The sequence below is a fragment of the Triticum urartu genome, chromosome 4, assembly GCF_003073215.2.
Source record: "Triticum urartu cultivar G1812 chromosome 4, Tu2.1, whole genome shotgun sequence".
NCBI classification, from domain to species: domain Eukaryota; kingdom Viridiplantae; phylum Streptophyta; class Magnoliopsida; order Poales; family Poaceae; genus Triticum; species Triticum urartu.
In genome coordinates, this window is record NC_053025.1 from 110630904 (window position 1) to 110702992 (window position 72089).

Genomic DNA, 72089 nt, shown 5'->3' on the forward strand with positions numbered 1-72089 from the left:
GCAAATGTCGGAAATGTTCCAATCATCATATTTGCCTGAGATTCAGATCTGGTTGGTGTCAGGACATTCTAGGCTCATCAAGTCCAGAAAGCAAAATGAAAGTTTGCAACACAAATCGATGAGATGACGTTGCGAGATTCTCGGGGAGTGAACTACGATAGCAAGCTCCAAAATATGAGATGGTTCTACTACATACATGTGAACATGTTGCCCAAGACAAGAATGACCACATAGTAGTCTTATAATAAAACACTATCGAGTTCAGGTTAGGATCCATCATCAAGGATTTCGAAGTCTTTACGCGTGCTAGACTTCTTTTCCTTGAAAAAGTCAATCAGTGGCTTGGGGTGCTAGGGAACATATGGACTGAAGGTTGCAAGTCTCCAAACCACAAGATACTTCGCACATATGCATGAATGACTTGGGATGATTCCAGAGGAAGCAAAAACAAGCTTTCTCGAATTCATGGCGGCAACTTGCATCGATTGCACGTGAACTTAGAGGAAGTCACTACTTTCATCCAAACATATGCTTCATGAACAGAACACGAAGATAATGCTTATAAAGTTTCCAATACTAGCTGGAAGGTCAACACGAATCATGGAGAAGGTAGCAGTGTTGTTGATGGGCTCAACAACAACTCATCCAATTTTCCATGGAGATGGAATTTGATAATTATGTGAACAAGTGATAGCATTGGTCAGACCCAAAAGATATAATGGTGTATGCTCGAGGGATCAACCACGACTAAGAGAACATTATGAACATCATTGGTTCTGATTTGATTTGATGATAGCCCATACTCAAATCAAAGTTTTGATACAACAATAGGTCCAACAACTGATCGCAAGGACCAATCGATGAAGATATTATCTTTCTTCAACACACACACACACCAAAAAAAGATATCCCCTAACATGAACAAAGTCAGACAAACTTTTATCTTCCAACTCTCCAAGTTGTTGTTTGGCTTAACCAACTAGCTCAGGGGTATGCAACACAGATTCTTGGAGAAAGAGTGGTTTACTGGAGAACCAACTTGATCACAAATTCAACATATCGGTCAGGGGACAACCTGGTGGTACTTCCAAGAAGATATTTGGAAAATCACGATCCACCGACATGTTATTAAGATCGAGAACAATCTTGCTTTTCAGGGCAAGACGATGTGATCAGGAGAGTGATGGATTACACAATCCTAACAAATTTGAACGAAGGGTGCACCAGAAATATGGACTAGGAAGCACGATCAATCTTAGAATGATAAAACAATAACCAACACGCTAAGAATGAGTTTATTGTCAATTAACTACCAAGCAACGGGGTTGCTAGGAGTATTGATTTCACACATCACAGTTTACTTGTCGGCATTCCGGTTACAACAACACGGAACCGAGGAATGAATAATGATGGCGAGAAGTATCACTGTATCAAGAGTGCATAGGAGGTTGTGCAATTCCTACGATATTCCTGACATAAAGAGCGCAATACTTCAGGGTAGAACGGAATCAAAAGCTGGATTGACATTTTGATCTGCGGAATACAACTGCTTTGACCCAATCCTAGATATGGATGAGGTACTGGAGTTTGTTTCTCCTAGTCATTCTGAAATAGAACGGCTCGACGGACCACAAGAATAATAAGCATCGATAACACGAATGCACAACCACTCCTGACTATCAATTGATGGACGAGGATCAGAATAAAACTAAAGAGGGACAACTCAAAGGAACATATAACTTTCTGAGTTGTGGATGCATAGATTAGTATGTCGAATCAAGTTCAACAGGTTTCTTCCGGATAACCCATGCAGAGAGGTAGAACTGGCAGAGTAACAATATATAATCAAGAACTCATCAAGAGAACTCTGGTTGTGATCTTTGGGTTCAAAAGAACTTCTGCCATAAGAAGTTCATGGTATTTGGAAGAAGGAAATACCACGGACCTCGAGGACTATCACAAAGGTTACTAATATCTTAAGGGAACTAGTAAATACTAACAACATGAAGTAGGGTGAATCTCGGGTTCAAGAACCCTAGAATAGAATGCATATTAACTAAATGGCATCACGGGATGCTTTCGGGAATAATGGGAAGAATCATCACACTAGGGATACAAAGCATGGCTAGATTACTAGGTGACTCCCTAAAACACCTAGGGTCATAATAATAGCCCCAACATATGTGTCGAGGCAATAGAGTACCTCAACTCACTGATTAGTGTGGTTGAACTGGCCCAAAGGGACATCGGGAATGGAAAGAAGAAATTTGCAAATGCATCAGACTATCTAGAAACCTGGGATGACTCGGACAACATAACGGCTGTAAATGCTCAAAAAGATTTGTGACATCCTGCAGAATAGTGGCATGACCACTCAGAAGCACAATATCAAGGTTCCGAGACCAACTATGAACACACGGAAGTAGTAGAAACTGAACTGGGGCTTAAATCCATCAATTCTATAAGTCTCTATCATAGTAACTGGTCATCCTAATAGATAGATGAGAAGCCTAGTTCTTAATCCCCGTAGAAGAGAAGAGGATGACTCAGATCAGAAGGGCATAAGGTAAAGGAGTAAAAAGAGCCTTACGTTCCCTTCCACAATCAATTCCCTTATATAACTAAAGCATCTCTATACTCGACTTCGACCAGTTTGGCTTGGTAATCCTACAGGCAGTCAGGCTCTGATACAAAAGCTGTCAGGACCCCGATTCCAAGTCACATCGATCTAGCCGGTAACACCTCATATCACTTTGTGGCCTCACGCACAGTATTCCCACGGGTGTTGCCTTACCATGGCTCGGGACCGTTTGCGCCTTTTGGCTCACGTATATGATAGTGTCGCTAGCATCCATATGACAGAGAACATGGGCCGACATGACTAGTCGTGAACCCAAGGTTGCACTAACTTACGGGGACATGCATACATGAATCAACATCGAGCATGTCGGTCAGCAGCGTGCGAATCCGGGCTATAGCACTGGGCTAACAGGACTCCAGGAACCCGGGCTGTAGCAGGCTAGGCAGGACTCCGAATGTCACCGCGTGACATTTCCCCGAAGGGACAGACACAGGAACGAAGTGAATCACATGCCGGCCTATCAAGTGTTCTGGAGCAGTAGTGCTGGGCTAGCAGGACTCCGGTGAACCAGGCTGTAGCGGACTATTATGGCTCATGGAAGCACAAGACTACATTTCCCCATAAGTGAGGCTACCAAGGATAAACAACTAGGTTGTCAGATCCCACACATACCAAGCATTTCAATCATACACACAATATGCTCGATATGTGTAAATACAACATGGCATCACAACAAAACTCTACGACTCAAAGTATTTATTCATTAGGCTCCGAGGAGCGAGAGTGGGATTGTATCGGAATGAACAAGGGGTTTTCGCTTGCCTGGAACTTCTGAAGAGAGTATAGTTCTTCATCGGTGTCATCGGTCTCATCGTCAGAACAACGTCTACCGAGGGGGAACAACACCAGAAAACAGAGAAGAAACACGATCAATGCAATGCACAATATGATGCATGATCATGACATGGCAATATGCTGTGGTTTGAGCTAATGCAACTAGAAACCAGATTAAATGAAGTTGGTTTGAACCAAGGGTTCAAATTCAAAGTCCATATGTGCTTATTTAAATGTCAATTATGCAAATTGCCATATACAACAACCTTAGGTTGTTCAAACATGCATGCAAATGCCATAAACAGATTCCTTGAATTTTTCTGATAATTTTTCATATATAAGTTATTTCATTTGGAGCAATAGATTAATTTGTATGATTTTTCAAAGTTTTGGATATTTTCTGAATTAAACAAATCATTTAAGATCTATTTAAATTCCAGAAAAGGATTACTACGTCAGCCTGACATCATCATGACGTCAGCAGGTCAACGGGGCACGGTCCGGGTCAAACCTGACCAGTGGGACCCACTGGTCAGTGACCCTGTGACATTTAGTGTCACAGACAGGTGGGTAAGGTCAACGGCCACGTCAGCAAGGTCAATGCCGACGCGTGGGGCCACGGTGTTTAGATTAAACTTAAACTATTTTTGTTAGCTGGTTAGTTAGACAGTGGGGCCCGCATGCCAATGAGCTAGGGGGTTAGTTAGTGGGTTAATTAGCCGCTAATGATGTGTCCACGTCATCCAAAACAGCGGTTAGCCGCCGGTGCTAATCGGGACACGGCGGGATTGCCCGTCCGGCCAACTCCGGCGACGAGAGGTTGCGCAGCAGGGCATGTTGGAACGCCCGCAGCAGGGCGCATCCGATGGTGGTGGTGGCTAGACCTGGGGTGGTCTGTGGCGGCGGCGGTGGCAAGTTGGGCGGCGGCCAGAGTTCGGGTGTGGACGGGGTTGCGGCTACGGTGCAGGGCAGACCTAACGGGCAGGTGATTCGAGCTCCTGGAGACTCCCTGAGTGCGTTGACGTGCTCGGAGGCGAGCTTGCGCGGCTGTAGCCGTGGTGGCGGCGAGGAGCTATCGGCTCCAGTGAAACTAGGGCTACGCGGTGCAAAAGAGGCGGGGAAGAGAGGGGTTCGGAGAGAGAGCTCACAGCGATGCCGAAGAGGAGGTCAGCGAGCCCGGGGAGGTCCTGGCGGTGTCGAATCGACCGAAGGCGAGCTCGGGTGCCCGAGGTTGATGACGAGGCAGAAACGTCGCTGCGGTGCTCCCGCGGTCGAACGGACTGGTGTAGACGATGAAGGAGACGACGCCGGTCCTTCTGGATGCTTCAGCAAGGCGAGGGATGGATGGTGGCCACGGTGGTTCTCGTCGGTGACGGCGGGCGCATTCGGTGAGGAGAAAAGAGGAGAGGGAGAGCGTTCGGGGGAGAGAGAGGGAGAGCCAGACGGCTCTGGGGATCGTGTGGCGTTGTCCGGACGCGTCAAGGAGGAGCCAGGCAGGCAGGGAGGGAGGAGGTGGCCGGGCGCATGCCGGTGCGCGGTGGCCACACGCCTCGCATCCTTCTGGCGCGATGTGGGAGACGGTGGAAGCTCTAGTGGTCTGGGCCAGGTAAGTGGGCCACCAGGTGGGCTGCACAGGTAACCTTAGGTGGGTTTTCTCTCTCTCTCTCTCTCTCTCTCTCTCTCTCTCTTTCTAATTCTTTTATGTTTTTCTATTTCTTCTGTAGTGTCAGGGCTTTATTAAAAATACTTAGGCACACTCAAAAATCATGAAACTTGCTCAAGTCCACTGTTTGGAATATATCCAACAGTAAACATTTAAGTTTATGATTATTTGGACAATTAAAATATTGTATAGCATTTAAATGTCCAAATGCAAATAGAGTATGATTTAATTCAGAGCCCAAATAGGTCATGGAAAAATGTGCATCACCTCTGGTTACTGTTTACATCATTTTCCATAAATGATGAACATTTTTGAAATCCATTTGGATTTACTGAAAATATTTTAGATCAACCTAGTGAATTCCTTTGATGCCAGGGGTTTAGGTAATCCCCATTTCAAGTTTCAAACAAATATAGACATGATGCAGGGGTGCTTATGAAACTAATTGCAATCAAACTCTAGGGCTGTGACAACTCACCCCCACTAAACAGGAATCTCGTCCCGAGACTCAAGACATGAGGTAAGAAGACAGAGGGGGTACAAGCTAACATGATCTTCATGATCCATTGCTTCAGATCGATCTTGGCGTCCTTCCTTTCAAGATCTTCATCCAACACGATGACGACGGACATGAACTCTACCTGAACCGATCTTCTCGAAGATCGGGCAACTCAAGATCAACTCTTAGGGTGAGATATAAAACATCTCTTGAGCTGAGACATGAAACATACATTCGGGGGGATGGGGTGTAACAGATGACCAAGGTCCACTAGGTAGGAAACAAATCCACGCTCGATCACAATGTAGCGAGGAGTTAACTGCCATGATTTTACAACGGGGCACCTTGGGGAAGGTGACTCATAGAGTTATTCCCTTAGATGGCAAAAAAAATTTCGTTTGATGTCTAGATCATTGAAACTCTTTATACCAGCCTAAGGCAATCACAATCGATCGTTTGGCGGAGTTTAAAGGAATGGCATATCCGGATTCGAATGGATGATGTGGACTACCTTGTTGAAGACAACGCGATGGATGATTTTGCTTATCATCGGAAATGAATGGGACCCATGGTAGGACCACCTCTGAAGATGATCCTGAATAACAATTGCTGAGAAGGGCAATCCAAGGGAGATTGGCACAAGGCGGTGCAAGCTGGGAACAAAATCCAAATGTTTGAAATGTTCCAACCATCATATTTGCCTGAGATTCAGATCTGGTTGGTGTCAGGACATTCCAGGATCATCAAGTCCAGAAAGAAAAATGAAAGTTTGCAACACAAATCGACAAGATGACGTTGCGAGATTCTCAGGGAGTGAACTACGATAGCAAGCTCCAAAATATGAGCTGGTTCTACTACATACATGTGAACATGTTGCCCAAGACAAGAATGACCACATAGTAGTCTTATAATAAAACACTATCGAGTTCAGGTTAGGATCCATCATCAAGGATTTCGAAGTCTTTACGCGCGCTAGACTTCTTTTCCTTGAACAAGTCAATCAGTGGCTTGGTGTGCTAGGGAACATATGGAATGAAGGTTGCAAGTCTCCAAACCACAGGATACTTTGCACATATGCATGAATGACTTCGGATGATTCCAGAGGAAAAAAAACAAGCTTTCTCGAATTCATGGCGGCAACTTGCATCGATTGCACGTGAACTTAGAGGAAGTCGCTACTTTCATCCAAACATATGCTTCATGAACAAAACACGAAGACAATGCTTATAAAGTTTCCAATACTAGCTGGATGTTCAACATGAATCATAGAGAAGGTAGCAGTGTTGCTGATGGGCTCAACAACAACTCATCCAAGTTTCCATGGAGATGGAATTCCATAATTATGTGAACAAGTGATAGCATTGGTCAGACCCAAAAGATATAATGGTGTATGTTTGAGGGATCAACCACGAGTAAGTCAACATTATGAACATCGTTGGTTCTGATTTGATTTCATGATAGCCCATACTCAAATCAAAGTTTTGATACAACAATAGGTCCAACAACTGATCGCAAGGACCAATCGATGAAGATATTATCTTTCTTCAACACACACACACCAAAAAAAGATATCCCCTAACATGAACAAAGTCAGACAAACTTTTATCTTCCAACTCTCCAAGTTGTTGTTTGGCTTAACCAACTAGCTCAGGGGTATGCAACACAGATTCTTGGAGAAAGAGTGGTTTATTGGAGAACCAACTTGATAACAAATTCAACATATCGGTCAAGGGACAACCTGGTGGTACTTCCAAGAAGATATTTGGAAAATCACGATCCACTGACATGTTATTAAGATCGAGAACAATCTTGCTTTTCAGGGCAAGACGATGTGATCAGGAGAGTGATGGATTACACAATCCTAACAAATTTGATCGAAGGGTGCACCAGAAATATGGACTAGGAAGCACGATCAATCTTAGAATGATAAAACAATAACCAACACGCTAAGAATGAGTTTATTGTCAATTAACTACCAAGCAATGGGGTTGCTAGGAGTATTGATTTCACACATCACAGTTTACTTGTCGGCATTCCGGTTACAACAACACGGAACCGAGGAATGAATAATGATGGCGAGAAGTATCACTGTATCAAGAGTTCATAGGAGGTTGTGCAATTCCTATGATATTCCTGACATAAAGAGGGCAATACTTCAGGGTAGAAGAGAATCAAAAGCTGGATTGGCATTTTGATCCGTGGAATACAACTGTTTTGACCCAATCCTAGATATGGATGAGGTACTGGAGTTTGTTTCTCCTAGTCATTCTGAAATAGAACGGCTCAACGGACCACAAGAATAATAAGCATCGATAACACGAATGCACAACCACTCCTGACTATCAATTGATGGAGGAGGGTCAGAATACAACTAAATAGGGACAACTCAAAGGAACATATAACTTTCTGAGTTGTGGATGCATAGATTAGTATGTCGAATCAAGTTCAACAGGTTTCTTCCGGATAACCCATGCAGAGAGGTAGAACCGGCAGAGTAACAATATATAATCGAGAACTCATCAAGAGCACTCTGGTTATGATCTTTGGGTTCAAAAGAACTTCTGCCATAAGAAGTTCATGCTATTTGGAAGAAGGAAATACCACGGACCTCGAGAACTATCGCAAAGGTTACTAATATCTTAAGGGAACTAGTAAATACTAACAACATGAAGTAGGGTGAATCTCGGGTTCAAGAACCCTAGAATAGAATGCATATTAACTAAATGGCATCACGAGATGCTTTCGGGAATAATGGGCAGAATCATCACACTAGGGATACAAAGCATGGCTAGATTACTAGGTGACTCCCTAAAACACCTAGGGTCATAATAATAGCTCCAACATATATGTCGAGGCAATAGAGTACCTCAACTCACTAATTAATGTGGTTGAACTGGCCCAAGGGGACATCAGGAACAGAAAGAAGAAATTTGAAAATGCATCAGACTATCTAGAAACCTGGGATGACTCGGACAACATAACGGCTATAAATGCTCAAAAAGATTTGAGACATCCTGCAAAATAGTGAAATGACCACTCAGAAGCACGACATCAAGGTTCCGAGACCAACTATGAACACACGGAAGTAGTAGAAACTGAACTGGGGCTTAAATCAATCAATCCTATAAGTCTCTATCATAGTAACTGGTCATCCTAATAGATATATGAGAAGCCTAGTTCTTAATCCCCGTAGAAGAGAAGAGGATGACTCAGATCAGAAGGGCATAAGGTAAAGGAGTAAAAAGAGCCTTACCTTCCCTTCCACAATAAATTCCCTTATATAACTAAAGCATCGCTAGACTCGACTTCTACCAGTTTGGCTTGGTAATCCTACAGGCAGTCAGGCTCTGATACCAAAGTTGTCAGGACCCCGATTCCAAGTCACATCGATCTAGCCGGTAACACCTCATGTCACTTTGTGGCCTCACGCACGGTATTCCTACGGGTGTCGCCTTACCATGGCTCGGGACCGTTTGCGCCTTTTGGCTCACGTATATGATAGTGTCGCTAGCACCTATATGACAGAGAACCCGGGCCGACCTGACTAGTCGTGAACCCAAAGTGGCACTAACTTACGGGAACAAGCATACATGAATCAACATCGAGCATGCCGGTCAGCAGCGTGCGAATCCGGGCTGTAGCACTGGGCTAACAGGATTCCGGGAACCCGGGCTATAGCAGGCTAGGCAGGACTCCGGATGTCACCGCGTGACATTTCCCCGAAGGGACAGACACAGGAACGAAGTGAATCACATGCCGGCTAGTCAAGTGTTTCGGAGCAGTAGTGCTGGGTAGCAGGACTCCGGTGAACCGGGCTGTAGTGGACTACTATGGCTCATGGAAGCACAAGACTACATTTCCCCACAAGTGAGGCTACCAAGGATAAACAACTAGGTTGTTGGATCCCACACATACCAAGCATTTCAATCATACACACAATATGCTCGATATGTGTAAATACAACATGGCATCACAACAAAACTCTACGACTTAAGTATTTATTCATTAGGCTCCGAGGAGCGAGAGAGTGGGATTGTATCGGAATGACCAAGGGGTTTTTGCTTGCCTGGCACTTCTGAAGATAGTATAGTTCTTCATCGGTGTCATCGATCTCATCGTCGGAACAACGTCTACCGAGGGGGAACAACACCAGCAAATAGAGAAGAAACATGATCAATGCAATGCACAATATGATGCATGATCATGCCATGGCAATATGCTGTGGTTTGAGCTAATGCAACTAGAAACCAGATTAAATGAAGTTGTTTTGAACCAAGGGTTCAAATTCAAACTCCATATGTGCTTATTTAGATGTCAATTATGCAAATTGCCATATACAACAACCTTAGGTTGTTCAAACATGCATGCAAATGCCGTAAACAGATTCCTTGAATTTTTCTGATAATTTTTCATATATAACTTATTTCCTTTGGAGCTATAGATTAATTTCTATGATTTTTCAAAGTTTTGGACATTTTCTGAAATAAACAAATCATTTAAGATTTATTTAAATTCTAGAAAAAGATTACTGCATCAGCCTGACATCATCATGACGTCAGCAGGTCAATGGGGCATGGTCCGGGTCAAACATGACCAGTGGGACCCACTGGTCAGTGACCCTGTGACATTTAGTGTCACAGATAAGTGGGTCCGGTCAACGGCCACGTCAGCGAGGTCAACGCCGACGCATGGGGCCACGGTGTTTAGATTAAACTTAAACTATTTTTGTTAGCTGGTTAGTTAGACAGTGGGGCCCGCATGTCAGCGAGCCAGGGGGTTAGTTAGTGGGTCAATTAGCCGCTAATGACGTGTCCACGTCATCCAAAATGGCGGTTAACCGTCGGTGCTAATCGGGACACGGCGGGGTTGCCCGTCTGGCCAACTCTGGCGACGAGAGGTCGCGTGGCCGGGCATGTTGGAACGCCCGCAGCAGGGCGCATCCGATGGTGGTGGTGGCTGGACCTGGGGTGGTCTGTGGCGGCGGCGGCAAGTTGGGCGGCGGCCGAAGTTCGGGTGTGCACGGGGTTGCGGCTACGGTGCAGGGCAGGCCTAACAGGTGGGTGATTCGAGCTCCTGGAGACTCCCTGAGTGTGTTGACGTGCTCGGAGGCAAGTTTGCATGGCCGTAGCCGCGGTGGCGGCATGGCCGGCGGCGAGGAGCTATTGGCTCCGGTGAAACTAGGGCTACGCGGTGCAAAAGAGGCAGGGAAGAGAGGGGTTCGTAGAGGGAGCTCACAGCGATGCCGAAGAGGAGGTCAGCGAGCCCGGGGAGGTCCTGGCGGCGCCGAATCGACCGAAGGCGAGATCGGGTGCCCGAGGTTGAAGACGAGGCAAAAACGTTGCCGCGGTGCTCCCGCGGTCGAACGTACTGGTGTAGACGATGAAGGAGACGACGCCGGTCCTTATGGATGCTTCGGCAAGGCGAGGGGTGGACGGTGGCCACGGTGGTTCTCGTCGGCGACGGCGGGCGCCTTCGGTGAGGAGAATAGAGGAGGGGGAGAGCATTCGGGGGAGAGAGAGAGGGAGAGCCAGACGGCTCTGGGGATCGCGTGGCGTCGTTCAGACGCGTCGAGGAGGAGCCAGGCAGGCAGGGAGGGAGGAGGTGGCCGGGCGCGTTCCGGTGGGCGGTGGCTACACGCCACGCATCCTTCTGGCGTGAGGTGGGAGACGGTGGCGGCTCTGGTGGGCTGGGCCAGGTAAGTGGGCCACCAGGTGGGCTGCACAGGTAACCTCAGGTGGGTTTTCTCTCTCTCTCTGTCTCCCTCTATCTCTCTCTTTTTCTAATTCTTTTCAGTTTTTCTATTTCTTTTGTAGTGTCAGGGCTTTATTAAAAATACTTAAGCACCCTCAAAAATCATGAAACTTGCTCAAGCCCACTGTTTGGAATATATCCAATAGTAAACATTTAAGTTTATGATTATTTGGACATTTAAAATATTTTATAACATTTAAATGTCCAAATGCAAATAGAGTATGATTTAATTCAGAGCCCAAATAGGTCATGGAAAAATGTGCAGCACCTCTGGTTACTATTTACATAATTTTCCACAAATGATGAATATTTTTGAAAGCTATTTGGATTTACTGAAAATATTTTAGGTGAACCTAGTGAATTCCTTTGATGCCAGGGGTTTAGGCAATCCCCATTTCAAGTTTCAAACAAATATAGACATGATGCAAGGATGCTTATGAAACTAATTTCAATCAAACTCTAGGGCTGTGACAGTCCACGTACCCTCGTAGACCAAAAGCGGAAGCATTTTAGTAACGCGGTTGATGTAGTCGAATGTCTTCGCGATTCAACCGACCCAAGCACCGAACGTACGGCACCTCCGTCTTCAGCACACATTCAGCTCGATGACGTCCCTCGAGCTCTTGATCCAGTTGAGGTCGAGGGAGCATTTCGTCAGCACGACTGTGTGTTGACGGTGATGATGAAGTTACTAGCGTAGGGCTTCGCCTAAGCACTACAACGATATGACCGAGGTGTGTAACTGTGGAGGGGGCACCACACGCGGCTAAGAGAAGACTTGGTGTGCCTTTGGGGTGCCCCTCCCATGTATATAAAGGGGGGAGGAGAGGAGGCTGGCCCAAGGGGGGCACGCCAAGGGGGGGAGTCCAACTTGGACTCCTGGTCCAAGTATGATTCGTCCCCCCCTTTCCTTTCCGAAGAAGGGGGAAGGGGAAAGAGGTGGAGGAGACGAAGGAAAGGGGTGCCGCCCCCCAACCCTAGTACAATACAGTTTGGGCTTGGGGGGCGCACGTATCCACCTGGCCGCCGCCTCCTCTCTTCCACTAGGGCCCATGAAGGCCCATTAACCCCCCCCCCCCCGGGGGGGTTCCGGTAACCCCCCAGTACTCCGAAAAATGTCTGAACCTTTTCGAAACCATTCCGGTGTCCAAACATAACCTTCCATTATATCAATCTTTATGTCTCAACCATTTCGAGACTCCTCGACATGTCCATGATCTCATCCGGGATACCAAACAAACTTCGGTTCAGCAAATCAGATAACTCATAATACAAATCGTCATCGAACGTTAAGCGTGCGGACCCTACGGGTTCGAGAACTATGTAGACATGACCGAGACACATCTCCGGTCAATAACCAATAGCGGAACCTGGTGTCGGCGTTCTGGGAACGGGGGTCCCCAGACTTGCCTGCCTGCGGCCTGCGGCGTGGCTCAAAAGGGGGCCCAGTGCGGCCCATCTTCACCAACACAAACCCAAGACCCTCGCGAGGGGCCAAGCCTCGCGGGGCGGATGACGCGGAGCTTCCTCAGGCGCGACCTCGTCAGGCTGGCTCACGAGGAGGCGGAGAGATCAAGGCGGGGTACCTCACGAGGTGCCCGTGACGCAAGCCATGACGACCGGAGGCGCCAGGCGGGTGCCAGCCCGCGCAGCGTCCTCCCTTCCTCTTTGGTGCAAAGGGGGCAAGCGCAGCCGCGGAGTACTGAGGCATCAGGCAAAGGTTTCCATTTCGGTGCAACGAGACCAAGACCAGGAGGACTACGAGACGGAGATCACCGTGGAGCCCAAGACGGCGTCATCACCAGAGCTTTGCGCAGGCGAAGACTACTTTTGTCAGGATAGTTGATACTAGCTTTCCCCCTTCAAATTAGCCCGCCATTGTTGGCTCCCTTCCCGCTCGATATTTGGGAAGAGGACCAGGGCCTCTATAAATAGGACCAGCCACCCACAGAGCAAGGCAGGTAGGCAGGGAGAGAGAGAGAAGATCAGAAAGAGAGAGAGAGAAAGGTGACTGAGCTCCTCCTAGCAGTTCATCGCCCCGACCAAGAACAGACCCTCGCGAGGCTATTCTTCCTTGTATTGTTCATCATCATCAGCCCAAGAGGCAATCCACCACACCACACACTGGAGTAGGGTATTACACCACAACGGTGGCCCGAACCAGTATAAACCCTGTGTCTCTTGTGTTGTTCTTTCCATAGTTCAGATCCTAGCAAGGCGGAGGGGTGCAGGTAGGTGGGAGGCGAAATCTCCACGCGCACCCCAGTGTTCGAACCTCAAGGGTCTGCCGGAACCTGAAATCCGACATTTGGCGCGCCAGGTAGGGGTGCGTCGGGATTCGTCTTCCACCACCCCGTTCTCCTCCGACCATCACGCCCATGTCTGACGCTCGTCGGGCCCGCGCCGAGCGCCGGGCCGCGCTTGCTTCCCGCGTCGCCCAGACGGCCCCTGTCGGCGGGCGACCTCGCCGTTCCCCGTCACCTGCCATCAACGCCGCCACCGGCCCGGCGGGGGACGAGCATCAAGCATAGTCCCAGCATCCGTCCATGCGGCAAGACGGCCGCACCGCAACTCCCTCGCTCACCCCAGCTGGTTCTTCGTCCCGTGCGCTCTGCGCGCCCATGGAGGCTCAGGCTGCACTCATTGCGGCGAACGAGCTCCTGTGCTACCGTCCCGTCGATGACGTCTACGAAGAATGGCTCGACTGCATCACCGAGCTTGTCCGCGCCGCAGGGGGCTCTCCTGCGCCGTCTGTTCCGCTGCACCGCACCCCGCCCCGCGCGGGCAGTGAAGCCCCGGCGGCGCCCCGGCCGCCTCCTCCTCAGGAAGGCGCCATGGCTCCAACGCGCGTGGCCCTTTGGTGGAACCCACTCCGTCAGGCGCCAGCGCAGCAAGAGCAGAGCTGTCAAGAAGTCCCTCGCCCGCAGGAAGCTGCCCGGGCGCTCCCTGCTCCAGCACGTCGCGACCATGCTCCTGCTCCCGCGCGTCAGGACCCCGTGCTGCTCCCAGCTGCAGTGCGTGGGGACATGCAAGACCAAGTTCCCCGTCATCCAAGGCCTCCCGTGGCCACAGCAGGCTGCCGCACCTTCACTGCCGAGCTACGCAACATCGCGTGGCCCGGCAAGTTCAAGCCGGACCTGCCTCCTCGCTACGACGGCACGGCTGACCCTGCGGAGTTCCTCCAGCTCTACGAGCTGGGCATCGAAGCTGCCAACGGAGACGAGAAGGTCATGGCGAACTGGTTCCCCATGGCGCTCAAGGACGGGGCCCGGACCTGGCTCCTGAACCTGTCTCCAGGCACAATCTCTTCCTGGGACGAGATGCGCACCCGCTTCATCGCCAACTTCCAAGGCACTCGCGACCAGCCACCCGCTGTGAGCGACATGCGCCGCATCAAGCAACAGCCCGGGAGACCCTGCAGAAGTACATCCAGCGCTTCAACAACGCCCGCCTCAAGATTCCCAAGGTGACTGAGGATGCCATCATCTCGGCCTTCTCCGACGGCGTGCGCAACGTCAAGATGAAGGAGGTGTTGGGGAACGTAGCAGAAAACAAAAAATTTTCCTACTCGTTTCACCAAGATCCATCTAGGAGTTCATCTAGCAACGAGTGATTAGATGCATCTACATACCTTTGTAGATCGCGAGCGGAAGCGTTCGAAGAACGGGGTTGATGTAGTCGAACACGACGTGATTCAAATCACCGGAGATCCTAGCACCGAACGGACGGTACCTCCGCGTTCAACACACGTACGGAACGGATGATGTCTCCTCCTTTCTTGATCCAGCAAGGGGGAAGGAGAGGTTGATGAAGATCCAGCAGCACGACGGCGTGGTGGTGGATGCAGGGCATCACAGTAGCAGGGCTTCGCCTATACTACGAGAGAGAGACGTAACGGGGAGAGAGGGAGGCGCCAGGGGCTGGTGTGTCAAGTCCCTCCTCTCCCCCACTATATATAGGAGGGCCAAGGGGGGTGGTGCGCCAGCCTAGGAGATCCAATCTCCTAGGTGCGGCGGCCAAGGGGAGGTTTCCCTCCCCCCCAAGGCACCTAGAGGTGCCTTCCACCATTGGGACTCTTCCCTTAAGTGGAACCCTAGGCGCATGGGCTTTTGGGGCTGGTGCCCTTGGCCCATGCAGGCCAAGGCGCACCCCCTACAGCCCATGTGCCCCCCCGGGACAGGTGGCCCCACCCGGTGGACCCCCGGGACCCCTCCGGTGGTCCCGGTACAATACCGATAACCCCGAAACTTGTCCCGATGGCCGAAACAACACTTCCTATATATAATTCTTTACCTCCGGACCATTCCGGAACTCCTCGTGATGTCCGGGATCTCATCCAGGACTCCGAACAACATTCGGGTTACTGCATATACATATCTTCACAACCCTAGCGTCACCGAACCTTAAGTGTGTAGACCCTACGGGTTCGGGAGACATGCAGACATGACCGGGACGACTCTCCGGTCAATAACCAACAGCGGGATCTGGATACCCATGTTGGCTCCCACATGCTCCACGATGATCTCATCGGATGAACCACGATGTCGAGGATTTAATCAACCCCGTATACAATTCCCTTTGTCAATCGGTATGTTACTTGCCCGAGACTCGATCGTTGGTATCTCAATACCTTGTTCAGTCTCGTTACCGGCAAGTCACTTTAATCGTACCGTAATGCATGATCCCGTGATCAACCACTTGTTCACCCTGAGCTCATAATGATGATGCATTACCGAGTGGGCCCAGTGATACCTCTCCGTTATATGGAGTGACAAATCCCAGTCTCGATCCGTGTCAACCCAACAGACACTTTCGGAAATACCTGTAGTGCACCTTTATAGTCACCTAGTTACGTTGTGACGTTTGGTACACCCAAAGCACTCCTACGGTATCCGGGAGTTACACGATCTCATGGTCAAAGGAAAAAATACTTGACATTGGAAAAGCTCTAGCAAACGAACTACACGATCTTGTGCTATGCTTAGGATTAGGTCTTGTCCATCACATCATTCTCCTAATGATGTGATCCTGTTATCAATGACATCCAATGTCCATAGCCAGGAAACCATGACTATCTGTTGATCAACGAGCTAGTCAACTAGAGGCTTACTAGGGACATATTATGGTCTATGTATTCACACGTGTATTACGATTTCCGGATAATACAGTTATAGCATGAATAAAGACAATTATCATGATCAAAGAAATATAATAATAATACTTTTATTATTGCCTCTAGGGCATATTTCCAACAGTCTCCCACTTGCACTAGAGTCAATAATCTAGTTACATTGTGATGAATCGAACACCCATGGAATTCTGGTGTTGATCATGTTTTTCCCTAGGGAGAGGTTTAGTCAACGGATCTGCTATATTCAGGTCCGTATGTACTTTACAAATCTCTATGTCTCCATCTTGAACATTTTCACGAATGGAGTTGAAGCGACGCTTGATGTGCCTTGTCTTCTTGTGAAACCTGGGCTCCTTGGCAAGTGCAATAGCTCCAGTGTTCTCACAAAAGAGTTTGATTGGCTCCGACGCATTGGGTATGACTCCTAGGTCGGTGATGAACTCCTTCACCCATATTGCTTCATGTGCTGCCTCCGAGGCTGCCATGTACCCCGCTTCACATGTAGATCCCGCCATGACGCTCTGTTTGCAGCTGCACCAGCTCACTGCTCCACCATTCAACATATAGACGTATCCGGTTTGTGACTTAGAGTCATCCAGATCTATGTCGAAGCTAGCATCGACGTAACCCTTTACGACGAGCTCTTCGTCACCTCCATAAACGAGAAACATTTCCTTAGTCCTTTTCAGGTACTTCAGGATATTCTTGACCGCTGTCCAGTGTTCCTTGCCGGGGTTACTTTGGTACCTTCCTACCAAACTTACGGCAAGGTTTACATCAGGTCTGGTACACAGCATGGCATACATAATAGAACCTATGGCTGAGGCATAGGGGATGACACTCATCTCTTCTATATCTTCTGCCGTGGTCGGGCATTGAGCTGAGCTCAATTTCATACCTTGCAAAACAGGCAAGAACCCTTTCTTGGACTGATCCATTTTGAACTTCTTCAAAATCTTATCAAGGTACGTGCTTTGTGAAAGACCTATGAGGCGTCTCGATCTATCCCTATAGATCTTGATGCCTAATATATAAGCAGCTTCTCCAAGGTCCTTCATTGAAAAACTCTTATTCAAGTAGGCCTTGATGCTGTCCAAGAGTTCTATATCATTTCCCATCAAAAGTATGTCATCTACATATAGTATGAGGAATGCTACAGAGCTCCCACTCACTTTCTTGTAAACGCAGGCTTCTCCATAAGTCTGCGTAAACCCAAACGCTTTGATCATCTCATCAAAGCGAATGTTCCAACTCCGAGATGCTTGCACCAGCCCATAAATCGAGCGTTGGAGCTTGCACACCTTGTCAGCATTCTCAGGATCGACAAAACCTTCCGGCTGCATCATATACAAATCTTCCTTAAGGAAACCATTAAGGAATGCCGTTTTGACGTCCATTTGCCATATTTCATAATCGTAGAATGCAGCAATTGCTAACATGATTCGGACGGACTTTAGCTTCGCTACCGGTGAGAAAGTCTCATCGTAGTCAACCCCTTGAACTTGTCGTTAACCCTTAGCGACAAGCCGAGCTTTATAGATGGTCACATTACCATCTGCGTCTGTCTTCTTCTTAAAGATCCATTTATTTTCTATGGCTCGCCGTTCAACGGGCAAGTCAGTCAAAGTCCATACTTCGTTTTCATACATGGATCCTATCTCGGATTTCATGGCTTCTAGCCATTTGTCGGAATCCGGTCCCGCCATCGCTTCTTCATAGTTCGAAGGTTCACCGTTGTCTAACAACATGATTTCTAAGACAGGGTTGCCGTACCACTCTGGTGCGGAACGTGTCCTTGTGGACCTTCGAATCTCAGTAGGAGCTTGATCAGAAGTATCTTGATCATCATCAACAACTTCCTCTCTAGTCGGTGTAGGCACCTCAGGAACATTTTCTTGAGTTGCGCCATTTGCCGGTTCAAGAGGTAATACCTCATCAAGTTCTACTTTCCTCCCACTTACTTCTTTCGAGAGAAACTCTTTCTCTAGAAAGATTCCGTTCTTGGCAACAAAGATCTTGCCTTCGGATCTTAGGTAGAAGGTATACCCAATTGTTTCTTTAGGGTATCCTATGAAGACGCATTTTTCCGACTTGGGTTCGAGCTTTTCAGGTTGAAGTTTCTTGACATAAGCATCGCATCTCCAAACTTTTAGAAACGACAGCTTAGGTTTCTTCCCAAACCATAATTCATACGGTGTCGTCTCAACGGATTTCGACGGAGCCCTATTTAAAGTGAATGCGGCAGTCTCTAAAGCATAGCCCCAAAAAGATAGCGGTAAATCGATAAGAGACACCATAGATCGCACCATATCTAATAGAGTGCGATTACGACGTTCGGACACACCGTTACACTGAGGTGTTCCAGGCGGCGTGAGTTGTGAAACTATTCCACATTTTCTTAAGTGTGTGCCAAATTCGTGACTCAAGTATTCTCCTCCATGATCTGATCGTAGAAACTTGATTTTCCTGTCACGTTGATTCTCAACCTCACTCTGAAATTCTTTAAACTTTTCAAAGGTTTCAGACTTGTGTTTCATTAAGTAGACGTACCCATATCTACTCAAGTCATCAGTGAGGGTGAGAACATAACGATAGCCACCGCGAGCCTCAACACTCATTGGACCGCACACATCAGTATGTATGATTTCCAATAAGTTGGTTGCTCGCTCCATTGTTCCTGAGAACGGAGTCTTGGTCATTTTTCCCATGAGGCATGGTTCGCACGTGTCAAATGATTCATAATCAAGAGACTCTAAAAGTCCATCTGCATGGAGCTTCTTCATGCGTTTGACACCTATGTGACCAAGGCGGCAGTGCCACAAGTATGTGGGACTATCATTATCAACCTTACATCTTTTGGTACTCACACTATGAATATGTGTAGTAATACGCTCGAGATTCATTAAGAATAAACCATTGACTATCGGAGCATGACCATAAAACATATCTCTCATATAAATAGAACAACCATTATTCTCGGATTTAAATGAGTAGCCATCTTGTATTAAACGAGATCCTGATATAATGTTCATGCTCAAACATGGCACTAAATAACAATTATTGAGGTTTATAACTAATCCCGTAGGTAAATGTAGAGGTAGCGTGCCGACGGCGATCACATCGACCTTGGAACCATTCCCGACGCGCATCGTCACCTCGTCCTTCGCCAGTCTCCGTTTATTCCGCAGCTCCTGCTGTGAGTTACAAATATGAGCAACGGCACCGGTATCAAATACCCAGGAGTTACTACGAGCACTGGTAAGGTACACATCAATTACATGTATATCAAATATACCTTTGGTGTGGCCGGCCTTCTTGTCCGCTAAGTATTTGGGGAAGTTCCACTTCCAGTGACCCTTCCCTTTGCAATAAAAGCACTCTGTCTCAGTCTTGGGTCCATTCTTTGACTTCTTCCCGACAGCTTGCTTGCCGGGCGCAGCAACTTCCTTGCCGTCCTTCTTGAAGTTCTTTTTACCCTTGCCCTTCTTGAACATAGTGGTTTTATTCATCATCAACACTTGATGTTCCTTCTTGACTTCTACCTCTGCTGATTTCAGCATAGCAAATACTTCAGGAATGGTCTTCACCATCCCCTGCATATTGAAGTTCATCACAAAGCTCTTGTAGCTTGGTGGAAGCGACTGGAGGATTCTGTCAATGACCGCGTCATCCGGGAGATTAACTCCCAGCTGAGTCAAGCGGTTATGTAACCCAGACATAGTGAGTATGTGCTCACTGACAGAACTATTTTCCTCCATCTTACAGCTGAAGAACTTATCGGAGACTTCATATCTCTCGATCCGGGCATGAGCTTGAAAAACCATTTTCAGCTCTTTGAACATCTCATATGCTCCATGTCTCTCAAAACGCTTTTGGAGCCCCGGCTCTAAGCTGTAAAGCATGCCGCACTGAACGAGGGAATAGTCATCAGTACGTGTCTGCCAAGCGTTCATAGAGTCTTGGTTCTGTGGGACGGGTGGATCACCTAGTGGTGCTTGTAGGACATAATCCTTCTTGGCAGCTATGAGGATGATCCTCAGGTTCCGGACCCAGTCCGTATAGTTACTGCCATCGTCTTTCAGCTTGGTTTTCTCTAGGAACGCGTTGAAATTGAATACTACGTTGGCCATTTGATCTACAAGACATATTGTAAAGATTTTAGACTAAGTTCATGATAATTAAGTTCATCTAATCAAATTATTAATGAACTCCCACTCAGATTAGACATCCCTCTAGTCATCTAAGTATTACATGATCCGAGTTAACTAGACCGTGTCCGATCATCACGTGAGACGGACTAGTCAACGTCGGTGAACATCTTCATGTTGGTCGTATCTTCTATACGACTCATGCTCGACCTTTCGGTCTTCTGTGTTCCGAGGCCATGTCTGTACATGCTAGGCTCGTCAAGTTAACCCTAAGTGTTTTTCATGTGTAAAACTTTCTTACACCCATTGTATGTGAATGTAAGGATCTATCACACCCGATCATCACGGCGTGCTTCGAAACGACGAACTGTAGCAACGGTGCACAGTTAGGGGAGAACACTTCTTGAAATTGTTGTAAGGGATCATCTTATTTACTACCGTCGTTCTAAGTAAACAAGATGCAAAACATGATAAACATCACATGCAATCAAATAATAATAGTGACATGATATGGCCAATATCACATGGCTCCTTTGATCTCCATCTTGGGGCTCCATGATCATCCTGTCACCGTCATACTCATCGACATGTAAGTTGTGATTCCTTGTACAATAGCATGAACATCTCATACATCACATATAGACCATTCATCATTCATCACAACTTTGGCCATATCATATCACAAAGCACTTGCTGCAAAAACAAGTTAGACGTCCTCTAATTGTTGTTGCAGGTTTTACGTGGCTGAAGTAGGGTTCTAGCAAGAACGTTTTCTGACCTACGTAAAAGCCACAACGTGATTTGTCAACTTCTATTTACCCTTCATAAGGACCCTTTTCATCGAATCCGCTCCAACTAAAGTAGGAGAGACAGACACCCGCCAGCCACCTTATGCATCTAGTGCATGTTAGTCGGTGGAACCGGTCTCACGTAAGCATACGTGTAAGGTTGGTCCAGGCCGCTTCATCCCACAATTCCGTTGAAGCAAGATAAGACTAGTAACGGCAAGAAAGTTGACAACATCAACGCCCACAACAAATTGTGTTCTACTCGTGCAAGAGAACTACGCATAGACCTAGCTCATGATGCCACTGTTGGGGACCGTAGCAGAAAACAAAAATTTTTCCTACTCGTTTCACCAAGATCCATCTAGGAGTTCATCTAGCAACGAGTGATTAGATGCATCTACATACCTTTGTAGATCGCGAGCGGAAGCGTTCGAAGAACGGGGTTGATGTAGTCGAACACGACGTGATTCAAATCACCGGAGATCCTAGCACCGAACGGACGGTACCTCCGTGTTCAACACACGTACGGAACGGATGACGTCTCCTCCTTTCTTGATCCAGCAAGGGGCAAGGAGAGGTTGATGAAGATCCAGCAGCACGACGGCGTGGTGGTGGATGCAGGGCGTCACAGTAGCAGGGCTTCGCCTATACTACGAGAGAGAGACGTAACGGGGAGAGAGGGAGGCGCCAGGGGCTGGTGTACTCAAGTCCCTCCTCTCCCCCACTATATATAGGAGGGCCAAGGGGGGTGGTGCGCCAGCCTAGGAGATCCAATCTCCTAGGTGCGGCGGCCAAGGGGAGGTTTCCCTCCCCCCCAAGGCACCTAGAGGTGCCTTCCACCATTGGGACTCTTCCCTTAAGTGGAACCCTAGGCGCATGGGCTTTTGGGGCTGGTGCCCTTGGCCCATGCAGGCCAAGGCGCACCCCCTACAGCCCATGTGCCCCCCCGGGACAGGTGGCCCCACCCGGTGGACCCCCGGGACCCCTCCGGTGGTCCCGGTACAATACCGATAACCCCGAAACTTGTCCCGATGGCCGAAACAGCACTTCCTATATATAATTCTTTACCTCCGGACCATTCCGGAACTCCTCGTGACGTCCGGGATCTCATCCGGGACTCCGAACAACATTCGGGTTACTGCATATACATATCTTCACAACCCTAGCGTCACCGAACCTTAAGTGTGTAGACCCTATGGGTTCGGGAGACATGCAGACATGACCGGGACGACTCTCCGGTCAATAACCAACAGCGGGATCTGGATACCCATGTTGGCTCCCACATGCTCCATGATGATCTCATCGGATGAACCACGATGTCGAGGATTTAATCAACCCCATATACAATTCCCTTTGTCAATCGGTATGTTACTTGCCCGAGACTCGATCGTTGGTATCCCAATACCTTGTTCAGTCTCGTTACCGGCAAGTCACTTTACTCGTACCGTAATGCATGATCCCGTGATCAACCACTTGGTCACCTTGAGCTCATAATGATGATGCATTACCGAGTGGGCCTAGTGATACCTCTCCGTTATATGGAGTGACAAATCCCAATCTCGATCCGTGTCAACCCAACAGACACTTTCGGAAATACCTGTAGTGCACCTTTATAGTCACCCAGTTACGTTGTGACGTTTGGTACACCCAAAGCACTCCTACGGTATCCGGGAGTTACACGATCTCATGGTCAAAGGAAAAAATACTTGACATTGGAAAAGCTCTAGCAAACGAACTACACGATCTTGTGCTATGCTTAGGATTAGGTCTTGTCCATCACATCATTCTCCTAATGATGTGATCCCGTTATCAATGACATCCAATGTCCATAGCCAGGAAACCATGACTATCTGTTGATCAACGAGCTAGTCAACTAGAGGCTTACTAGGGACATATTATGGTCTATGTATTCACACGTGTATTACGATTTCCGGATAATACAGTTATAGCATGAATAAAGAAAATTATCATGATCAAAGAAATATAATAATAATACTTTTATTATTGCCTCTAGGGCATATTTCCAACAGGAGGAGCTGGCGATGCATGAAGACCTGTGCACTTCCCTGGAGCTGTTTAACTTGCAACCAAGTGCGCCAGGGCCGAGGAAGGGCGTCTCTCCCTCCTCGAGCTGCCTGCTGCAGACCCAGAAGAGAAGAAGCCAAAGGCCAAGGATGTGAAGCGCAAGGGGGCTGCCGTGCTCGCGGCAGAACCAAACACCAAGTGGGGCAGAGATCAGCCCGAACCTTCCACGGGCAGCCGGTACTGTGTGTACCACGACCTCCACACCCACAACACCAACGAATGTCAAGAGCTCCGAGCCATGCGAGAAGGAAGGATCAGCCGTCGCCCTGACCGCAGTGACCGGGGCTACGGCCGAGGAGGAGGAAGGAACGCAGGACGCTGGGAAGACCGTGGCCCGCGCCAAGGATGGCGCGATCAACCTCGCGAGGATTGCTGGCAAGACCCGCCTCACGAGGGAGACTGGAGAGATCAGCCTTGCGAGGGAGACTGGAGGGATCAGCCTCGCGAGGATCGCCCGCAAGGCAACGCAGGCCTCCCACCGCTGCCGCCGCAGCCAAGGAGAAACGAGGACCGCCACCAGGACGAGGGGGCTGGGGGCTTCCAGGAGCCGCGCGCGATCGCCTGCATCCTGGGCGGGGCACAAGCCCCAGCCTCTCAGCGCATCTTCAAGCAGTTCGCCCGTGAAGTGAACGCAGTCCTCCCCAGGCTCGAAGCCACGCGCCCTCTCAGGTGGTCGGCGTGCGCCATCACGTTCATCTCAGCAGATCAGCTCAAGTGTGCGGCTATAGCCGGAGTTCTCCCGATGCTTTGTTCCCCAATCATCAGCAACATGGTGGTCACCAAGACCCTCATCGATGGCGGGGCAGGGCTCAACGTCCTGTCCGTGGAAACATTCAACAACCTCCAAGTGCCCTACAGCCAGCTTCAGCCAACCAAGCCTTTCTCCGGTATCACCGACGGCTCCACGGTCCCGATTGGGCAGGTCCGCCTCCTTGTCACCTTCGGGGCACACGACAACTACCGCATCGAGCTTATCGACTTCGACGTCGCTCACATTCGCCTGCCGTACAACGCCATCCTTGGGTACCCAGTGCTGGCCAAGTTCATAGCCGTAACTCACCACGGCTATAACGTCCTCAAGATGCCAGGAAGCGGCGGGGTCATCACGGTGCCATGTGAAGAGAAGGACGCGGTGTGTTCCCTGGAACAAGCATTTCAGGCCGCGTCACTAGAAGACCCGGATCGTGGAAGCAGGAGGCCTCCCGAGACCGCCCCTAAGAAGAAGAAGACATCGTCCGGCCCGACCACTCAGGAGGCAGGCCCCTCTAGGCCCGCGCCTGCCCAGGGGGAACCTCCTTCCATCGCATAGGAAAGCGCGCCCGGCGCCCTCCTCAGGCAGGGCTCGGGGGCTCTCCCCTGGAGGGCCACCAACCTAGCTAGGGTCACGAGGGAGGCGCTTGGGCACCACATGGAGGCGTGTTTTGAAGCACGTTTCCCTCAAGAAGGAGCAAGGCAAGGAGATCCAGACCCACAGGAGTTCGTCAGCAAGGCCATTCAGGAGCTATAGGAGTCAAGAGTCATGAGAGGCGCCCGCCGCCTACCGACAGTAGTGGCCCCCCATCCAGGCGAGGATGGTGGGCTGCGCGCCTGCATCGACATACCAGGGCTCAACCGAGTCGTCTCTCTGGAGCGCCTCTGGCCCTCGCGAGTGGGGCGCTGCGGAGGTCCACCTCACAGCTACGTTCGCATGCCTTACAGCTTGCCGAACGCGGCTGACGCGTACCAGCGCCTCATGAGGGGCATCACGGAGGCACGAGAGGCCAGGCGTTCCGTAGCCCTGGCAGAGATGGAGATGGTCCGCGAGGAGCCGCCAGCGCCTCCGGAGCCTCCCGAGGCCCCTGGCCCTTGGGGCTCGTGAGGATCGGCTCCCGCAGCCCCCCGAGCCTGCTACACCAACACCCCTCCGTCCTCAACATCATCAGGTGACATCTTTTAAGTTTCATTTCCAGCTGGGAGCGCCCCCAGGGCTGCATTATTCCCAGGCCGCGTGGGTCCGTCCCTGCGGCGTGTATCCCTTTATTCCATGTTGTTAGCTTACCTTGTTGGGGCGCCCCTCAGGCTGCATCATCCCCAAGCCGATCGGGCCAGGCCCAGTGGCATGTATCCCATTTGCGTTTATTTCCGATCATGCGTTAGACCCACCATGCTTGATTATTTGATGCCAGTCCACGGCACCTCTTCTCCTCCATGCCGACCACCTGCACGTTAAAGGGGGGGCACCTGAGCATCGCGACTCAGGGCTCTTACTGGCTCTCCAGCCCTCACCCTCTGGCCTTGTCCATGGCATCGCCACCTGGCATACCAGCGACGGCTGAGACCAGCTCGAGGGCCGGGACCCGAGGACGTAGAGTGCCGACATATAACCAAATTTGCAGGGACACATCACAAGATAAGGCCCAGTGCCAGGCGCAACCCGCCTCGAGGTAGGGCCCCGTGAGTCCCGCGCTGGCTCACGGGTGCCCAGATACACCTCGCCAGGCCCTACCGTGCCATCCACGTGTCAGGGCGGGGATGTACACGCCCCGGGGGCTCCTCCCGGAGGGGGGCCCCCTCCCACGTACCAGTGGAAGCACCATGCTCCGCGCTGGCTGATGACACTGCCGAGGAGCGGCTATGCCCGTACACATACAGTAGCACTATGCTCCGCGCTGGTGATAAACAACTGAGGGTGCCCCCCGGGCCACACCAACCTCAGGGAGCCCAGAGCTCAGTGCCTATACTCATTGTAATGCCTCCCCTCAGGAGTGCCGCGCGAGGGGGCTGGGCACGGGGGCTGTTCCTGGGTCACACCCAGACGCATGCCGCCCGGCCAGGTCCCCCCCGGGCCTGGTTCGTCGCACGTCTCTCCCCGAGCGGAGCCAAGGTACAAAGGCCATTTGAGCGTCAAGGGGGACTCCTGAGCATCACGACTCAGGAGCCTAACTGGTCACGTAGCCCCTCACTTCGTGGCCCCGTCCTGGTTTCTGGTCGGGACCATCGCTGGGTGAGGCACGTGCGTGGCCGGGCTCTGCAGACGTAGAACGGTGGATCCACCCGCATCACACCTCCCTACGTGTTGTTCGTGCGCCAAGGGGGACTCCTGAGCATCGCGACTCAGGAGCCTAACTTGTCACGTAGCCCCTCACTCCTTGGTCTCGTCCTGGTTTCCGGTCGGGACTATTGCTGGGTGAGGTACGCGCGGGGCCGGGCTCTGCCGGTGTAGAACGTAAGCAAGTAGGAAGGAAAAGCGCTAATCTCAAGGAATTCAAAAGCAAATATTACAGTCCACACTGTTATTTCAATGCCAAACGCAAGTTTAAACGCCTCCCCGAGGCATGATATGTGTGCAGGAATTAAAAGCAGGACAGGAGCCACGACGGAGTCACTTGGCGGCGGGGGAGCAGCGCGGAGCAGGTTCACCTCATGGAGCAGCGGGGTCGGCAGCGCCTTGCTCCGGCTTGGTGCTGAAGGCCCGGAACTTCCCTAGCAGAGCCTCTGCGTGACCCTTCACGGCCTCGGTAGCGGCAGCGGCAAGCTCACCGCTCACTGGCTCCAGCAGGCTGTCGAGGTCGACACCGGGATCGCGAAGGTAGAAGTGGGTGAGGACCCGCGTCAGTGCTGCAGAAGACAGGACACGCGCCTCGGCCTCGGCCATGGGGCCAAGGCCAAGGGCGACATCTTCAAGAGCGTGAACCAGGAAGGGAAGGAGCTTGGCAGGGCCGTCCTCGGCGCCGACCAGTGGGCTCTCCAGGCCGCTGTCATAAAGCGTCCTCAGCGAGGAGCGAGCCTTCGCCTCCAACTCCGTGAAGGCCGCGCGGTCCTCGGCAAGAACCAGGGCCTTGCCGTCCAGCTCGGCCTTCCTCGCCCCCAACTCCTGCTCCAACGTGCCTAGGCGTCGCGGCGCTTCCTGAGCTTGGCCTCCTGGCCCTCGATGGCTGCCTCGCGAGCCTTCATGCCTTCTTCCTGCTCTTGGCGAAGGCGGACTTCTTCCGCGAGCCGATCCCGCAGGCCTTGCAGCGACCGCGGACGTCGACCACCACCCCCAAGGCTGCATCGCGGGCAGCCTTCGCCTCCAGGACGGCCTGCTTCTCCTTGTCGCATGCCGTCGAGGCCTGGACCAGCGCCGCCCGAATCGAGGCGTCGGAGCGAACCCATCCAGAAGCCAGCTCCAAACGCCCGGCCACCAAGCGGGGGTCGGCGCCAGGAAGATCCTGCCACAGTCGGTCCAGCTCAGCAACAACACGATCCAGAACGGCAGAAGGAGTCGGAGAGATAGCGGCCGGTGGAGTAGGAGGAGAAGGCGGCAGCACAGCCGCAACATCCTGAGGCAGAGTCTGCCGTGCCCCGACAGCTGTAGTGGCGGCGGCAGGAAAGAGCACCTCGGGAGCCACTTGGGCCGCGGGGGATGAGCTCGCCCAGCCGGCTCAGCCAGACCTCGCGAGGACGACCGGGCAGGAGAAGCCTGTGCATCGCGGTCACCTTCCTTCGCGGGCTGAAGCGCCACCACGGATGGAACCTCGGGAGCCCCCTTTGGCTTCTTTGCTGCGGGCGCCAACCTATCCAAAGATGCGGACGTCAAGCCTCAGAAGCAGAGCAAGAGATAAAGACAAGAATCGAATGCTTACGGGTCGTCGCCAGTGAGCTCAAGCGGCCTCCGGCCAAATTTGAAGCCTAAAAGCCGGCTGGAAGGGTCAACCTCGGGAAGCTTGGAGGCGGAAGGTGCGTCTGCGGTTCGCCCCGGGGCCGGGGGAGACCCGCGGGAGATCAGCCCGGTCCTGTCCTTCTTCGAGATCGGGGGCGAGCTCCCGCCATCCTGCTCATCGTCGTCTTCGTCGTCATCCTCGTCGTCATCATTCGGACAGAGGCGGAGAACATGGGACCTATGCCGGGGGAGGGGAGCCCTCAACTCTCTGTCAGTCGCCTCAGAGTCAGGCCCTCTTCCGCGCTCCCCTCCCTCTTCCTCTTCGCTGGAGTCACCGGAGGGCACGTCCACCGGTTCCTCGGGAGCTTCCAGGGGCACTGGCCCATCCCCGTTGAAGACGGGAATGGACATCACCACCCGCTCCCAGTCGTTGCGGAGGAACAAGGGCGTAGGAGCGCCCTCCAGCCTCGCCACATTGCCCCCGACCAGAGATTGGAGAACCGCTGCCAGGTCTTCGGCGGCCAAGGCCGCGGGGTTCGGACGAGGCCTCCACATTGGAAGTGAGTACTGCCGAAGCGGAGCCAGCCGGTGCTCCAGGAACTCCCTCAGCAGCGACGCGCCGGTCAGCTTCGCCGCCGCCATGTCGGTCGGCCTCAGATCCGCGTCCATCCTCTCCAACACCATCTTCGCGCGGGGATCCGTGAGCTCCGCTCGACCCCAGTCGCTGGAGCTCGTGGGCTGCTCCGTGGGCAGGATCAGCCGAGGGTGGATGCGCCCAGCGTCCACCAAGATCCACTTGCTCCTGAAGCCCTCAATCCTGTTCTCAGAGTTCGAGATGGCAATGGCGCCGCGGGACGCGACGAAGCTCGCGCACGCGGAAGAAGTCCCACGAGAGGTCCGGAGGTAGAAGTAGTGGCGCAGCAAGGCCACTGAGGGCTGCACCCCAACATGTGCTTCGCAATAATAAGCAAAGATTGCCAGGAGAAGGACGGAGTTGGGATGGAGATCCAGAGCCTGTAGCTTGTAATGGCGGAGGACAGAGAAGAAGAACTCGGAGAAGGGAGGCACCAGGCCAGCAACAATGGCACTTACGAAGAGCGGATAGAAGGTGCTCCTTTGACCCTCAGGGGTGGCGGAGCCGGCCTTGAACACCTTCTCCCCGTCGATGCCCCACGCCGTCGCCATTCGGCGCAAACGGGCAAGGCCCGCCTCCGACATGTTCGGCGAGTCCAGGGCAGACGAGTACCAAGCTACGACCGGGGACTGACGAGGCGCCATGGCTCCCTAGGCCGCGCGGTTAGAGCACATCTGGAAATCTCGGAGGAAGGAAGGAGAGGCGCAAGAAAGGGGATCTAATCAGCAACCGGAGAAAGCAAGAAGCAGGGCCTAGGCGGATGCCACTCGTTTATCAACTCACGCGGTTACTTAGGCGCCCACGTCCAGTCAACCGCCACGCGGCGCCCAAGGCCGCAGGCTGTTAGGGCCCGCGGCGCTTCGCCCTTGCCCTTCCGCCTCCCTGCACGGCCAAGTCCGGGCGCGCCTTGGGCCCGGGGGCTACTGTCGGCGTTCTGGGAACGGGGGTCCCCAGACTTGCCTGCCTGCGGCCTGCGGCGTGGCTCAAAGGGAGCCCCAGCACGTCCCATCTTCACCAACACAAACCCAAGACCCTCGCGAGGGGCCAAGCCTCGCGGGGCGGACGACGCGAAGCTTCCTCAGGCACGGCCTCGTCAGGCTGGCTCACGAGAAGGCGGAGAGATCAAGGCGGGGTACCTCACGAGGTGCCCATGACGCAAGCAATGACAACTCAGGGCGCCAGGCGGGTGCCAGCCCGCGCAGCGTCCTCCTTTCCTCTTTGGTGCAAAGGGGGCAAGAGCAGCCGCGGAGTACCGAGGCATCAGGAAAAGGTTACCATTTCGGTGCAACGAGACCAAGACCAGGAGGACTATGAGATGGAGGTCACCGTGGAGCCCAAGAAGGCGTCATCACCAGAGCTTTGCGCAGGCGAAGACTACTTTTGTCAGGATAGCTTATACTTGCTGTCCCCCTTCAAATTAGCCCGCCATTGTTGGCTCCCTTCCCGCTCAATATTTGGGGAGAGGACCAGGGCCTCTATAAATAGGACCAGCCACCCACATAGCTGGGGGGGAGAAAAGGAGGACGAGAAAGAGGAAGGAAGAGGCGCGTTAGAAGGGTCGGAAAAGAGAGAGAGAGAGAGGTGGCTGAACTCCTCCCAGTAGTTCATCGCCTCAGCCAAGAACAGACCCTCGCGAGGCTGTTCTTCCTTGTATTGTTCATCATCATCAGCCCAAGAGGCAATCCACACACCACACACTGGAGTAGGTTATTACACCACAACGGTGGCCCGAACCAGTATAAATCCTGTGTCTCTTGTGTTGTTCTTTCCTTAGTTCAGATCCTAGCATGGTGGAGGGGTGCAGGTAGGTAGGAGACGAAATCTCTGCGTGCACCCCAGTGTTCGAACCTCAAGGGTCTGCCGGAACCTGAAACCCGACAGACTTGAATCCATCAATCCTAAAAGTCTACGGATTAGTAACACGTGATCCTGATAGAAAGATGAGAAGCCTAGTTCTTAATCCCCGTAGAAAGGAAGAGGTTGACTCAGATCAGAAGGGCATAGGGTAAAGGAGTAAAAAAGAGCCTTACGTTCCCTTCCACAATCAATTCCCTTACATAACTAAAGCATTTCTAGACTCGACTTTGACCAGCTTGGCTTGGTAATCCTACAGGCAGTCAGGCTCTGATACCAAAGCTGTCAGAACCCCGATCCTAAGTCACACCGATCTAGCATGTAACACTTCATATCACTTTGCGGCCTCACGCACGGTATTCCCACGGGTGCCACCTTACCTGGCCCGGGACCGTTTGCGCCTTTTGGCTCACGTATATGATAATGTCGCTAGCATCCATATGACAGAGAACCCGGGACGACATGGCTAGTCGTGAACCCAAAGCGGCACCAACCTATGGGGACAGGCATACATGAATCACATCGAGCATGTCGGTCAGCAGTGTGTGAATCCGGGCTGTAGCACTGGGCTAATAGGACTCCGGGAACCCGGGCTGTAGCAAGCTAGGTAGGACTCCGGATGTCACGGCGTGACATTTCCCCGAAGGGACAGACACAGGAACAAAGTGAAACACATGCTGGCCAGTCAAGTGTCCTGAGCAGTAGTGCTGGGCTAGCAGGACTCCGGTGAACCGGGCTGTAGCGGACTACTATGGCTCACGGAAGCACTAGACTACATTTCCCCATAAGAGAGGCTACCAAGGAAAAACAACTAGATTGTCGGATCCCACACATACCAAGTGAGGGAGTCCTGGATTAGGGGGTGTTCGGGTAGCCGGACTATACCTTCAGCCGGACTCCAGGACTATGAAGATACAAGATTGAAGACTTCGTCCCGTGTTCGGATGGGACTTTCCTTGGCGTGGAAGGCAAGCTTGGCGATGCAGATATTCAAGATCTCCTACCGTTGTAACCGACTTTGTGTAACCCTAACCCTCTCCGGTGTCTATATAAACCGGAGGGTTTTAGTCCGTAGGACAACTTCATCATACAACAATCATACCATAGGCTAGCTTCTAGGGTTTAGCCTCCTTGATCTCGTGGTAGATCTACTCTTGTACTACCCATATCATCAATATTAATCAAGCAGGACGTAGGGTTTTACCTCCATCAAGAGGGCCCGAACCTGGGTAAAACATCGTGTTCCTTACCTCCTATTACCATCCGGCCTAGACGCACAGTTCGGGACCCCCTACCCGAGATCCGCCGGTTTTGACACCGTCATTGGTGCTTTCGTTGAGAGTTCCTCTGTGTCGTCGCTTTTAGGCCCGATGGCTCCTTCGATCATCAACAACAACGCAGTCCAGGGTGAGACTTTTCTCCCCGAATGGATCTTCCTCTTCGGCGGCTTCGCACTGCGGGCCAATTCACTTGGCCACCTTGAGCAGATCGAAAGCTACGCCCCTGGCCATCTGGTCAGGTTTGGAAGCCTAAACTACACGGCTGACGTCCGCGGGGACTTGATCTTCGACGGATTCGAGCCACAGCCAAGCGCGCCGCACTGTCTCGATGGGCATGATATAGCTCTGCCGCCGAACAACGCCTTGGAGGCCGCACACGCATCGGTTCCGACCATTGATTCGGAGCCTACTGCGCCGATCGAGGATCAGTGATTGGACGCTGCCTCAGGGGCTGCGATCTCAGAGGCGATCGAGCCGAAATCCAGCCCCGCACTCCGCATGGCCCGTGACTCCGAGGAGCCGGATTCCTTTTCGAACTCCGAGCCCCGCGCGCCCCTGCCGATCGAATCCGATTGGGCGCCGATAATGGAGTTCACCGCCGCAGACATCTTTCAGCACTCGCCCTTCGGCGACATCCCGAATTCGCTGAAGTCTCTCCCTTTATCAGGAGAGCCCTGGCCGGACTACGGTCAGCAAGGATGGGATTCGGATGATGAAGAAATTCAAAACCCACCCACCACCCACTTCGTAGCCACTGTCGATGACTTAACCGACATGCTCGACTTTGACTCCAAAGACATTGACAGTATGGACGATGATGCAGGAGACAACCAAGAACCAACACCTATAGGGCATTGGACAGCCACGTAAAGGAAGCAACAAGGAGGAAAACAGGGATGGAAAGAGTGATCGATCTCTCGAAAAACAATCAAAGCGTCGGCGTAAATGCCGACCCAAGCCCCGCCTCGATAAAGATCTAGCCACAGAGCAGGATGAGCCAGTAGACGACGAGCATGCCTTAGAGCAACCGTCCCAACAGGACAACCCGGATAGAGAAACCGAACATCCCTCCCCCGGCGAAAATGGCATTCCGGACGACCCTACGCCGGACAAGCCCACGAAGCAGAAGAACCTCCACAAACGGCTCGTTGGAACCGCACGCAGCCTGAAAAAGCAGAAGCGGAAGCTAAAAATTGCGGAGGATGCACTCAGGATCAGATGGAGTAAAGTAATCAATACCGCAGACAAATACGGCGACAACCGCCGCACTAAAAGCTATCCGAAGAGAAAGCTACTGCCTGAATTTGACGAGGAGGCCTTAGAGCCCTCGCATTCCAAAAGTGAGAAAGCCACACGGTCGGATAGACGACCCCTTGGCCAGCTTAAAGTGGCAAGCAGCGCCGCACTTAAGCCGGCATGCGACCCACTTAAGGATTCGCATCATGGCCCAGCCAGGTCCATTTACGGGCCAAGAAAGCAAGCTCTCGTAAGCAATGCAGTAAAGCCATTATCAGAATCCAGCACACCCAAATACAGGGGTGCCGCACACCCCCTATGTTTCACCGATGAGGTCCTGGATTATGAATTTCCAGCGGGATTCAAACCCGTAAACATAGAGGCATATGATGGAACAACAGACCCTGGAGTCTGGATCGAGGATTATATCCTCCACATACATATGGCTAGAGGAGATGACCTCCACGCCATAAAATACTTACCCCTCAAGCTTAAAGGGCCAGCCCGGCATTGGCTCAAAAGCCTTCCTGAAAACACAATCGGAAGTTGGGAAGAGCTCGAGGACGCTTTCCGAGCAAATTTTCAAGGGACCTATGTCCGCCCTCCGGATGCAGACAATCTTAGTCACATAACTCAACATCCCGGAGATTCAGCTCGGCAATTCTGGAATAGATTTCTTACTACGAAGAATCAGATAGTCGACTGTCCGGACGCTGAAGCCTTAGCGGCTTTCAGGCATAATGTCCGAGACAAATGGCTCGCTAGACACCTCGGCCAAGAAAAGCCAAGAACAATGACCGCACTAACAAGCCTCATGACCCGCTTTTGCGCAGGAGAGGACAGCTGGTTGGCAAGATGCAGCACCAGTGACCCAAGTACATCCGAAACTAGGGATGGAAACAGAAAACCGCGACGCAATAAGGACCGTCGCCGGACTAAGGAAAAAGGTCCGAAGAGCACGGCAGTCAACGCCGGATTCAAAAGCTCACGGCAGAATCAGAAAAAGCCGCCCCTCCAAGATAACAGGGACGACCTATCCAACCTAAACAAAATCTTGGATAGGATATGTCAAATACACAGCACTCCCGGAAAGCCTGCTAACCATACCCATAGAGATTGTTGGGTTTTCAAACAATCCGGCAGACTCAACGCCGAACACAAGGGGCTCGACACAACAAGCGAAGACGAGGACGAACCCCAAAAGCAGAGCACCAGGAAACAAAAGAATTTCCCACAAGAAGTAAAAATAGTAAACTTACTCCACATAACAAAACGTGCGGCGCCCATAAAGGTACGCGCCCCACGGCCTATCCCAAAGGAATCCCGCCACTGGTTGTCAAAACCAATCATCTTCGATCATCTGGATTATTCTAGAAGTGTCAGGAACCCAGGCTGGACTGCCCTGGTACTCGATCCAATAATTGGCGGACTCCAATTTTGAAATGTCCTTATGGACGGTGGCAGCGGACTCAACCTGATATATCAGGACTCAATCCGCCACATGGGGATCGACCCAAAAAGAATTCGCCACAGCAAAACCTCCTTTCAAGGAGTAATGCCAGGTATGGACACCCATTGCATGGGTTTTCTCTGGCTCGAGGTTATTTTCGGCTCTGCCGATAACTTCCGTCGCGAAAAGCTGACTTTCCACATCGTCCCATTCTCAGGTCGCTATCAAGCACTACTGGGACGCGAAGCTTTCGCCCGCTTTAACGCAATACCGCATTATGCATCTCTTACGCTTAAGATTCCCGGTCCACGCGGCATCATCTCCTTAAAGGGGAAGCAGTGAGAACACCTCCCCCAAGTGGAGGATTGTGCGGCCGCTTTAACAGCCCCATAATACAATGGCTTCACCAGCCAGGACATCAGAATAGGTCATTAAGACCACGGACACGGATAGACGAGTCCGGCACAAAAGTATCGTTGATAAAGGCTTAGTGGCCATATACCCCTGCACTAGGGGATTCACACGTATAAAATAAGAGACAATAAAGCTCAATTTTTCATATTTTACTTTACACTTTGTTTATTTCATATAACTTTTGTTCGGCATGCCCCTTTTTCAACTTAGTTGCACCCGTCCAGGATACGGCACAACGGAGACACAGGCGCAGACGTGCAGTAGGGACCCGTTCCAAGGATTCTTTTCAGATTAAGACCCTGCGTAAACCTTTTTTACTGTCTCTTGTTGATACACATCCCCTGGTTCTATGACCAAGGAGGAGGCTGGCGTCTTGGCATGTGGCCACGTCAGAATTCTTGCGCGTACCTGTACACTAGGGGCTTATACCTCAGAGCATTACCTCGCCCGCTCTCATAAAGACCGAATACCTTAGGGAGTGTTCGGCGTCGCAAGTTTGGCCTTATATGCATCAGCTCTGAGTCATGATTTTGGTCAAATGTTGGGTTGCCCGGCTCCTGTGTTCGGCCGCCTTATGTTCCGCTCTATCGGCTAAGGCGGCACCAGGAGAACTACTGCGATTGTGCCCTGGTTCGGCCAGGCGAGCACCTCAGTAGAGAAAGCCGAAAACCGACTGTCATGATATGGCGTGAGACTGGTCAACCACTCGATGACTCTCCAGAATCTATAGGATTCCTCCGCATTAACGAAGGGTCGTTTCCCGACCAGGCACATACACGCTCCGAATTCGGGCGAGCGCAGTCGCCACCAGGGGCTACCTAAATAGTCCCATTGTCAAGCTCCTATGGCTAAGTGAAAGTGTTAAAGCATTATAGTCCGGTTGCCTAGCTCGCTGTGCTATCACCTCCTTTGTAGGACCAAGACGTTGGATTAAGTGTGAAAATGCGCCTTCTGCGAGCACCCCCGCACTATGTGCATGGGGGCTGAAGCCAACGACTGCAATCTTTCAGATTTTGTACATATATCTTAAAACGGCCACACAGGAGGTGTTCCAAATACTTGAAGGCACAAGTATAAAAGGCTACTACAATTCATCAAAATATTGCTTTATAATTACATATGCTATCAGAACATAGCATCCTTCGAGCACTGCGTCTCTAATACACGAGCGCCTTCAAGGACTTCCTGAAAATAGTGCTCGGAGGGTACTCGGCTTTTGTCCGAATCTCGGGATGCAACAACGGTGGTCTCCATATCTGCCCAGTATGTCTTGACATGGGCAAGAGCCATCCGTGCACCCTCTATGCATGCTGACCTCTTCATCGCATTGATACATGGCACCGCGTCAAGGAATTGCTGCACCAAGCTAAAATAAGTCTTCGGCTCCAATCTCCCCGGCCATAGATGACCCATGACGTACTTCATGGCGAGTCCGGACAATCTATTCAGTTCGGCCCATTGAGCCAGACGATCGTCCACTGCCAGTGGACGCTCTGGATTCTGGAACTGCGACCAGAAAAGCCTTTCCACTTCGCGATCTTCTTGATCTCGAAAGTATTCGGTCGCATCAGCAGCACTCGCTGCCAAATCCAGATAGGTGTCCTCCGCACTCCACATCCGGTCCAACGGAGCAAACTTCGGATCGCAAAACTTCCTCCGCAGCATAAAGGGCTTTCCAGCCACAATCTGTCCGGCCTGACGCAGCTCCTCCTTCGCAGCTCTCATCGCAGAGCAAGCGTCCTTGGCATCAGCAACGGCCTTCTCTAAGTTCGTCTGTCTCGCCCGGTCTTCTTTCTCAAGAAACTTGCAATGGTCAGCAGCACTTTTTAACTTCACGGCCATCACGGCCATCTCCTTCTTGCTTCGGCAGTGAGCAGCCTGTTCGGCTCTCAGCTCTTCAAGGGCCTTCTCGGCAGCCGCATCACTTTTCCTGGCTTGTTCCTTAGCTCGGGCAAGTTCCGCCCGAAGACTCTCCACGGCGGCCGCACCATCTGCGTCAAGCACACACATTGTAAGATACTGGCATAAAGCTCCTCTTACCAGATGCCGCCCGAGGAATTGCATACCTTGAGCCTCATCAAGCCGCTTGTTGACGAGCGCGATGTCGGCATATGCCACGTCAAGTTGCCGCTTTAGTTCGGCAAAATCATCAGTTCAGCTCGATTCCGGACACTTCGCCACCTGTATACAAAGGCGACATTTTAGACCTGGGATTATGATCCTCTGCGCCCCGTCAATTTTGACAACGCACAGAGTCTCAGGGGCTACTATCTACACAGGGCGCATCTTGTTTATGCGCAACTGACAAATAAGTACATTATCAAACATACCTCAAAACCCGTCAGCAAACTTCTGACGGCCTCATGCAATCCGCTTTCCGCGGACGAAATCCTTCCAATCACCGTACCCATCAACGCATGGTGCTCCTCTGAGATAGAAGCTCGCCCCAGCAGAATCATCAGCTCCTCCGACCATGCATCGGACGGTGCTGGACTAGTCCTATGACCTCCATCGAAGGCCGGGCGCGGAGAACCTTGGGGGGACATATGGCTACCTTCCACCCCTGCCAGATTCGGAGAAACCCTCCGCGACGACACCTCAGGGTCACCCGCCTCGCCAGGCGGTACGGCAGGGGGAGGCGTTCCACTCTCCATCATCTCCGGAAGAAGATCCCCCGAAGACGAGCTCTGCTGAGAAGGGCTGAGGTTTGAGCTACAAAGTAAAATTTTGGTTAATCTTCTCAGATGAAAAGCACGGATTTCTCTCACCCCTCTAAAGGAAAATCTTTCTCTACTTACGGCTCGCTGGAGGGCTGATCCCTTTGAGGGCGTAGTTCGGCCGAGGATCTCCCAGCGTCGGACCCTCTGACGAGGACTTTTTCCCCCGCTTTGAGGCCATGATCTCCGGGTCATCAGAGGCGGCCCTCTTCTTCCCCTTAGGAGAGGAATTGTCGGTTCTTCCCTTCGGAGAAGCCTCCTTCGAGGAGGCCATAGTTTCCTTGTCCTCCCCCTCACTTCCCTCCAAAGGCACGATCTTCAACATCCTGACTAGCACGGGATCCGGCCTGGTCTCAGGAAGGGGAGCCGGACACCTGATCAGCTTTGCCTTCGCTATCCACTCCTGTTTAAAAGGACAGCTCTTTTTAGGGGCGAATTTATGACAATTTTATGGATAGCGAGTCCGGGCACAAGGTTACTTACTTGAGTATCCGGGCGATTGCAGCTTAAACCTGCGTCCTCGGTCAAATCCGGACACATTGCTTGTGATCCGAAGAACATTTTATACATCTCCATGGGCGTTGCGCCCATAAAATGCTGGAGAGCTCGTGGTCCCTCCGGATTAAACTCCCACAGATGAAGGGAGCGACATTTGCCGGGCAGTGTTCGGCGAATCAGCATGACCCGCGTCACCTTGACCAGGTTGAGGTCTCTTTCTAAGAGATCCCTAATGCGGCCCTGCAACAAGGGCACGTCTTTGGATAACCCCCAATCTAATCCTTTGTTGACCCATGACGCTAGCCGTGGCGGGGGACCCGAGCGAAAGGCAGGAGGCGCCACCCAATTGGCGCTCCTGGGAGCGGTGATATAGAACCACTCTCGTTGCCACAAGCCGAGCTCCTCTTGAAAGGAGCCCTCGGGCCATGGAGCATCAGCATTCTTACTTATGACAGCGCCTCCGCACTCTGCGTGCCGTCCCTCGATCATCTTCGGCTCCACTCCAAAAGTCTTGAGCCATAATCCGAAGTGAGGAGTAACACGGAGGAACTCTTCGCACACAACGATGAATGAGGAAATGTGGAGGATGGACTCCGGAGCTAAGTCATGAAATTCCAGCCCATAATAGAACATCAGCTCCCTCACGAAGGGATCCATCGGGAAGCCTAACCCCCGAAGGAAGTGAGACATGAACACTACGCTCTCATCGGGCTGGGGACTGGGAATAGCCTGCCTTTGAGCAGGCAACCTATGCAAAATTTCGGCGGTCAAGAACTTAGCCTCTCTCAACTTTAGCATGTCCTCCTCCATGACGGAGGAGGGCATCCATCGGCCTTGAAGGTCGGAACCGGACATTGTCGAAGGTCCGAAGCGCCTGGAATCTAGAGCCTAGGGTGTTGGAACTTGAGGCGACGGGCGGACTTGTTTTGAGATTGGAGAAAAGGAGTAAGGCCTTGGTCTCTTTATAAGAGGTTGAATACCAGGAGCCCTCCCCGTAACCGTTTGGGACTCGCCTTTAATCGAGAAGACATGCTAACGGGCACGATTGGGTTACCCACGTCCGTATTGATGAGAATCCCGTAAATGAAGGGGACACGATCTCTGCTTTGACAAGACGTGCCAAGGAAACCGCCTCGCAAAACACGCTGAGGTGGAAAAGTGAAAACGATTCGAATAAAGGCTTGGCCGTAGTGTGATGTCACGCTGCGGAATACATCAGCAGATTAGATTTGTGTTAATATTATTCTCTCTGTGGCAATACGTGGAAACTTATTTTGCAGAGCCGGACACTACTCTTGGTGTTTACAAACTTTTATGAAGAATTTGGAGGAGGAACCCGCCTTGCAATGCCGAAGACAATCTATGCACCGGACTCGTCGTCATTGAAGCCTGGTTCAGAGGCTACTGAGGGAGTCCTGGATTAGGGGGTGTTCGGGTAGCCGGACTATACCTTCAGCCGGACTCCAGGACTATGAAGATACAAGATTGAAGACTTCGTCCCGTGTCCGGATGAGACTTTCCTTGGCGTGGAAGGCAAGCTTGGCGATGCGGATATTCAAGATCTCCTACCATTGTAACCGACTTTGTGTAACCCTAACCCTCTCCGGTGTCTATATAAACCGGAGGGTTTTAGTCCGTAGGACAACTTCATAATACAACAATCATACCATAGGCTAGCTTCTAGGGTTTAGCCTCCTTGATCTCGTGGTAGATCTACTCTTGTACTACCCATATCATCAATATTAATCAAGCAGGACGTAGGGTTTTACCTCCATCAAGAGGGCCCGAACCTGGGTAAAACATCGTGTTCCTTACCTCCTATTACCATCCGGCCTAGACGCACAGTTCGGGACCCCCTACCCGAGATCCGCCGGTTTTGACACCGACACCAAGCATTTCAATCATACACACAATATGCTCGATATGTGTAAATACAACATGACATCACAACATAACTCTACGAATCAAGTATTTATTCATTAGGCTCCGAGGAGCGAGAAATTAGAAACATGGGTCTCATGACCAAACAATCATAGCATACAAATCAAAGCACATGCGGAAGCTTAACATGTTTGACTACAGACATCTATAAATGAAAAGGCTAAGATGCCTGACTATCTACCAGATCCTGCCGAGGGCATAAGATCGTAGCTGAGGTATCAAGCTAAACGTCGAAGTCCACACGGAACTACTAGCGAGACTGACGTCTCTCTACAAAACATAAAATAGGCAAACATGAGTACAAATGTACCCAGCAAGACTTACATCAGAACTATCTAGATATGCATCGGTATCAATAAAGGGGGTGGTGGAGTTTAACTGCAGCAAGCCAGCTTTGACTCAGTGGCTGACCTGAACTACGACTGCAAGCAACTCTTTTGAGGTGGCGCACACGAGTCCACATATTCACCATTCAATACACCACTATGGATCTGCTCCCGTCTCCCTACGAAAAGGCCATCCATAGCACTCACACTTATCTTGCGAGTTTTAGAGTATCCACTTTCACTTGTCTATGAACTGTTATAGGCAACCCAGAAGTCCATTACCACTGACACGGCTATTCGAATAGATGATGTTAACCCTGCAGGGGTGTACTTCTTCACACACGCTCTCACCACTTACCTCCGTTTACACGACATGTACTCGGCAACCTTCAAGCGGAAGCCCAACGAGGGTGTCGGCCACGGCCTACCTAAACACTCAAGTCTCTAGTCTAGGTTTATCGCCTATCCAGGTTCCATCGAAAGGGAGTCTGGCCGAGGTTTCCACATACGGCCCCGGACGATGTGTACAGGGTTCCGAGACACCAAACGGGCGCCCGGCATGCCCGGCCATGGTGTATCTACCACATCATAGCCCACCCATAGGGTCAGCGCTACGCACGGCCGCCAACACATATCCTATAAACACCAGAAACTAGTTGCAACTCCTGGACAGAGGACAAGGGTGATCAAGAAGCCGAGAGGGTCCATTGGTTTCAGGCCCAATGTGTGGTAGTAACTGTTTCATGGATCACAAACACAGAACTCAGTTCCTGAGGACGGCTTCAATGAGACAACCCACCATGTACTCCTACATGGCCTCTCACCGCTACCTTTACCAAATCGTGTTCACACATTTAGCTCTCAATAGTAGGACATGTTTACACACCTCCGATTCATCCCCGATGAATCAGACCTGACTCAACTCTAAGCAGTAGCAGGCATGAAAAACAAGCATGAATGAGTAGGCACAACAGGGCTCAAACAACTCCTACTCATGCTAGTGGGTTTCATCTATTTACTGTGGCAATGACAGGTCATGCAGAGGATAAGGGGTTCAACTACCGCAGCAAGTAACAGATGAATCGTTGTTGTCCTAATGCAGTAAAAGAGAGAAGGAGCGAGAGAGTGGGGTTGTATCAGAATGAACAAGGGGGTTTTGCTTGCCTGGCAGTTCTGAAGATCGTCGGAACATACATCTACTGAGGGGGAACAACCATCGGCAAAGAGAGAAAGGACACAATCAGTGCAATGCACAATATGATGCATGATCATGACATGACAATATGCTGTGATTTGAGCTAATGCAGCTAGCAATAAAAGGGTTTGAGTTGATTTGAACCAAAGGTTCAAATTCAAACTCAAATTATGAATTCATAATGTGCATTATCATGTTTTGATCTAAACAACAAGGTTAAGTTGTTTAGTCATGCATGAAACCAGTACAGATGGATAGATTGGATTTTTCTGATCATTTTTCATATATAACTTGTTTCATTTGGAGCTACGGTTGAATTTCTATGAATTTTAGAAGTTTTGGGCATTTTCTAGATTTTTTGATTTATTTTAAATCCAGAAAATCATTTACTGTGTCAGCATTGCGTCATGCTGACCTCAGCAGGTTAACAGACCCGGTCCAGGTCAAAACCGGACGCGTGGGTCCTGCATGTCAGTGACTCACGCTGGTTAGTCCCACAGACAGGTGGGTCCAGTCAATGCTGACTAGGTCAAAGTCAACGCCGACACATGGGCCACGGGGTTATCACTAATCTAAACAGAAAATTGATCTAACCTGAACATGCACTGGGGCCCACATGGCAGTGGCCCTGGGGGTGTTTAGCGGGGTTATTAGTGCTAAATAAACCGGCGCCACATCAGCAGGTGACGCCGGCGACCACAGCAGTGGCGGGATCTCGTCGGAGTTGGTTGGGGCGGCGCTACAGGCCGCAACTGGTCGCGCTGAGGGCACCAGGAGGGAGCCCATGCTCCCGCGCATCTAGGGGCGCATGTAGCTGGGCACAGGGAGGCCGGGGTCGACGGCGGCGACCACTTGGGCGGCGGCCGGAGCTACGGGTTTGGGCGGAGCGAGGCTACAGAGCGCTAGGAGCTGGTTGAGGGGCTATGCGGACTCCTGGGGCAGCTAGGAGCTTGCTAGGCTCGTCGGACTGAGCGCAGCAACACGGCGGCACCATGCCCGGCATCCATGGCGGACGGCGGCGCTCGGTACGGTGGCTAGCATGGCTACAGCACGGGAAAACCACGGGGAGAGAGGGGAAACGTAGGAGAGCTCACGGGGGGCTAGCGGGGAAGACGGCAAAGTCGGGGAAGATCTGGACGTGCCGAATCGGAGCCGGCGATCTTCGGTGCCCGTCGGTGAAGACGACGACGGTGGCGACGAAGCAGGGCCTCCGGGCGTCGCGTATCTCGGTGGAGAGGGCAAGGCAGACGTGGCAGAGCTTCTAGGCTCAGCGGCAGGGCGAGGGGTGGTCGGTGGCCTTGGGTACGGCGAACGGCGGTGACAGTGGCGTTCGGTGGTGAGAGGAAGAGAGAGCAGAGGAGGGGGACGAGCTCGAGAGAGAGTCAGAGGGGGTCAGCGGGATCGTGACGACACGGGGAGAATCGTCCACGCGTCCAGGGCTCGTCGGCAAGCAGGAGGTGGCGCGGAGCGCGTGGGCGCGCACGGCGGCCACACGCCCTCCTGCCCACTGGCAGGAGGTTGAAGACGGTGGAGGGCCTGGTGGGCTGGGCCAGCAGTGCCAGGCCAGGTGGGCTGCAGGTAAGCCAGGTAAGGCCCTTTCCTTTGTCGGTTTTATTTCTTCTGTTTTGTTTTCTTTTATTTAAACTTGCCACTGTTTAAAATTTAGAACAATCAAAACAGTGCCAAATATCCTCCAAGTATAATTTATGTTGCTCATTGGACATTTCCAAATGCTCATAAATTATCACAGAGCGTTTAAAGACATATCCATATATATATATATATATTTGAATATGTTTTCAAATTCAAATGGAATATTGTTTTAAATTCAGAGACCAAATAATTTCTTAAAAATGTTCCAAAATTTTGGTTTGGTATATAACCCTTGCCAAAATTCTCAAAATTATTTTTAGGGAATTTTATATTCACTGAATGCAATTTAAAGGGTTCTTGCCCTTCTTTTAACTAAAGTTTTGAGGCTTCAACAATCCTCAATTCAAGTTTCAGAAATTTAAATATGATACCTGAATGAAGATGCAACTATTTACAGGCAATATTCTAGGGCTGTGACAACTCACCCCCACTAAACAAGAATCTCGTCCCAAGATTCAAGAAGTGAAGTAAGAAGACAGAGGGGTCACAAAACTATCACAGTCTTCTTGATCCGACTGCCCTTCTCGAAGATATCGATATATTGCATCACATTGATCTTGACGTCTTGCTTTGAGAACTACATCCAACATGACAACGAGAAGAAAGGGAAAATTTAGAAGAATCGATCTTCTTGAGGTTCGAGCAACTTAGGATCATCTTGATGATCACAAGATCAACTCACGGGATGAGACATAGAAACATATCTAGAGCTGAGAGGCAAAACTTGCATCAGGAGTGACAGAAGAAACAATTTGACGAGGGCTTCAAATTAGCGAGGGAAATTGCCATGATTCTGAAACAGGGCACCTCGGGGAAGGTGACTCGAAGAACTATTCCCTAAAGTGGCAAAAAGAATTACTTTTGATCCATAGATCATTGAAACTCTCTATACCAGCCTAAGGCAATTCTCAATCGATCGTCTGGAAGAGTTCGAAGGAGTGGCATACTTAGACTAGGATGGATGATGTGGACTACCTTGTTGAAGACAACGCAATGGATGATTTTTGCTTATCATCGGAAATGGATGGGACCCATGGTAGGACCACTTTGAAGATGATCCTAATCAGTAATTACTGAGAAGGGTAGTCCGTAGTAGGATGACACAATGGTGGTGCAAGCTGGGAACAAAATGCAAATGCTGGGAATGATTCTAGTAACTGGGGAGAAACCCAACAGTAGAGAGAGATTCCACTATTTGAAAGGTTATGGCATAATCAAAGAAACTGGGAACGGATCCCAGTTAATGCCGACGATAAATCCTAGTGCTTGCGCATGCTCTCAAGAACTTGAGCATTTCCGTATTCATCAAGGTTTTACCAATATCTGTGTCAAGGATCCTGGCAACACAACATGCTACCATGATGAATAATGGTGGAAGATGCAGATGCAAAGAAAGATAACACTTTCTCAGATTTCACCTTAGCAAGGCCAAGGAATCAAAATCTGGATGATCAATCGAGAGACATTTAGCGCTCTGCTCCTAATGTTCTCCTTGATGTGCTAGCCTAACCCATTCATTGAAATGGTTTGGTATCTAGAACATCAGGTAGCAGGTCAGACTCCGGGAGCTCAGGAATCCATAAGGAATAACTACTGGAGTAAATCCTACGTAATCCTTATGGGGAGGTGGCCAACTTACTCAATCAAGATACTACAATAATAGGTCTTCCGGCTGGATGTGTTGGCCACGACATCCACTTTACCCGGTTACAGAGAGACCAATATTATAGCTCTTGGGAAAACGTCCCAACCATCACATCTGCCTGAGATTCAGATTTGGTTGGTGTCAGGATATTCCAGACTCATTGAGTCTAGAAAGAAAATGAAAGTTTGCAACACAAATCGATGAGATGACATTGCGAGATTCTCAGGAAATGGACTATGGTAGAAAGCTCCAAAACATGAGCTGGTTCTGCTAAACACACGTGAACACGCTGTCCCAGACAAGCATGACCACATGGTGGTCTTACAATGAAACACTACCGAGTCCTGGTTGGGAACCATCATCAAGGATATCGAAGTCCTTGCATAAGTCATATGACTAGCTCTTATGGAGAACTTCTTCTCCCTGAACAAGTCAATAAGTGGCTTGGTGTGCTAGGGATACGTATGGAATGAAGATGATCAGTCTATCAGACCACAGAATACTTCCCACGTGCATGACTGACTTGGGATGATTCCAGAGGAAGCAAAACAAACTTTCCCGAATTCACGGCGGCAACTTACATCAAATGCGCGTGAATCAAAGGAAGTCACTTCTTTCATCCAAACATATACTTCATGAACGGGGTGTGAAGAAAATGCTTACACAAGTTTCCAACACTAGCTGGATGTTCAACACAAATCATGGAGGAGACAAAATGCCGCTGATGGGCTCAACAGCAACTCATCGGAATTTCCATATCACTGGACTTCCACCACTATGTGAACAATGTGATAGTATTGGTCAGACCAAAGATGTAATGGTGTATGCTCGAGGAGTCAACCACGAGTAAGACAACATTGCGAACATCGTTGGTTCTAGTTTGATTTGAGGATAGCCCACACTCAAAACAAAGTTTGGATAAGACAATAGATCCAACAACTGATCACGAGGACCAATTGACGAAGATATCATCTTTCTTCAAAACACACACAAAAGATATCCCTTGACACGAACTAAGTCAGACAAGCTTTTATCTTCCAACTCTCCAAGTTGTTTTTTAGCTTAACCAACTAGCTCAAGGGTATCCAACACAGATTCTTGGAGAATGGGTGGTTTGGAGGAAAACCAACATGATCACGAACTCAACATAGAGGTCAGGTGTCAACCTGGTAATACTTCTGAGAAGATATTCGGAACATCACGGCCCATCGATATGTTACTATGCTCGAGAACAATCTTGCTTTCGAGGCGAGATGATATGATCAAATAAGAAAGGGGTTGAATAATCCTAACTCATTGATCGAAGAGTGCACCAGAAATAAGGACTAGGTAGCACGGTCAACCTGAGGGTGATGATTCAATAATCAGCACACTAAGAATGATATTAATGTCCATTAACTACCAAGCAGCGGAGTTGCTAGGAGTATTTATTTCACACATCATAGTTCACTTGCCGGCATTCCGGTTGCGACAACACGGGACCGAGGAATGAAAAATGATGGCAAGAAGTGTCACTGCATCAAGAATTCATAAGAGATGGTGCAATTCTCACGATATTCTTGACATAAAGTGGGTAATACTTCAGGGTAGAACAGAATCAAAAGCTTGATTGCATTTGATCTGCGGAATACAACTACTTTGACCCAATCCTGGATATGGATGAGGTACTGGAGTTTGTTTTTCCTAGTTATTCTGAAATAGAATGGCTTAACGGACCACAAGAATAATAAGCATCGATAACACGGATGCACAATTACTCCTGACTATCAATTGATAGGCGATGGTCGGAATACAAATGAAGAGGGACAACTCAAGAGGACGTATATTTTTCTGAGTTGTGGATGCATAGATTAATATGTCGAACCAAGTTCAACAGGTTTCTTCCAGATAACCCGTGCAGGAAGGTAGAACTGGCAGAATCACAATTATGAATGGAGAACTCCTCAAGAGTACTCTGATTGTGATATTTTGGTTCAAAGAACTCCAGGCAGACGGCTGCTGCAACAGGCCCTCCTGGGCTTCGCTGGAGGTCTCCGTTTCTGAGAATGGGGCCCTGACCCGCGGCTGGCAAACGTTTACCCGCGCGCGCAGCCTGGGCCGGTGGTGCACCCTGCACTTCAAGTTCGATGGCGACGCCACCCTCTACGTGAGGGTGTTCGGGGAAGACAGTCGCCGTGCTGGATGCTGCCCTGAAGACGACGACTGCGGCCGCCTGCCCAGCCCCGGTACTGACCAGGATGAAGACGGCGACAGGCGTACAGGCGGCGGTGCTCGGGGTTCGCTGAGCTTCGGCAACTCCCTCTCATGCAACAGCTCCTCCAGCGGAGGCCACGACTAGCCCCCGTGCCGTCGCGCCCGCCTGGGTGAAGGTAGCGGGTCAGCCCGCCGTCGCGCCCCGGCGAAGCGAGAGGAGGGATCCGCCTAAACCCCAGGAGCAGCTCGAACCTTCGCTGTGGGTTGGTGTAGGATGAATCACGCCCATTTTGTTTTCCTTCATTTCCTGCGCAGAAATAGAACGTCGTATAGGGCCCCGAGGGAGCGTGTTAGAACTGCTGCTGTTGACCATTGTGCTACTTCCGCTATTTCTACGCTGTGTTTCCGCGCCGTGCACCCATGTGCGGGAATTATTTTAGCTCGGTGGGGCTTGACGCGGTCCTCGCCTCCCGAGGCCATGGCCTTGCCATGCTCTTTGTGCTCTGCAAGGATCAGTAGGAGGGGTAACTTTCGGTCTTGGTTGTGGGGGCGATCGGCCAAGGTCCTGCGCTTGTGTCGCGATGCCCGTGAGGCACGGACTGGGAGGGGTGCTCCTATAGAGGACTCAGATAGGAAAGCTCCAAATGATCGGGGCAGAAAACACTCGCGAGGGCGCCCGCGAACCTCCCTCGCGAGACTTGTGCGAGAGAAAACGAGGCAAGCGAGTGAAAAAGACAAAGAGTCACAAGCCAGGAACGTCAACAGCTCCAATAAAACTTCAAACGGGAATAAACAAGCCAACTGCAGAAAGCAAATGAAAAAGCCGCGTCCGGCACCTATTCTAGTCTTCGACGTCTTCTCACCAGCGCGGAGGTAAGTGCTGCCACTGGGCGTGGGCGGGAGCCCCCGAGGCCCGAGGGCGGCACTCCGGAGACTCCGGGGCGTGTACAGCCCCACTCATTATTACGTGAGAGTGTCACGGGCGGCGAGGTTCACAGGCATTTGCCTTCTTCACAGGCACCGGGCCTTTCCCAAAACGCGGCAGCTTCACAGGCATTTGCCTTCTTCACAGGCATCGAGCCTTTCCCAAAACGCAGCAGCTTCACAAGCATTTTCCTTCTTCACAGGCACCGGGCCTTTCCCAAAATGCGGCAGCTTCACAGGCATTTGCCTTCTTCACAGGCACCGGGCCTTTCCCAAAACGCGGCAGCTTCACAGGCACCGAGCCTTTCCCAAAACGCGGTAGCTTCACAGGCATTTGCCTTCTTCACAGGCACCGGGCCTTTCCTAGGTGCTAGGCCTCGCTCAGGGATAGAACCTCCAGAGATGTTGAATGTTCCATGCGTTCTGGATGGGTACCCCCTCCATGGTTTCCAAGCGTGCGGAGCCAGGCCTAGAGACATGAACAACCTTGAATGGGCCCTCCCACATGGGAGAGAGCATGTGCAGCCCCTCCCTGGAGAGAACCCGTCTGAGCACGAGATCCCCTACCTCAAGAGTTCTGGGGCGGATGTTGCGGCAGTGGTATCGTCGCAGCGCCTATTGATACCTTGCCACTCGCAGCGCGGCTTCTCGACAGCGTTCCTCCCCCAGCACAAGATCCGTCCCCCGCATGGCGTCCTGCTGCGTCTCGTCGAACGCCAGGACCCGTGCGGAGCGACGCCTGACCTCGTGAGGGAGAACAGCCTCTGCTCCGTAGATGAGGAAGAACAGGGTCTCGCCAGTCGGCTTGGTCGCAGTTGTGCGGATTGACCACAGCACAGACTGGAGCTTGTCGTACCAGCCCCTGCCACAGGCCTCCAGCTTCTTGAAGGTCCTGGCTTTGAGGCCTCTCAGGACCTCCGCATTGGCTCGCTCGGCCTGGCCGTTGCTCCAGGGGTGTGCTACCGAAGCGTAGCATATCTGCGTTCCAAGGTTAGCACAATACGTTTTGAAGCGATTACTGGTGAATTGTGAACCGTTGTCGGTAATGATGTGGTTGGGCACCCCAAATAGGCTCACGAGGCCCTTGATGAATTTGACCACAGAGCCTGCCAGGATTGTGCGAACGGCTTCCACCTCAACCCACTTGGTGAACTTGTCCGTAGCGACGTAGAGGTAGCGATAGCCCCCTGGCGCCCAAGGAATGTAGACCCCCCGCAGGCGGATGGATCTGCTTAGCGTGAAACTGGCAGGCCTCGCAAGCCTTCACAAGCTCAAAGGCGTCGTTGAGCGCCGTGGGCCAGTAGAATCCACTACAGAACGCCTTCCGACGAGCGTTCGTGACGACGAGTGGTGCCCGCAGTCTCCGCCGTGTATGTCTGCCAGTAGCTCCTTCCCTTTCTCTTGGGAGATGCAGCGTAGGGACACGTCATTTGGTCGCTTCCTGTAGAGCACTCCATCCTTGATGCAATAAGTTGTGGCCTGCCGCGCCACACGCTCCGCTTCCTCCTCATTCTCCGGCAGAGTCCCTTGCATCAGGTAGTTCTTGAGCTCCGGGATCCAACACCCTTCCTGAGGCTCTAACGCCAGGAGCAGGCATGCCCCTGAGGCCGGGCCGCAGACCGGGGCTCCTGAGGCAGGCGGCTGTGGGAGCTCCTCCCTTGGTTGCGCCGTGCTCGACAGTGACGGCACCGCCGAGGTTTTGAAGAGCCGCTCCTCGAAGACGCTAGGCTCCTGAGGCAGCCGCCTAGATGCCCTCTTGGCAATGTCATCAGCTTCCTGATTGGTGCCGCGGGGCACGTCTTGCAACTCCAGCCCCCAGAACTGTTTCTCCATTTTGTGAACTTCGGCAAGGTAGGCTTCCATGTGCTCATCCTTTGGCTCGTATATCTTGTTGGAGAAGTTGACGAGGAGCTGCGAATCACCCTTGATGATGAGGCGCTTTACCCCTAAGGCAATTGCGGCCTTCAAGCCTGCTATTAGGCCTTCGTACTCCGCTATGTTGTTGGAGACCTTTTCTCCGTGCTCGAAGCAGGGTTGTACGGCATAGTAGAGTTTGTCCTGGGTAGGGGATACGAGCACTACGCCAGCTCCCGCACCGTGTCGGGAGAACGCCCCATCGAAGTACATGACCCAGCCGTCCGGTGCTTCACTTCCCGGGGAAAGTGATCTGTCTTCGCCTGCCTTGAGACCCGGTGTTTCTGCCCATTCTGCCACGAAATCTGCAAATGCGGCTCCCTTGATGACTCTGGTCGTACTGAATTCTAGCTGAAATGCCTGTAATTCAATATTCCATTCAGCAACCCTCCCAGCTGAGTTGGGGCTCCTGAGTACTCTTTCCAAGGGGTATGCTGAGACGACTTTGATGAGATGGCCTTGGAAGTAGTGGCGCAGCTTGCGTGAGGCCACTAGTAGCGCGAGGAGGAGTTTTTGAGGCATGGGGTACCGTGCCCTTGCGTCCCGTAGCACCATGCTGACGAAGTACACGGGATGCTCGATGAGGCTGAGGGTGCTGGCGCAGATTGCGCCCTCCGGAGGTCGGGGCGTCTCTTGAGACGACGGAGCCCCCAGCGCTTGGTCGCCTGAAGAGGCCTCTCCTGCTCCGGGTCCATTCTCCCGCTGTGGTTGTTCCTTTCCGGCTGCGGTTGCGGCCTTCACGAGGCCCTCCCGGCTCTGCTTTGCTTCAGTTTGGACGGTCGATGCGGCCTTGGCACAGCGCTCCTCCCTGACCGCCACCAGGGCTGCGCTAGCGGAGTAGGGGGTGGCCGCAAGGTAGAGCACTAGGGGCTCCCGAGGACGTGGAGCTACCATCACTGGTGGGCTGGTAAGGTACCTCTTGAGGTCCTGGAATGCCTTGTCAGCCTATTCGGTCCATTTGAAGGGCCCCTTTTACTTCATTAGCTTGAAGAAGGGCAGCGCTAGTTCCCCCAGCTTGGAGATGAAGCGCCCCAGCGCAGTTACACGCCCGGTGAGCTTCTGCATTTCTCTGAGGGTCCTTGGCGGGCTCATGTCTTCGACTGCCTTAACCTTCTCCGGGTTGGCCACGATGCCCCTGTGGGACACGAGGAAACGCAGGAGCTTGCCCGAGGGGACTCCAAACACGCACTTCTCCGGGTTGAGCCGTAGGTCCACTTCGTTGAGGCTCGCAAAGGTTTCTTCCAGGTCCTGTATCAGGGTTCTTGCCTCACGAGACTTCACCACAATGGCATTGACGTAAGCTTCAGCGTTCCTCCCGAGCTGTCGGCCTAAGGCGATGTGCATCAGCCGCTGAAAGGTCACGCCTGTGTTGCGCAACCCAAACGGCATGCACGTATAGCAATACACTCCACATGGGGTCAGGAAAGCCGTCTTCTCCACATCTTCTACCGCCATCTTGATCTGGTGATAGCCCGAGAAGGCATCTAGGAAGCACAATAGGTCACACTCTGCAGTGGAGTCGACTATCTGGTCAATGCGGGGGAGCGAAAATGGATCCTGCGGGCAGGCCTTGTTGAGGTTGGTGAAGTCGACGCACATGCGCTCCTTTCCTCCCTTTTTTGGCACAACGACCAGATTAGCCAGCCAATCAGGGTAGCGGACCTCGCGGATAACTCCTGCCGCCTCTAGCTTCCGGGTCTCTTGAACGACAAAAGCATGTTTCTTAGTAGACTGCCGCCTCGCCTTCTGCTTCACGGGGTGCACATTGGGGCACACATTGAGGTGATGCTCAATCACTTCCCTTGGGACCCCTGCTAACTGATCAGGTTCCCATGCGAACACCTTCTTGTTCGCACGCAGGAACCTCACCAGGGCCTTCTCCTCCTCGGGCTCGAGCTTGGCCCCTATGGTGAAGGTGGCGCCAGTGGACCCGTCCTCGTCGACTGGTACCTGCTTGGTTTCTGCCTTGTCTTGGGTGAATAGCTGCTTCTTTTTAGCCGGCGCAGCCCCCTTGGGCTCAAGGGCGTCGTTGCTAGTGGGCTGTGCCACCGCGGCCGCCCTGAAGACAAGCTGGAGCACCTGCAGTGCATCCCTTGTGTCTCCTGACACGGTGAGGACGCCGCTGCTCCCAGGCATCTTCATGAGGTTGTACGCCGGATGAGTTGCTGCCATGAACTGAGCCAAGGCCGGATAGCCGAGGATGGCGTTGTAGGGGAGGCCAATGGGGGCGATGTTGAAGTCGATCAGCTCTGTGCGGAAGTTGTCATAGGTGACGAAGGTCACTGGGAGGCGGATTTGTCCCAAGGAGGCGGTGGAACCGGCTCCGACGCCCGAGAAAGGCCTGCTGGGTTGGAGCCGGTCCAGCGGCACGTGGAGGAGGCTGAAGGCCTCCACCGAGAGCACGTTGAGGCCGGCACCACCGTCGATGAGGGTCCTGGTGACGGCCACTTGGCAGATGGTGGGGGTGCACAGCATTGGGAGCGTGCCCGAACCGATGGTGTTGAAGGGGTGATCCTCCGAGTCGAAGGTTAGATTGGCCTCGGGCGCCACCCAGCCCGGGGGGGCTTCTCGGCGCTTGGAGGCAGTGCTGATCTGATGGGTGAATGGCTTGACATGATGGCTCGAGGGTGGTGCCTGGGAGCCACCCAGGAGAGCTGCGATGGCGGGCGGCGCTGGTGCGGCAAAACGGGCGAGGAAGAGGTTGCGTAGCTCCTCCCAAGAGGTGACAGAAGCCGTCGGCAGGTGGAGGAGCCACGCACGCGGGACGCCGGTGAGGGCCATGGGTAACCAGTTGGCCATCACCCGGTCGTCGCCCCCGTATCTGAGGACGGCCTCCTCGTACGCCAGCAGGAAAATCATTGGGTCTGTTGCGCCGTTGTAACGCAGCAGCATCTCGGGCTTGAACTTGCGCGGCCACTACACCCGCCGCAAGGCGGGGGCCAAGGCCCGGAGCCCCCTGGCCCCAGTGTCGGCATTCGTTGCTGGAGCGGGTAGCGCGTTGTCTGCCATGAGGGCGAGATGCGATGTCGGGGGAGAGCGGGTCGTCAGGAGGGAGAACTCCGGCGCACCCCTTCCTGGCGTGCCAAATGTTGGATTTCGGGTTCCGGCAGACCCTTGAGGTTCGAACACTGGGGTGCGTGCGGAGATCTCTCCCCTACCGATCTACGTCCAATCTCCTCGCGTGATCTAAGCTGGAAACAATGAACAACACAAGGGACACGAGGTTTATACTAGTTCGGGCCACCGTTGTGGTCTAATACCCTACTCCAGTGTGTGGTGTGGTGGATTGCCTCAGGGGCTGATGATGAACAGTACAAGGGAAGAACAGCCTCGCGAGAGGTGTTCTTGAGCTGGTGCGATGAACTGCTAGGGTGAGTTCAGTCGCCTCTCTCTCTCTGCTAGGGCTCTATCAGATCACTAGGTGTCTCTCTACTCTGTGGTGGCTAGCTCTATTTATAGAGGCCCTGGGCCTCTCCCCAAATAATGAGCGGGAAGGGCGCCAACAATTGGCTATTTTGAAGGGGAACATCTAGTACAAGTTATCCTGACCAAAGGTGGTCTTCGGCTGCCAAAAGCACTAGTGATGACGCCGTCTTGGGCTCCACGGTGACCTCCGTCCTGCCGCTCTATTGGTCTTGGTCTTGTTGCACCGGAATGGTAACCTTTGCCCGATGCCTTGGCCTGTGCTTGCCCCCTTTGCACCAAAGGGGAAACAAGGACACTGCGCAGGCCGGCGCCCGCCTGGCACCCGCCTGGTCTCAATCGTCATGGCTTGCGTCACGGGCTCCTCGCGCGGTATCCTTGCCTTGTTCTCCCCGCCTCCTCGCGAGCCTGCCTGATGAGCCTGCCTCTGAGGAAGCTTTCTGTCGTCCGCCCTGCGAGGCTTGGCCCCTCGCGAGGGTCTTGAGCTTGAGCTGATGAAGACGGGCCGCGCTGGGCCCCCACTTGAGCCACGCCACAGGCCGCAGGTAGGCATGTCTGGGGACCCCCGTTCCCAGAACGCCGACAAGGAGGCCCATTGTTGGAATATACAAGCCAAGTTCTATAATGAAAAGTTCCCACTAGTATATGAAAATGACAAAACAACAGACTCTCTATCATAAAGATCATGGTGCTACTTTGAAGCACGAGTGTGGAAAAAGGATAGTAGCATTGCCCCTTTTTATTTTCTCTCTTTTTGGGGCCTTCTTTTTTCTTTTTTTGGCCTTTCCCTTTTTTATTTGGGACAATGCTCTATTAATGATGATCATCACACTTCTATTTATTTACAACTCGATGATTACAACTCGATACTAGAACAAGATATGACTCTATATGAATGCCTCCGGCGGTGTACCGGGATGTGCAATGACTCATGAGTGACATGTATGAAAAAATTATGAACGGTGCCTTTGCCACAAATACGATGTCAACTACATGATCATGCAAGGCAATATGACAATGATGATGCGTGTCATAATAAACGGAACGGTGGAAAGTTGCATAGCAATATATCTCGGTATGGCTATGGAAATGCCATAATAGGTAGGTGTGGTGCCTGTTTTGAGGAAGGTATAAGGAGGTTTATGTGTGATAGAGCGTATCGTATCACGGGATTTGGATGCACCGGCGAAGTTTTCACCAACTCTCAAGGTGAGAAAGGGCAATGCACGGTACCGAAGAGGCTAGAAATGATGGAAGGGTGAGAGTGCGTATAATCCATGGACTCAACATTAGTCATAAATAACTCACATACTTATTGCAAAAATCTACAAGCCATCAAAAACCAAGTATTATGCACATGCTCCTAGGGGGATAGATTGGTAGGAAAAGACCATCACTCGTCCCCGACCGCCACTCATAAGGAAGACAATCAAATAACACCTCATGTTTCAAAAAATTTACACAACATTTACCATACGTGCATGCTACAGGACTTTCATACTTCAACACAAGTATTTCTCAAATTCACAACTACTCAACTAGCACAACTTTGATATCACTATCTCCATATCTCAAAACAATCATCAAGTATCAAACTTCTCTTAGTATTCAATGCACTTATATGAAAGTTTTTATTATGCCTAAAATCAAATTGCCATGTTGTTCTAAAGGACTCTCAAAATAATATAAGTGAAGCATGAGAGATCAATTATTTCTATAAAATAAAACCACCGCCGTGCTCTAAAAGATATAAGTGAAGCACTAGAGCAAAAACTATATAGCTCAAAAGATATAAGTGAAGCACATAGAGTATTCTAATAAATTTCAAATCATGTGAGTCTCTCTCAAATGGTGTGTACAGCAAGGATGATTGTGGTAAACTAAAAACAAAAGAATCAAATCATACAAGACGCTCCAACCAAAACACATATCATGTGGCGAATAAAAATATAGCTCCAAGTAAAGTTACTGATGGATGAAGACGAAAGAGGGGATGCCTTCCGGGGCATCCCCAAGCTTAGGCTATTTGGTGTCCTTGTATTTTACCTTGGGGTGCCATGGGCATCCCCAAGCTTAGGATATTTCCACTCATTGTTCCATAATCCATCAAATCTTTACCCAAAACTTGAAAACTTGACAACACAAAACATAAATAGAAAATCTCGTGAGCTCCGTTAGCGAAAGAAAACAAAACACCACTTCAAGGTACTGTAATGAACTCATTTTTTATTTATATTGGTGTTAAACCTACTGTATTCCAACTTCTCTGTGGTTTATAAACTCTTTTACTAGCCATAGATTCATCAAAATAAGCAAACAACACAAGAAAAACAGAATCTGTCAAAAATAGAACAGTCTGTAGTAATCTGCAGCTAACGCAACTTCTGGAACCCCAAAAATTCTAAAATAAATTTCTGGACGTGAGGAATCTATCTATTAATCATCTTCAAAAATAATTAACTAAATATCATTTTCCAAATAAAAATGGCAGCAATTCTTGTGAGCGCTAAAGTTTCTGTTTTTTACAGCAAGATCAAAAAGACTTTCCCCAAGTCTTCTCAACGGTTCTACTTGGCACAAATACTAATTAAACACAAAAAACACAACCAAAAGAGAGGATAGATAAATTATTTATTACTAAATAGGAGAAAAAATCAAGGATTAAAAATAAAATTGGGTTGCCTCCCAACAAGCGCTATCGTTTAACGCCCCTAGCTAGGCATAAAAGCAAGGATAGATCTAGGTATTGCCATCTTTGGTAGGCAATCCATAAGTGGATCTCATAATATATTCATATGGTAATTTAATTTTATTTGTAGGGAAGTTTTCCATGCCTTTCCTTAACGGAAATTGGAATCTAATATTCCTTTCCTTCATATCAATAATTGCACCAATCGTTCTAAGGAAAGGTCTACCAAGAATAATAGGACATGAAGGATTGCACTCTATATCAAGAACAATGAAATCTACAGGCACATAGTTCCTATTTGCAACAATAAGAACATCATTAATTCTTCCCATAGGTTTCTTAATAGTGGAATCCGCAAGGTGCAAGTTTAAAGAAATCATCAAAATCACAGAAACCTAGCAAATCACACAAAGTTTTTGGAATCGTGGAAACACTAGCACCCAAATCACACAAAGCATAACACTCATGATCTTTAATTTTAATTTTTATTTTAGGTTCCCACTCATCATAAAGTTTTCTAGGGATAGAAACTTCCAACTCAAGTTTTTCTTCATAAGATTGCATCAAAGCATCAACGATATGTTTAGTAAAAGCTTTATTTTAACTATAAGCATGAGAAGAATTTAGCACGGATTGCAACAAGGAAATAAAATCTCTCAAAGAGCAATTATCATAATTAAATTCCTTGAAATCCAAGATAGTGGGTTCATTGATATCTAAAGTTTTCACCTCTTCAATCCCACTTTTACCAATTTTTGTATCAAGATCTAAAAACTCTGAATTTTTGGAACGCCTTCTAGGTAAAGATGGTTCATCTTCAGTCCCATCATTATCAAGATTCATATTGCAAAACAAAGATTTAATAGGAGACACATCAATAACTTTTAGATCTTCATCTTTATTTTCATAGAAACTAGAAGAACACGCTTTCACAAAGTAATCTTTCTTAGCACGCATCCTAGCGGTTCTTTCTTTGCACTCATCAATGGAAATTCTCATGGATTTGAGAGACTCATTGATATCATGCTTAGGTGGAATAGATCTAAGTTTCAAAGAATCAACATCAAGAGAAATTCTATCAACATTCCTAGCCAATTCATCAACCTTAAGCAATTTTTTTTCAAGCAAAGCATTGAAATTCTTTTGCGAATTCATAAACTCCTGAACACTAGTCTCAAATTCAGAGGGCATATTATTAAAAATTTCCATAGGAATTGTTGTAGGAATTACCATAATTATTAGAGGAATTACTAGGAAACAGTCTAGAATTAAAATTACCTCTATACGTGTTGTTACCAAAATTATTCCTACCAACAAAATTCACATCCATAGATTCATTGTTATTCACAATAAAAGTAGACAAAGGCATATCATCAGGATTAGTAGGGGCACTCTTATTAGCAACCAATTTCATAAGTTCATCCACCTTTCCACTCAAAATATTAGTTTCTTCTATCGCATGCACTTTTTTATTAGTAAATGTTTCAGTGTGCCATTGAGAATAATTAACCATAATATTATCTAGGATTTTAGTAGCTTCTCCTAAAGTGATTTCCATAAAAGTGCCTCCAGCGGCCGAATCTAAAAGATTTCTAGAAGAAAAATTCAATCCGGCATAAATTTTTTGTATAATCATCCAAAGATTCAAACCATGTGTAAGGCAATTACGTATCATTAATTTCATCCTCTCCCAAGATTGTGCAACATGTTCATGATCAAGTTGCTTAAAATTCATAATATCGTTTCTAAGAGAGATGATTTTAGCGGGAGGAAAATACTTAGAGATAAAAGCATCTTTGCACTTATTCCATGAATCAATACTATTTTTAGGCAAAGACGAAAACCAAGCTTTAGCATGATCTCTAAGGGAAAAAGGAAATAGCTTCAATTTAACAATATCATTGTCCACATATTTCTTCTTTTGCATATCACACAAATCAACAAAGCTATTTAGATGGGTAGCGGCATCTTCACTAGGAAGGCCGGCGAATTGATCTTTCATGACAAGATTCAACAAAGCAGCATTAATTTCACAAGATTCAGCATCGGTAAGAGGAGCAATCGGAGTGCTAAGAAAATCATTGTTGTTGGTATTGGTAAAGTCACACAATTTAGTATTATCTTGAGCCATCGTGGCAAACAAGCAATCCAACACACAAGCAAACAAGAAACAGGCAAAAAGGCAAATAGAAAAAAGAGAAGGGGAATGGAAAAAGAGAGGGCGAATAAAATGGCAAGGGTGAAGTGGGGGAGAGGAAAACGAGAGGCAAATGGCAAATAATGTAATGCAAGGGATAAGAGTTTGTGATGGGTACTTGGTATGTCTTGACTTGTGCGTCTACTCCGGCAACGGTGCTAGAAATGGCTCGTTGTCGGGAGTCAAATCTTGACTTGACTTGGCGCGAATCTCCCCGGCAACGGCACCAGAAATCCTTCTTGCTACCTCTTGAGCACTACGTTGGTTTTCCCCTGAAGAGGAAAGGGTGATGCAGTAAAGTAGCGTGAGTATTTCCCTCAGTTTTTGAGAATCAAGGTATCAATCCAGTAGGAGATCACGCTCAAGTCCCACACACCTACACAAACAAATAAGAACCTCACAACCAACGCGATAAAGGGGTTGTCAATCCCTTCACGGTCACTTACGAGAGTGAGATCTGATAGATATGATAAGATAATATTTTTGGTATTTTTATGATAAAGAGAAATAAAGATGCAAAGTAAAATAAATGGTAACAGAAATAACTAAGTGTTGGAAGATTAATATGATGGAAGATAGACCCGGTGGCCATAGGTTTCACTAGTGGCTTCTCTCATGAGCATAAGTATTACGGTGGGTAAATGAATTACTGTCGAGCAATTGATAGAATTGAGCATAGTTATGAGAATATCTAGGTATGATCATGTATATAGGCATCATGTCCGCGACAAGTAGACTGAAATGATTCTGCATCTACTACTATTACTCCACACATCGACCGCTATCCAGCATGCATCTAGAGTATTAAGTTCATAAGAACAGAGTAATGCTTTAAGTAAGATGACATGCTGTAGAGGGATAAACTCATGCAATATGATATAAACCCCATATTTTTATCCTCGATGGCAACAATACAACACGTGTCGGTTCCCTTTCTATCACTGGGATCGACCACCGCAAGATTCAACCCAAAGCTAAGAACTTCTCCCACTGCAAGAAAGATCAATCTAGTAGGCCAAACCAAACTGGTAATTCAAAGAGACTTGCAAATGTAAACCAATCATACATAAAAGAATTCATAGGAGATTCAAATATTGTTCATAGATAAACTTGATCATAAACCCACAATTCATCGGATCTCGACAAACACACCGCAAAAGAAGATTACATCGAATAGATCTCCAAGAAGATCGAGGAGAACTTTGTATTGAGATCCAAAGAGAGAGAAGAAGCCATCTAGCTAATGACTATGGACCTGAAGGTCAGAAGTAAACTACTCACACATCACCGGAGAGGCCATGGAGTTGATGTAGAGGCCCTCCGTGATCAATGCCCCCTCCGGCGGAGCTCTGGAAAAGGCCCCAAGATGGGATCTCTCGGGTACAAAAGGTTGCGGCGGTGGAATTAGGTTTTCGTGGTGCTACTGGATGTTTGGGGGGGTACGTGGATATATATAGGAGGAAGAAGTACGTCGGTGGAGCAACAAGGGGCCCACGAGGGTGGATAGCGCGCCTAGGGGGGTAGGCACGCCCCCTGCCTCGTGGCTTCCTCAATTGTTTCTTGGCGCCTACTCCAAGTCTCCTGGATCACGTTTGTTGAGAAAATCACGTTCTCGAAGGTTTCATTCCGTTTGTACTCCATTTGATATTCCTTTTCTACGAAACGCTGAAATAGGCAAAAAACAACAATTTGGGTTGGGCCTCCGGTTAATAGGTTAGTCCCAAAAATGATATAAAAGTGTAAAATAAAGCCCATTAACATCCAAAATAGATAATATAATAGCATGGAGCAATCAAAAATTATAGATACATTGGAGACGTATCATGCGGCAAAACGCAGCTTCTCCGCATCTGTGCAACCGACAGTGGTTAACTCCCTTCCAATCCTGCGTAGCCAGTCATCCGCAACTATGGGCTTGGTGCTATTGGAAAACACCGGCGGCTGTAACCTCAGAAAATGGGCTAAGTTGTCAACTGGAGGCGGTGGCGGAGGGTTGTTGTTATTGTTGTTGTTGCCTTGGTTCTGAACTAACAACTGCATCAAGGTATTCTGCTGCTGGATCAATTGAGTGAGCTCCAATGGGAAGACAAATCCGGGGTCACGTCTCAGAGGCATCTGATGGGTTTAGAGGGAAGAGATTAGAATAGAATGAGGTCTAAGGAGAAAGCACTACCCAAATGCACATGAGACAAACACAATCATACCATATCACTCACTCAATCAAGCAAGGGCATACAATCGATCTAACTATCATTACAGTTCTCGGACTATTCTATATACATGGGGGAACACTACTGATTGTATGGTGGTCTACTAGAAATTTTGATCGGTGGAAGACTCCATGATATCCACTCCAGCTTCGTCTTCATAGTCATCATCACTACCATCAGGGTCGAAGTCGGTGTCGTCGATGATGATGTAGTCTTCAGAACGAATCTCCTTGGGTTCGTCGTCTTCTCTTCCTGGTGCGGGGTCTCCCATGAAAACTCCTAGCTTCCTCGTCAGGTTGTCATTCATCTCCACAAGTATCGTCATTTCCTCCTCATAACCATCGCGCGTAGACTTGAGTCCCTCTTCTAGCTCTATGATCCTAGTCATCGCCTTCTTCAAATCAATCATGCTTGCGCACATCTGGTTCTCTTGGCGACGTATGTGATGGTTTAACTCCTGAATGAATGCTGCAACGGACATGTCCTTCCTGGCGCTGATCATCTCCCATTTCTCATCTCGGCACCCACATATCTGGTAGATAGTGTCCTTAAGCTCCTTGTGGTAAACTTCGCCGATGCGTCCCATGGCGATGTGGGCTGCCATGCTCTTTCCTAGACTCCGGGTTGGTGCATCAAAAGAAAACTCTATGGGCTCAGTGACTGGCGTGAGTGTCCTTCCTGGAACTTGAACTCGAATCATCCAACGTTCCTCTTTTGATAGTGTGGCGGTGTAGGTCCCGGTGAAGCTTGGTATTCCGATGTTCAGGTACCTAGTGACTTCCTTCAAGTGTCGTCCAAATGGGGTGTCTTCATCCGGCTGTGTAAACTTATTCCTTGAGTCCGCCATCCTAAAGAGTAGAAAATGGAGAGGAGCCAGAAATGACTAGAGAAGAGTGATCGATGGCTCATCTATGGCTCTGATACCATCTTGTAGCGACCCTACCTCAAACGGTCAAGTCTCTGTGTTTCAGTGGCATCCCTGGATCGGTAATGCTGACACACACAGTACTCGAAGGATTTATAACAGAGTAGCAATCACACACTTATTACATCGAATGTCTCAAAAGAGAACTTATTATAATAAATATGGCTTAAGGCCATCTAAATAAGATAACAATGAAATACTTGGAAGATAAAGTGAGTCCATCAACTCCGACAGCATAGCTGAGTGCATGACAAATGACCTATGGCGCCTTACTCGTCGTCTGAAAAGTCTGCAACATGATACGTTGCAGCCCAAAAATGGGTCGGCACATGGAATATGCTGGCAATGTAACACAGTAGAGCAGAGAATAGATAAATTCTATCACTGCATGCATATATGGCTGGTGGAGGCTCTATGGTTACATTGTTTTTGCGAAAAGCCAATTTTTCCCTACAACAAAGGAATGTATTTTATTTAACTATCATGGTAGTTGAAACAACATTGAGAATGGTACCCCTATCTCAATCCCAATTAAAAGTAATTATCAACCCAACAAATTAATTTAGAGTGATGAGATCCATAGGATAATTCAAGAACCAGATACTCAAGATGTCCATAACCGGGGACATGGCTAACCATGATTAGTTTGTACACTCTGTAGAGGTTTGCGCACTTTTCCCCACAAGACTCGATCTCCTCCGTTGCATTTCTCGCACTACATGGAGTTTGAGAAACGGATGACCGAGACACATTCTTTCAGAAGCATTAACTCTAACCCCGGGTAGACCGTACCAACCTACATCCCCTACATCTGCTAGTCTACCACTGGAAGAGGTCATGCAACTTACTGCACTATGCTAGAGCCCATGATAGCTTGTGGCTGCACACGGAAGTTTCAAGCATGAATAATCTTATGATCCCTTTGAGCATGGGTGGCGGACCATAGGAGGATCACATGGTATAACCCTGGGATCTCCTAGGACAACACTCATATAACCCCAGGTTCCCACAAGCAATCCACCCAGATGTGTATTAAAGTTGCCACCTTAAGTTGAACCAATAAGTAACAATCTCACATCTGTCATGGATACTCTCAAACCCAATCCACGTCTACGAGCATAGCATGGTAATATAAGCATGATGTAGAAGTATCTCCCAAGGGTTTGATAATAAACAGGTAATAGGTTCTACCTCATCATCTACTTCCAAGACCCACATATTAAGAGATCCTACTCATGCAATGTGTGAGGGTTGAAACTAATGCATAAAAACTGGGTATGAAAGAGTATGATCAATGTGTTACTTGCCTTGCTGACGATATGCAAATCCTAAAGACCCGTAGTAGCACGCTTCGCACTCCGGGTGTTCTATCGCAAACAAACAATAGCATACATAAGCAATAAAGCAAAGATGCGCGGGGAAAACTTTGAATAAAATATCTAACCAGAAAGTTCAACTGAAGAACTCCAGTTGCAAAAAGAATCAAATCAAACGGAGCAATGAAACTCAAACTATGAAAGAAACAAGATCCGATTACTAATCTGGACTAAATCAAATTTACAGTATCAAAATCTTGTTCAAGTTGGTTAAATAGAAAGAGGGCTTCGAGAAGAAGATCTAGGCGCTTGTCTCACCCGATTTGGATAAACCAGTGAAAAGATATACTATATCGAAGATTAGGGCAGAAATCACGATCGAAAATAATCGCGGAAAAACCCTGGAAAATAAAATGACACGAACAGGCTAACGAGCGAACGTTCGCTGTCTGTGGCTAACGGATGAATGGTGTTCATTAAAACGAATGTACAGACGAACGTCCGTTATTTAACTAAACCGAAGAAAAAACCCGAACAAAACCAAAAATAATAAAAAAATCAAGATCTAGGGTTTCGAAAAAAACGGTGATTTTTCCTGAGAAAACCGGGCGGCGGCGGCGGGGCAGCAAGGCGGTGACGGCGGACGGCGTCGCGGCGGCGGCGGCGAAACGGCGCTAGAGTTTCGGGTGCGGGGCTGGCGACGGCGGCTCGAGCTGGGCCTCGGGGTCGCGGGCTTCGGCTTATAAAGACCCTGGTCGGAGGTCTCTGGCTCAGGTACGGCCCGGTAGGTCGGTGACTTTTTTTCAAATAAATCCTGACACAGAAAAACAAATAAAAGAAATACTAAACGGAGTCCAAAAATCCTGAAATAAATTTTTACGGTCCCCTAATAATATTGCGGACAAAGTGAACATTGATTTGGGCCTCTAATGCAATTTTGAAAAACACATATTTTTCCTAATTCAAATAAAATTGCAATAAAATCCAAATAAAATAACTTATTTGATTTTAATTTTTTTCCTCCAATATTTCCTTTATTTTTGAGAAGTCATATTATCTCCTCTCATATATTTTAATTAGAAATATTTTTGGAGAGGAAAAATAATCAAAACCAAATGATCCTCTTTTCAAAATTTGGGAAAACTCAAATATGAAAATAACGAAATTCCCAACTCTCTTCGTGGGTCCTTGAGTTGCTTAGAATTTCAAGAATCCATGAAACGAAAATGCAGTAAAATATGATATGAATGAATGACCTATGTATAACATTACAAATTGAAATTTTGGGATGTTACATGAAGTTTCATGATCATCATCATTAACTTCCTCACTAATTGGTGTAGGCATCACTGGAACTGATTTCTGTGATGAACCATTTTCCAATTCGAGAGAAGGTACAATTACCACATCAAGTTCTAATTTCCTCCCACTCACTTCTTTTGAGAGAAACTCCTTATCTAGAAAGGATCCATTCTCAGCAACGAATATCTTGCCTTCGGATCTATGATAGAAGGTGTACTCAATAGTTTCCTTGGGGTATCCTATGAAGACACATTTCTCTAATTTGGGTTCGAGCTTATCAGATTGAAGTTTTTTCACATAAGCATCGCAGCCCCAAACTTTAAGAAACGGCGGCTTAGGTTTCTTCACAAACCATATTCATATGGTGTCGTCTCAACGGATTTAGATGGTGCCCTATTTAACGTGAATGCAGCTGTCTCTAATGCATAATCCCAAAACGATAGTGGTAAATCGGTAAGAGACATCTAGATCGCACCATATCCAATAAAGTACGGTTACGATGTTCAGACACACCACTATGCTATGGTGTTCCAAGTGGCATGAGTTGCGAAACTATCCCACATTGTTTCAAATGAAGACCAAACTCGTAACTCAAATATTCACCTCCACGATCAGATCGTAGAAACTTTATTTTCTTGTTACGATGATTTTCCACTTCACTCTGAAAATTCCTTGAACTTTTTCAAATGTTTTAGACTTATGTTTCATTAAGTAGATATACCCATATCTGCTCAAATCATCTGTGAAAGTTAGAAATAACAATACCCGCCGCGAGCCTCAACACTCATCGGACCGCATACATCAGTATGTATTGTTTCCAATAAGTCAGTGGCTCGCTCCATTGTTCCGGAGAACGGAGTCTTAGTCATCTTGCCCATGAGGCATGGTTCGCAAGCATCAAGTGATTCATAATCAAGTGATTCCAAAGTCCATCCGCATGGAGTTTCTTCATGCGCTTTACACCAATATGACCTAAACGGCAGTGCCACAAGTATGTTGCACTATCATTATCAACTTTGCATCTTTTGGCATCAATATTATGAATATGTGTATCACTACGATCGAGATGCAATAAACCATTTATATTAAGTGTATGACCATAGAAGGTTTTATTAATGTAAACAGAACAACAATTATTCTTTGACTTAAATGAATAACAGTATTGCAATAAACATGATCCAATCATATTCATGCTCAACGCAAAACACCAAATAACATTTATTTAAGGTTCAACACTAATCCTGAAGGTAAAAGGAGTGTGCGATGGTGATCTTATCAACCCTGGAATCATTTCCAACACACATCGACACCTTGCCCTTAACTAGTCTCTGTTCATTTTGCAACTCCTGTTTCGAGTTACTAATCTTAGCATCTGAACCGGTATCAAATACCCCAGGGTTACTATGAACACTAGTAAAGTACACATCAATAACATGTATATCAAATATACCTTTCACTTTGCCATCCTTCTTATCCGCCAAGTATTTGGGGTAGTTCCGCTTCCAGTGACCATTCCCTTTGCAGTAGAAGCACTCAATTTTAGTCTTAGGCCTAGCTTTGGGTTTCTTCACGGGAGTGGAAACTTGCTTGCCATTCTTTCTTGAAGTTCCCTTTTTTGTTTGCCCCTTTTCTTGAAATTAGTGGTCTTGTTAATCATCAACACTTGATGCTTTTCTTGATTTCTACCTTCACTGATTTTAGCAGCACAAAGAGCTCGAGAATCATTTTCGTCATCCCTTTCATATTATAGTTCATCATGAAGTTCCAGTAACTTGGTGATAGTGACTAGAGAACTCTATCAATCACTATCTTATATGGAAGATTAACTCCCACTTGATTCAAGCGATTGTAGTACTCAGACATTCTGAGCACATGCTCACTGGTTGAGCTATTCTCATCCATCTTGTAGGCAAAGTACTTGTCAGAGATCTCATACCTCTCGACTCGGGCATGAGTCTGAAATACAAATTTCAGCTCTTGGAACATCTTATATGCTCCGTGGCATTCAAAACGTTTTTGAAGTCCCAGTTCTAAGCCATAAAGCATGGCGCACTAAGCTATCAAGTAGTCATCATACCAAGCTTGCCAAAAATTCATAACGTCTGCATCTGCTCCTGCAATAGGTCCGTCACCTAGCGGTGCATCAATGACATAATTCTTCTATGCATCAATGAGGATAATCCTCAGATCACGGATCCAGTCCGCATCATTGCTACTATCATCTTTCAACTTATTTTTCTCTAGGAACATATAAAAAACGGGGAGCTATAACGTGAGCTATTGATCTACAACATAATTTGCAAATACTATCAGGACTAAGTTCATGATAAAATTAAGGTTCAATTAATCATATTACTTAAGAACTCCCACTTAGATAGACATCCCTCTAGTCATCTAAATGATCACGTGATCCATGTCAACTAAACCATGTCCGATCATCACGTGAGATGGAGTAGTTTTCAATGGTGAACATCACTATGTTGATCATATCTACTATATGATTCATGTTCGACCTTTCGGTCTTAGTGTTCTGAGGCCATATCTGCATATGATAGGCTCGTCAAGTTTAACCCGATTATTCCGCGTGTGCAAAACTGGCTTGCACCCATTGTATGTGAACGTAGAGCTTATCACACCCGATCATCACGTGGTGTCTCGGCACGACGAACTATAGCAACGGTGCATACTCAGGGAGAACACTTATACCTTGAAATTTAGTGAGGGATCATCTTATAATGATACCTCCGTACTAAGCAAAATAAGATGCATAAAGGATAAACATCACATGCAATCAAAATGTGTGACATGATATGGCCATCATCATCTTGTGCCTTTGATCTCCAACTCCAAAGCACCGTCATGATCTCCATCATCACCGGCATGACACCATGATCTCCATCATCTTGATCTCTATCAACGTGTCGTCACATGGTCGTCTCACCAACTATTGCTTTTGCAACTATTGCTATCGCATAGCGATAAAGTAAAGCAATTATATGGTGCTTGCATCTTATGCAATAAAGCGACAACCATAAGGCTCTTGCCAGTTGCCGATAACTTTTACAAAACATGATCATCTCATACAACAATTTATATCTCATCATGTCTTGACCATATCACATCACAACATGCCTTGCAAAAACAAGTTAGACGTCCTCTACTTTGTTGTTGCAAGTTTTACGTGGCTGCTACAGGCTTCTAGCAAGAACCGTTCTTACCTACGCATCAAAACCACAACTATTTTTCGTCAAGTGTGAGGTTTTAACCTTCAACAAGGTCCGGCCATAGTCAAACTCGATTCAACTAAAGTTGGAGAAACAGATACCCGCCAGTCACCTGTGTGCAAAGCACGTCGGTAGAACTAGTCTCATGAATGCGGTCATGTAATGTCGGTTCGGGCCGCTTCATCCAAAAATACTGCCGAATCAAAGTAATACGTTGCTAGTAAGCAGTATGACTATTATCTCCCACAACTCTTTGTGTTCTACTCGTGCATATCATCTACGCATAGACCTAGCTCGGATACCACTGTTGGGGAATGCAGTATTCAGAATTTTACCTACGATCACGCAAGATCTATCTAGGAGATGCATAGCAACGAGAGGGGAGAGTGTGTCCACGTACCCTCATAGACCGAAAGCGGAAGCGTTTTAGTAACGCGGTTGATGTAGTCGAACGTCTTCACGATTCAACCGATCCAAGCGCCGAACGTACGGCACCTCCGTGTTCAGCACAAGTTCAGGTCGATGGCGTCCTTCGAGCTCTTGATCCAGTTGAGGATGAGGAAGAGTATTGTCAGCACGACGGTGTGTTGATGGTGATGATGAAGTTACCAGCGCAGGGCTTCGCTTAAGCACTACAACGATATGACCGAGGTGTGTAACTGTGGAGGGGGCACTGCACACGGCTAAGAGAAGACTTGGTGTGCCTTTGGGGTGCCCCTCCCACGTATATAAAGGGGGGAGGAGAGGAGGCCGGCCCAAGGGGGGGCGCGCCAAGGGGGGAGTCCTACTTGGACTCCCGGTACAAGTAGGATTCGCCCCCCCCCTTTCCTTTCCGAAGAAGGGGGAAGGGGAAAGAGGTGGAGGAGAAGAAGGAAAGGGGTGAGGGAGTCCTGGATTAGGGGGTCCTCGGACAGCCAGACTATATACTTCGGCCGGACTATTGGACTATGAAGATACAAGATTGAAGGCTTCGTCCCGTGTCCGAGTGGGACTCTCCTTTGCGTGGAAGGCAAGCTTGGTGATTCGGACATGTAGATCTCCTTCTCTGTAACCGACTCTGTGTAACCCTAGCCCCCTCCGGTGTCTATATAAACCGGAGGGTTTAGTTCGTAGGACAAGAACAATCATAATCATAGGCTAGCTTCTAGGGTTTAGCCTCTACGATCTCGTGGTAGATCAACTCTTGTAATACTCATATCATCAAGATCAATCAAGCAGGAAGTAGGGTATTACCTCCATCGACAGGGCCCGAACCTGGGTAAACATTGTGTCCCCCGCCTCTTGTTACCATCGGCCTTAGACGTACAATTCAGGACCCCCTACCCGAGATCCGCCGGTTTTGACACCGACATTGGTGCTTTCATTGAGAGTTCCACTGTGCCATCACGATAAAGGCTTGATGGCTCCTTTGATCATCGGCAACGACGCGATCCAGGGTGAGGTTTTTCTCCCCGGACAGATCTTCATATTCGGCGGCTTCGTACTGCGGGCCAACTCGCTTGGCCATCTGGAGCAGATCGAGAGCTACGCCCCTGGCCATCAAGTCAGGTTTGGAAGCTTGAACTATACTACTGACATCCACAGAGACTTGATCTTCGGCGGATTCGAGCCCATGTTAGGTGTGTCGCACAGTCATGACGAGCATGACTTAGCCCTGTCGTCGGACAGTGCTCGGGAGATCACACCTGCGGCTACTCTGGCCCTCAATCCGGAGCAGATCGTGCCATCCGAGGACGGGTGGAGGGACCCCGCCGCGGAGGCCGCACACTCAGCAGCGATAGAGATGAATACTAACTTCAGCTCCTATGAGACCTGTGTCATCGGACCCTTGGATTCGTCCCCGGCCACAAGCTCCGAACCGCTTGCGTCCGTGCCTATCGAATCTGATTGGGCACCGATCATGGAGTTTACCTCCGCGGATATCTTTCCGCACTCTCCCTTGGGCGACGTGCTAAATTCATTGAGGTCTCTTTCTTTGTCAGGAGACCCTTGGTCGAACTATGTCCGGCTTGAGTGGGAAGCGGATGACGAAATTCGTTCCCCACCCACCACCCACTTAATAGCCACTGTCGATGACTTAACCGACATGCTTGATTTCGGCTCTGAAGACATCGACATGGACGACGATGCAGGAGAAGAACAGGAACCACCGCCCACAGGGCGCTGGACAGCCACCTCATCATATGATATATATATGGTGGACACCCCCAAAGAAAGCGATGGCAATAAGGCAATGGAGGATAATCCCCTCGAGAAGCAATCTAAGCACCGGCGTCATCGGTGCCGCTCTAAGCCCCGCCATAGCAAAAGCAGCAATACCGGCACAAGAGACAATAACATTGTGGATAGTGCCGAAGACGAAGACAATCCCCTCGAGCCAGGCTTCAAGCGGGAGGATGGGCAAGCTAGCCCTAAGGAACAGGCGACAGACGGGGAATCAGAGGATGACAATTACATGCCCCTCTCCGAAGACGAGGTGAGCCTCGGCGACGAAGAATTCATCATGCCTGAGGATCCCGTCGAGCAGGAGCGCTTCAAGCATCGGCTTATAGCCACAGCAATAAGTCTGAAGAAAAAGTAGCAGCAGCTTCTAGCTGATCAAGATCTGCTAGCGGACAGATGGACCGAGGTCCTGCCAGCCGAGGAATACGAACTCGAGCTCCCAAACAAAAGTTACCCAAAGCACAGGTTGCTACCCCAACTCGAGGAGGAAGCGTTAAAACCTACACTACCAGCGTATGGTGCGGCTGACCGGCCACCTCATGGCTGAGACAAAGCGGCGTATCAACCCGAAGACCAGCCCGCACCCCGTCGCCAGTCAAACAAAAACACCAAGGCCCGGGGCTACACACAGGACCTGCGAGACGTATGGGAAAACAAAGTAGGATAGTCAAGATCGATCTACGGATCACGGGGGCGTGCCCCAATGCGTGATGATGACCGTCACGCCGCATATACTAAAAACAAATCCGGCTGGGTCGAATAGAACAGACCAGACTTATTTGAACTACGTCGCGATGTAGCCCAGCATAGAGGCGCCGCACACCCCCTATGCTTCACTGATGAAGTAATGGAGCATGAATTCCCAGAAGGGTTTAAACCCGTGAACATTGAATCATATGATGGTACTACAGACCCCGCGGTATGGATAGAGGATTTCTTCCTCCACATTCACATGGGCCGCGGGGATGATCTACACGCCATCAAGTATCTCCCACTAAAACTCAAAGGGCCGGCTCGGCATTGGCTGAATAGCATGCCGGCAAACTCCATCAGAAGTTGGGGGAACCTGGCAGACGCATTTCTGGACAACTTCCAGGGCCATTATGTGCGACCACCGGATGCTGATGATTTAAGTCACATAACCCAACAGCCCGGAGAGTCAGCCAGGAAATTCTGGATTCGGTTCCTAACTAAAAAGAACCAAATTGTCGACTGTCTGGATGCCGAAGCACTAGCGGCCTTTAAACATAACATCCGTGACGAGTGGCTTGCCTGACATCTCGGCCAAGAGAAGCCAAAATCCATGGCAGCCCTCACGACACTCATGACCCGCTTTTGCGCGGGCGAGGATAGCTGGTTGGCCCGTAGCAACAACACAGCAAGCAATCCTGGCACATCAGAGGCCAGAGATAGCAATGGCAAACCCCGACGCAACAAACACAAGCATCGCAAAAATGGTGGTAACGCCGAAGACATGGCAGTCAATGCCGGATTCAGTGGCTCTAAGTCCGGTCAGCGGAAAAGGCCATTCAAAAATGACAATTCGGGCCCGTCCAGTCTGGACCGCATACTCGACCGTCCATGCCAAATTCATGGCACCCCAGGAACACCATCCAATCATACCAACAGAGAATGTTGGGTCTTCAAACAAGCTGGCAGGTCAGGTGCTGAAAACAAGGAGAAGGGGCCTCAAAGCGATGATGGCGACGAGGAGCCCAGATCACCGAATACAGGAGGGCAAAAGAAATTTCCCCTGCAAATCCAAACGGTGAACGTGGTAAACGCCACCCACACTCCCAACCCGGAACGGATGCGCACCCTTAAGGATGTCGACTTAATGGAACCAGTCGCCCCACAATATAAACTAGGGTAGATCACCTTCAACCGCACGGTTCGTCTGGTTAATACCAATCAGGGCAATTTAGCCGCACTAGTCCCCTACCCAATAATTGACGGGTTCCACCTCACACGAGTCCTTATGGACGGAGGCAGCAGTCTAAACCTGCTTTACCAGGACATAGTGTGCAACATGGGTATCGACCATTCGATGATCAAGCCCACTAAAGCCACCTTTAAAGGTATTATACCAGGTGTGGAGGCCAGCTGTACAGGCTCCATCGCCCTTGAGGTAGTCTTCGGATCACCGGACAATTACCGTGCCGAAGAGTTAATCTTCGACATCGTCCCCTTTCGCAGTGATTATCAGGCACTGCTCGGACGAACCGTGTTTGCTCGATTCAACGCGGTGCCACATTATGCCTACCATAAGCTCAAGATGCCCGGTCCGTGCGGCGTCATCACAGTTAATGGCAAGGCCGAACTCACCCTCGGTACCAAAGAGTATACTGCTGCTTTAACAGCAGAAGCAATGAGTGGCACCTTTCAATCGAACCTTGAGTCGACAGCCAAGCTCCCAGAAACCGCCAAGGGACTCCGAACTACTTCGCGGGAGGATTTCCCGGCTCGTCCAGAGCTCAATTAAACACTCCAATGAAAGCCAGGACAGGCCACATACTACGGCTCAACCGCTCTGTGGCACACAAACATTTCTTGCATTTTCTTTATAGGTTCATTTTTGCCCAGGCCAGGACTAGCGATATGGAAA